Below are 72,089 nucleotides of genomic sequence, written 5' to 3'. Positions count from 1 at the left end.
GCCACTACACAGAAGCAAGAGAAGCCCCTGCTTGTTTCTACCTGAAGCCCGTTACACATTAAATGAGATTCAGACACCCTTTCATAGTTCATGAGATGCTGCCTGATCTGAACTCAGTTCATTTGTGCTGATGGAGAGCTTGCACATGTTTTCTGTTCTCTCTCCTCTCTCTCTCACTCACTCTCTCACTCTCCCCCTCTCCATAATTATATCATAAAAGTAACAAATATCCACACAAACAGAACATTTTATGTGGGTTAATCGGGAACGTAAAAGATGAAGCTAAACTTAATAGTAAATTTCAAAGCATAAACTTTTAAAAAGATAACTCTCTGAAAAAAAAGTGTCACCATAAAAATTGTTTGTATCTCATAAGTTGTCACAAAATTTTAATGTAGATATAAGTACTAAAAATAATGACTCAATTACATATGAAATTGTTGAATTTGTGGCTACTGTCTTTATTACTACTAGTTAAGGGTATAAAGCTGCATTTGTTTAAATCATTAATGTGATACATTGTTCTTTTTTAAAAAAAATCTTCATGCTAATTGTTGGATACTTTTAAAACCTTCATGATCCAGCCCAAAATGAAATAATAAGTAAGCACTTCACACATATTAAATAAATAAGTGGTCATTAAATATATTCCCTTCCACTGGGAATTGGGGTATACATAGCCATTCGGTGACCTTTCCTAAATATTGCCTTCACCCTATAGAATAATGCTCAGGAGAAATGGCTTTAGGGCATCTCCCAGCTTTGACACTTATATTGCCACTTATTCACATCTTTCCATAATACGTTGATAATAATGCCTATCTCATTGGGAGTTCCTGAGACTGCCTGTTAAGTGCTTTGTGCATCAGTTATCTGGTTGTTGAAACTAATCGTGAGGCAGGCAGCCAACCAGATGGCTGTTTGTGATCTCTTCTAACTCCTTAATCAAATAACCCCAAACAGCTTTTCAAGAGCCTATCTGGACAGCATTCGCTAGAAATGATAGTTGACATGCAAAATGTAAATGTGTTTAATAATAGCTAGTAAAATCCCAAAACATATGCTTGACTTATTCTGCAAATTACAAAATCTTCAATGGTAATTAGTAAAGAATAATAACAAATCTCATTGGGAGTTACTGATAGATGCTAATGCTTTGGTATTACCTAGCTGCATTCTGTTATACAATAGTATCTTTTGTCCAATAGGAGTGTACTTTTTCTTTAATTTTACCTGCAGGGGTCACTAGAGTCAACATCTTCCTTTCTGTTTAGGTTTTGATTGGTAATTACCTGCTGGCAGGTAATGTATTATAGGAATAAGGTAATATATTCTTACGATTCACTATTCAGTAAGGAATTCATTAACATAAAGATTATGACCTAACATATACCCTTCATGTTGATATGCTTTTATTTGGAAGGAGAGTTGTTATGTTTGCTAGTAGAAAATAGTTGTCAGAAACTTCATTTTTAACTTCGTATTGGATGTAACTGTGGAGTTCAGTCAAATGACAATAAGCCAAGAAAAAAAGGTGAGTAATTGATTTAACAATTTTTAAACTTGTATGTCTTGTATGTCATAAGAGGTATGATTGTCATAAGAAAAATGGGTAATGTAAACCTAGTTAATGAAACTAACTTCACATATTTTAGTAGATATATTAGTAAATTCTAAATAGTAGCCTTCATTCCATTCAGATCATTAATATAAGGCTACAAGAGACCCTTTCCATAAATTATTTAGGTAAGAGGGTGACAATAAACCTTAATATTCCACAATCTAATGCAAACTAAATTTTTGTAACCATATAACCCATTTTACATATGATATTTATCTATGTATCAAATGTTGATTTTAAGTATGTTTTCTAATAGGTGAAAATGATCCAAGTTGACTCTGAATCTTCTGTTTCAACAAATGTTATGATACAAAGGTTAAAAACAAATTGAACTAAATCCAATCCACTTCCTTTGCTAGGAAAAAATATATATATATTAGGCAGGAAGACACTTTACATGTAGAAAGTCTCCATGCAACTCTTGACTAGGGAAAATGTTTCATCCACAGGCAATTACACCTCATCTGTGTTGGTCAGAGAACATTAAGGAAAATTCATTGCTGCTGTGTTTGTTTTTCATGGGGAAAGAAAATAAATGTGACCGAAAGAAAAAAGGACATTTGGTAATTTTCCACTAAAGCTTAGATTGGCAATACAATCACTTCAGAGAGTTTATTTTTAAGAATTGATTTGTTTTTTTTTTTCCTTAAAAGCCTGAATTGGCAATGAGAACATCCTAAATCCGTAAGATAATTGTGTAATTCTATGACTGTTAGGACTAGACCCATTATGTTTTTGCAAAACTAAAAGAGAATTTTCAGAGTTAATTTTTTAATTCCTTGGAAATTTCTTCACAACCTTTCTCTATTTCACAATGAAAAGCAAACACTACCTTGAAGTTTCAATGCAAGTGAATTCATTCTTTAAAAAAAAAATGTATTTGTACTAGAACTGCAAATGTTTGACAGAAATTAGAAAGTGGCTTTTAAAGAAACTCTCAGCAGAAGAGTCATAATTAGTTTTAAATTTTACTTCTAGTATCTTCTCATACCAACAGGACTTTATTTGCTGTAGCATCTTAAGTATCTAAGGGACATTCAGGCTTGAAATATCAAGGGAGATATGTTTTACTATAGTCCAAAGAGGAGTTTGAAAATATGATGTGAAAGGCACAATGAAATTTCCCTAGAAGCCATTTAGCTTGAGATCAGCTTTCTTTTTCTTTTTTTTTTTTTTTTTAATATGTTTTATTTTACTTTAGGTTCTGGGGTACATGTGTAAGTCATGCAGTGTTGTTGCATAGGTGCATACATAACCAGGTGGTTTGCTGCCTCCATTTCCCCTTCATCTATATCTGGCATTTCTCCCCATGTTTTCCCTCCTCACCCTTCCCACCCACTGCTATCCCTCCGCTAGCCCCCACAAAACTATCTCCAGTGTGTGATACTCCTCTCCATGAGTCCATGTGTTCTCATTGATCAACACCTGCCTATGAGTGAGAACATGCGGTGTTTGGTTTTCTGTTCTTGTGTCAGTTTGCTGAGAATGATGGTTCCCAGATTTATCCAATTCCTACAAAGGACACCAACTCATCATTTTTTATGGCTGCATAGTATTCCATGGTGCCATATTTTCATTGTCCAGTCTATCATTGATGGGCATTTGGGTTGGTTCCAGGTCTTTGCTATTGTACACAGGGCTGCAGTGAACATCTGTGCATGTGTCTTTGTAGTTGAATGATTCATAGTTCTTTGGGTATATACCCAGTAAAGGGATTGCTGGGTCAAATGGAATTTCTATTTCTAGCTCCTTGAGAAATTGCCACACTGTCTTCCACAATGGTTGAACTAATTTACACTCCCACCAACTGTGTAAGAGTGTTCCTATTTCTCCACATCCTCTCCAACATCTGTTGTCTCCAGATTTTTTAATGATTGCCATTCTAACTGGCATGAGATGATACCTCAGTGTGGTTTTGATTTCTTTTCTCTAATGACCAGTAATGACTAACATTTTTTCATATGTGTGTTGGCCTCATATGTCTTCTTTTGAAAAGTGTCTGTTCATATCCTTTGCTCACTTTTGAATGGGGTTGTTTCTTCTTGTATATCTGTTTTTGTTCTTTGTAGGTTCTGGATATTAGCCCTTTGTCAGATGGGTAGATTGCAAAAATGTTTTCCCATTCTGTTAGTTGCTGGTTCACTCTAATGATTTTTTTTTTTTTTTTTTTTTTTTTTTTGCTGTACAGAAACTGAATTTTAATTAGATCCCATTTAATTAGTTGTCATTGCTTTTGGTGTTCTGGTCATGAAGTCCTTGCCTATGCCTATGTCCTGGATGGTTTTGCCTACATTTTCTTCTAGTGTTTTTATGGTGTTGGGTTTTATGTTTAAATCTTTAATCCATCTGGAGTTAATTTTAGTGTAAGGTGACAGGAAAGGGTCCAGTCTCTGCTTTCTGCACATTGCTAGCCAGTTTTCCCAACACCATTTATTAAACATGTAGTCCTTTCCCCATTGCTTCTTCTTGTCAGGTCTGTCAAAGATCAAATGGTTGTAGATATGTGGTGTTGCTTCCAAGGCCTCTGTTCTGTTCCATTGGTCTATATCTCTGTTTTGGTCCCAGTACCACGCTGTTTTTATTACTGTAGCCTTGTAGTATAGTTGAAGTCTGGCAGTGTGATGCCACTGGCTTTGTCCTTTTTGCTTAAGATTGTCTTGGCTACGCAGTATCTCTTGTGGTTCTATATGAAGTTTAAGTGTTTTTTCCAGTTCTGTGAAGAAGGTCATTGGTAGCTTGATGGGGATATCATTGACTCTATAAAATACTTTGGGCAGTATAGCCATTTTCATGATATTGATTCTTCCTAAACTTGAGCATGGAATGTTTTTCCATCTGTTTGTGTCCTCTCTTATTTCCTTGAGCAGTGGTTAGTAGTTCTCCTTGAAGACGTCCTTTACATTCTTTGTGAGTTGTATTCCTAGGTATTTGATTCCCTTTGTAGCAATTGTGAATGGGAGTTCACTCTTGATTTGGCTCTCTGTTTGTCTGTTATTGGTATATAGGGATGCTTGTGATTTCTGCACATTGATTTTGTATACTGAGACTTTGCTAAAGTTGCTTATCAGTTTCAGGAGATTTTGGGCTGAGACAATGGGGTCTCCTAAATAAACAGTTATGTTGTCTGCAAATAGAGACAGTGTGACTTCCTCCTTTCCTAATCGAATGCCCTTTGTTTCTTTTTCTTGCCTGATTGCTCTGGCTAGAACTTCCAATACTATATTGAATAGGAGTGGTGAGAGAGGGCATCCTTGTCTAGTGCCTGATTTCAAAGGGAATTCTTCCAGCTTTTGCCCATTCAGTATGATATCGGCTGTAGGTTTGTCATAAATAGCTTTTATTACTTTATGATACGTTCCATCAATACCTAGTTTGAGAGTTTTTAGCATAAAGGGCTGTTGAATTTTGTCAAAGGCCTTCTCTGCATCTATTGAGATAATCATGTGGTTTTTGTCTTTGGTTCTGTTTATGTGATGGATTATGTTTATGGACTTGGCGTACTGGAAGTTCTAGCCTGAGCGTCACCCCAAATCCACATAATATACATTCTTCTCAGCACCACATCACACTTGCTCTAAAACTGACCACATAATTGGAAGCAAACCCCTCCTCAGCAAATACAAAAGAGCAGAAATAACAAAAACAGTCTATCAGACCACAGTGCAATCAGATTAGAACTCAGGATTAAGAAACACACTCAAATCTACACAACCACTTGGAAACTGAACAACTTGCTTCTGAGGGCCGACTGGATAAACAATGAAATGAAGGCAGAAATAAAGATATTCTTGGAAACCAATCAGAATGAAGACACAACTTACCAGAATCTCTGAGATCTGCTTTCCTTATTTGAAAAATATAATACATTGAGACTTTTCATAATTAAAAAAATTTGTATAGCTGTCTTTTACTCTATGGGTTTGAATATTTATTTTGGGGAAAACATATCTTATTCCACTCTTTTTAATGTTATGTGTTCTAGTTTGGGGAGTAAGATATGAAAACATACAAAATAAAATTAATATTTTTTTGTTTACTAAGCAGTGATTGTAAAAAACAAGTTATCATCCTAATTTTACACATAAAAATTGTTCTAAAACCTAGACCTGGCAAATCCTTCAACCCACTGAAAAAGAACCATAATCAAAGCATAGAACTTTATATTGTCAATATTCAAATAAGTATTATTTGTGTCCACATTATATACTAATCTTAATCTCTGTATGATAAAAAAAGTATGCAATATGATTTTATCTCAATTACTTATAGTTTGAGAAAAACAAATAAGGTGAAAATAAGAATTTACTAAGAGAGAAAAGATATTCATATCTGTGAATCACCGTCATGAGCAAAACATGCTTGTGAAAGTATTTAAGCCTGAAGTCAAGCACAGAGAGTTTATGACCTCTATAAACTGATGATCATATACTTATCAATTAAGCTCTCTTTTTTGAGATAAGGAAACACAGGAACATAATAATAAGTGATTGTCCAGTGACATCAAACAAGTTAATGATCTAGCATACTGTTAGATTTATCACAGTGGAACTAAAAACACATCAAGCCCGATTTGGTTTACATGCTTATAGTATCCCTTGCCCTCTCTTCCTCCACTCTATGCCCTGTTACCAAAATGATCTCCCAAAAATGCCTTTGATCTGTCACTCACTTGTTTAAAGACCTCTTCAAGGCTCCATGAGATCTGAACTTAAGGTTGCTTTTCTGCCTTTTTTTTTTCACTACCCTGCCTGTTCCCTCTGTAAATTAAAAATAAGCCAAGCTATTCTTCAACATATGTTGGCCATTTTTAACACAAAATGCCTTAGTGTACATTGTCCTTTCACCGCATAATGTCTTCCTCCTTACCTCTTCAAATACAATCTTATGTATTCTATGTTCTGCTTAAAAACAGCTGGGGTCTTTCTTGATTTCTTCTCTTCCAATTGGAGATAATCTCACCCGTGCTTAGCACATTATACCTCCGGGGTACACAGAGTCCTCCCTCAGTGTCCAAGGGGGATTGGGTCCAGGAACCACTAGTAACAACATGTGCAGATGCTTAGGACCCTTATATAAAATGGCATAATATTTGCATAAGCCTGTGCATATCCTCCTGTATACTTTAAATCATTTCTAAATTATTTATAACCTAATACAATGTGCATGCTATGTAAATACTTGTTACACTCTATCATTTAGGGAATAATGATAAGAAATAGTCCGTACATGTTTAGAACAGGTATAGTCATCTGTTTTTTTCTGAATATTTTCTATTGTGGTTGGTTGACTCCTCAGATGTGAAACCTGAGGATACAGAGGGTTGACTACATCTCTCTCTCACAAAACTGAAAATTCACCAAGGATGAAGGCTTTCTCTCATCATATTTGGTATCACCTGTAGCACATTGAATGACTTATGCCTAGCCACAGAGAAGTAACTTATTAATAACAATCAACATAATTAAAATAGTTAACATTTATGTGACACTTACCCTGAGTCATTACAACTACTAATCCAACTGCTGTTGATGAAGTCAGAATTTGAAGCCAGGCTGTTGGCTCCAGGGTTATTGTTTTTAGTAGTGTGGGCTCTGGAGTCTTTTCTGTCTTGGACTGAATCCTGATTCTACTGCTTAATAGCTGAATGATCTCTCTGTGCCTCAAGGCGTCAACTACAAAATGAAAATATTAATGGTACCTAACTCACAGGTTTTTTAAATAGATGAATTAAAATAGTACATTTTAAATACTTTGAGTAGTGCCTAGCACATAGCAGTGCAGAATAACTCTATTTATTTAGTTTGTTCTAAATATTTTTGAGTTAATTAATTCAATCCTCCTGGGAAAAACACTTCTGACTTTCCCACCTCCTATCAAAATCCTATTCTAATGTTAAGGACCTGCCTATAGCAACTCTTCTGTGAAATCATTCCCAATGCCAACAAGATTATTCCTTCACAATGTTGTACATTTCTAACCTTACACAGCAGCTAATTATACGTTAGCTATAGGAAACAGTTATCTTCAATTATACTTAGCTATAATGTGAGAAATAGTGAATGAATCATGAATTTTGTATCATAATAATGAAAAGTGACCATCTGACTTTCTGTATTTTGGATCCAGTCTTTCCTCTGACTTGCTGAAATATGTAAAAAAGATTCTTATAGTAGGCAGAATGCTTTCAATGAACTGAATGGGACTATACAAAATAAAATCTCTATATTTGGTCACACCTACAGCAGAATTCTAATTTATAAATTAGAAGGAAAAAAACATCTCTCAGGGTGCCCAGGTAGTGTTAACATATCAAAGATGAAGTGTTTACTCAATATGCTAATAAAGTCCCAATTTAATTCAATCTTTTCCCATACAGGAATTGTTTTCATATCTGAGGAATCATACTCAATTTTCTAGGTTGTATTAAAGCATGATTTTTAAGAGGTAATCCATAAAGATGTATTTTCCTATAATGAAAAGTAAATATATACCAGGCATTTTCCCTGAATAAAATCAAAGGGATTTTACAACAATTGTGGGGACTTGATAGCTTGTTAGGTCAGCCATCCTCCATGACGGGGCTCAGGAGAGGAGTGACACAAATAACTAGATGAGAGATTGCAATGAGGTATTCTGACATTGCTGCATTTCAGTCATGCTTTTTGAAACTGAAGCATGAGTAGTTTAAATCAATCATCGGCCAATGTGGATTTTAATACTAAAGTAATTTTTCATCCTCTTTCTATTGTGGGAATAATCAATATAATATTAGGTATCATTTCATATTTTAATGATTTTATTATTTAGTAAATAAAGAGCACTGATTTGCTTTGACTCAGGCCTAAGACTTTGTGAGATACTTCATAAAAAAAAAAAACAAAAACAAACAAAAAAAAACCGAAGAACATTTCAAGGTAACTGTAAAATAGTCATGTGGCTAAGTGTAGGAAGAAAAGCACGGAGGGTGGGATATTAAATGAAAATAGAAAAGGAACAGCCTAGAAATCCAAAAACTGACTTTTTTCTCAGGTTTCTCAGTGGAACTGCATACCCTTTTACAAGTCATCATCAGTTTTCTGCTGCAGTATGAAGTATAGAAAAAAAAAATACCAACTACTTCAAATACATGTACCTGCATTTCATGACAAAGGAGGTTGTATTTTACCAGTCATTCAAATATATACTGCTCAAGCCCTGGGGACCCTTGGATTACAATGAAACAAATATTTTATCAAATGTCCAGGAACTTTTAATAATGGATCATTTCCTTCTCTTTCAAACATAATAATTTTCAAACATGAGCTCTACATATTTTGAATTTCATAGAAGGATATGAGGTAGTATAATTTATGGGTACATCATAAATATTTGAAAAATTAATTTCACAGAGCATCTCTGATCTAAATTCTAAATTCTTATTAATTTTAAGATACTCTTAGTGTCCATCTAGAGAACAAGAGGTAACATACTAAACCAATATCACTTGTTTTTGTTAAAACTGGCATTGATCAATTAGGCCTTCTAAACAAAGTGTTTCTTTATAGTCAACTGGACTATGAGACAATCCTAAATATATAATGTTGAAATGGAAACACTTAGTACAAATAATATCTTTCCTGTTCTTGTAACATTCACTTTAGCTAATGTGGCAGGGCTGAATTTTTCTCTCTCACTCACCCCCAACCCCTGCCATTTCCTAGTATATAATACATACAATATTGGGATAAATAAAAGCAACATTTAATAAAGTGACTCAAGGCATGTTCACAATTTGAGGCCAAGGATTTGAGTGGGACTTCCTTCTCAAGAAAAAATAATATAATAACACTGACTAAAATCTGGAATGCAACTTTAACAGACTCTAAGCCTAGGAAGAATGCAGACATAGCCTTCCTCCTAAGAACAGCACAAAAACAAGAAACTGAATTTGTAATCAACAGAATATGCAATGTTTCTATTATCCCCATGGCATAGAAACCCCCAAGCTCAAGATATGCTCTGATTCTGCATGTGAGGATCAAGAAGACAAGTGAAGACCACCATAAAATAGGGCTGAAAGAGAGAACTAAACCCAAAGAAAGAGGCAGTGGACTTACAAACAAAATTTTAAAACACATGATAAACTCAAATACCAAAGTACGCATAACCAAATCAAGAAGTGGAGCATGAATTCAATTCACATCAAATTATTTTTATGAAACATTCCAATAAAGACTTTAAATATCTATATTTGATATACTCAAATTGATAAATGAAAGGAAATTTTTATTTTTTCAATGACAAGGAATTCTTTTTAAAGAAGAAAATGATGGCTTGGTATGAAAAGAACAAATCAGATAAAAATCATGGTCGTTAAAGTTTAAAAAAATCCACATTAAACAGAATAAAATAGCGGATTGTTGAATTGAAAAGATTAAGAAATTTATTAAGAATGTAGTACAAAGAACAAGGCGATAGAAAAATATAAAACATTAATTTAGAGGTCTGGAGGAGAAATCAAAGTAGAACAATATAGACCTGAAAGGAATTCCAGAAAAGAAAGAATGATGAAGAATAAATATCTAAAAAACTACAGTTGAGAATTCTCTAGAATTTAGGGGGTTAAAATAATTCTTAAATAAATTATACACTTCAGCTTCCAAGAAGATGTCAATAAGGAAACACATTGTGTAATTTTTTTCTCTGGAACCTTTTCTAGATCGTCTCTGTTTCAGAGTTCTGAAATTGTATAATGATTTTTTTGTGTGTGCATCTATTTTCACCTTAACTGGGACTGTCAGTGGACCTTTCAAATCTAGAAACTAATTTCCTTCAGTCCCAGAATATCTTCTACTATTTATTTAATATTTTGTCCCATCCATTACATTTGTAAACAAACACTGCATGTTCTCGGTCATAAGTGGGTATTGAATAATGAGAACACATGGAAACAGGGAGAGGAACATCACACACCGGGTCCTGATGGGAGGTGGTGGGGCTAAGGGAGAGATAGCAGGGGGTGGGGGGATAGAGGAGGGATAGCACTAGGAGAAATACCTAATGTAGATGATGGGGTGATGGATGCAGCAAACCACCATGGCATGTGTATACCTATGTAACAAACCTGCATGTTCTGCTCATGTACCCCAGAACTTAAAGTATAATAAAAAATTATTTTATCTGTTTTGTGGATATCAGTTATAGTCACTATGATTTTCTTTTTTCTGCTCCCAAGTTTGTTTTTTTATTTGAGTTTATTGGTTCACTTCTTTCTTTTGGTTTCTCTTTTTATGTTAAAGATTTTCTTCAAATGACTGTATTGGCTTTCTAAGAATATTTAGGGGTGAACAAGTACTAAAAAGCAAATTGGAAGTAATGTGTGCTTTCCTGTCTTGGAGAGAGGCAGGGAGACATGTTGACTGATGGATCTCATAACAGGATGATGCAACAGCTATTTCAATGATAGGTCTTCAAACGATGTACCTTCAAATTTTGTCATCTTTTAAGGCTATTTATACCCTTCTATTTATAGGTTAATCAGTTTACTCAGAAAATAAACTTCTAATCCTCCCAGTGTTAAAGAAATACTGTTGACTTGCTATGTAGGAAGGATGAAGAGATCTAGGAGTCTAGATGCATCTTACACAATCTTTCAACTATTCCTTATGTTTTTAAGCGCTAACTGCATTACCAGTTTTAGAGGCATTTCCTGACATTTCTGGTGTTGCATGGTACAATTGGATTGATTCTGAACTTCTGCATATGCTAGGATAAATTTCAGCCTTATTTTGTATTTTAAGTAAATTATCCTTATCAATGTGTGTTATAGTTTCCAAAAACTTGTTGTTATAATGTCTTTTCTCATTATTTTATATCATATTATTTTATAGCTCTTTACGATATTTTGTCCTTTTAATCCCATTTTTATGAAATTTTAAGAAGCAGAAAAAGTAACAATCCTTCTGACTCTACCATGTTTATCTAAAGAGAAAAATCTTAAAATCTTCCCAAGAGGAAGCATAAATTATCTGCTCAGATGCCAGAAGATGATGGAATATCTTCAAAGTGCTAAGAAAAAATAAATATCCACATTAAATGCCACATTCACAGAAGAATCATCACCTGAAAAGCAATTTTTAGGTTTACAAAGACTAAGAAATTTTCAAAAACAGGCCCTCACAAAAAGAATGGCAATTGGATGCACTTCCACAGGAAAAAGAGGAAACCCACACAAATGGCATGAGATACAAGAAACAAAAGTTAGCACCAAGCTGGATAAGGCGTTTATAAATTTAATGATTGATTTTAAGTACAAAAACTGTATGTGTGTCATATTATAGCAAAATAGGGTAATCAAGACACACTGTGGTTTCATTTATTGTCATTTTTTTGATAAAACAGAAATCATAAATGAGTTTGTAAAGAAAACTCATTAAGTATAAATTTAAAAAATTAAGAGTGACTACTAATAGAATTGAAAGAAAATATACAGGTTGATCATATCCTTTGTCACAAATATTTGGAACCAGAATTGTTTCAGATTTTGTGTGTGTGTGTGTGGATTTTGGGATATTTGCACTATACTTACCAGTTCAGCACCCCAATCCAAAAATCTGAAATCTGAAATGCCTCAATGAACATTTCCTTTGAGCATCATGTCAGCACTTTAAAAGTTTCAGATTTTGGAGTATTTCACATTTTGGAATTTTTGATTGTGATTCTCAACCTATATCCCTTCTAAAGTAGCAGAGAAAATAATGGATTGTTTAAAGTTTTTACTCCCTAAAGCACTAATAAATAGAGAAAAATAATGGACAAAGATGACTAATAGAAAATTCGAAATAACATGGTAAAAATAAGTTCAAACATAGTAGCTAATCAAAAGAGTGTAAATTGCTCAAATTTGTCTGCTAAAAGATTACAGACTGGATTTTTATTAAACTTAAATTCTTGGCAAAAGCCATGATAAAATGATGGTGAAAGCTATGATATATGAATACTAATCATGAGAAAGCTAATTCAGCAATATTAATATCAGATGGCATAGAATTTAAGGCAAAATATTAATAAGTCTATTATGTACAATAATAAAAGGAAAAAAATTGCTAAGAAATGCTAATAATCGTGACCTTATTTGGAACTATGAACTTCAAATATTCAAAGTCAAACTAGAACAACTGTAAAGAGAAATGGATACCTCAATAATATTAGTAAGATATTTTAAATGACCAAAGTGAACTATATATTATTTATAATATTTTTTGAATAACAAACTTAAAAAGCTTTAGCTAATAAATATATACAGAACTGTGTATCCAAAAGAAAATATGTATACATGGAATAATAATCAAATTACCAATGCAGTAAGTCACAAAGGCAATATTATCACATTACAAATAGTTGCCCATAAGCAATAGTCTATGATAATATCCTAATCTAAACTGACATCAATAATAAAATATATTTAAAAAAATGAATATCCTGTCAAAAACATATGTTAAATTATAATAGGAATAAGGTAATAGAAGTTAAAGGTGTAAAGATATAGTTTATGTATGTGTGTATGCTTTTGAGATATAATTCTCTCAAAACTAATCCAATGCAGCTAAAATGTCAGGTATATTTTGTAGGGATAAGTGGATTTTTTTTAAAGAGAATATATTAAAAATAAGTGAGCTGTACATTCAGCTCTAGAAGGCAAGGTAAATAAAACAAATAAATGGATTAAAAATAAAACAAACTAGTTTAGTTGCAAGATTTTGGCAGGTTGCATAAAAGAACATATAAAAATCAATAGCATTCTTACCCTATTGGCATAAGTATCAAAATAAAGAATAGCTACTAGAACTAGTAAAAGAGTTCAACAAAATAGCTAAGTGACTCATAAATCAATAACCCTCTGTCAAAACTTTCTCAAATGAAGCTATAATAGGAAAAAATTATTATTTATTTATAATAGCAACAAAATCCATAAAGTCCCTAGGAATAAATCTAATAGTAAATGTTTAATGTATTCATTGATAAAATTATAAATCATGATCGAATAAAAGAAATGAATAAAGAAATATATCATTCTCATGCATGAAAAGACGATGTTTCTAAAATATTATTTCTCCTCAAATTGATGTTCCCATCCAGTAAAATTTCAACTTGATTTTTGAATCAAATTTTTCATGAAACTTCAGAAGCTGATCCTGTAATTAATATGGAAGAGCAAAATAGCCAAAAGTTAGAGAAGTTTTAAGAACAAGTTAGAACAACTTCTCCTATCTGATATCAAGATCCAAGATCTAAACTTGGAGTTTCTCTGTCCTAGAAGTTTACAACTCAGACCCAGAAAACTCTAAGCAGCAAGCTTTTGGGTGTATATAATTAGGAGGCAAAGCCACTGTTGGGAAATTCTATTTTAAGGACTATATACCTTGAAGAGTAAGTGGAAAGAGAAAATCCACTGACAAAAACAGAGAAATGAAGTGGACACAGAAAACAGGAAAAAAAAAAGATGAGAGACAGTGAAAGCCCAAAAGAGACTACATTTCTGGTGGCTTTTTATTTGTTGCTGTTCCTAGTGATGCCTGTTTTCACCTATAACCCAGAAGTTGCCTTATGTATGATACATTCCATTTTTTGCTTAAAGCTACTTTGAGGAGTTTTGTTTATTTTCAGCCAATAAGCAAGTTTGTTATCAAATTTTACTTGGCCTTAGAAATTAAAATGATGTCCAACTTTATAAAATGCCATAGGCTCTGCCTTTGCCTACCTGAAAGAAAGAAGCAGAGGCAAAATTAATATAAACAGTTTATTTGGGCCACGCTTGAGGGTTACAACCCAGGAGTATAGACTGATTTAAAATGCCCTGAATATGCACTCTGATTAGCAACAGTTATAAGTAGGTTTTTCAAAGGAAAGAAACAGGCAGTTCCTAAGTTGTTTGTAAACATGTAAACACTTTACATTAAACTAGCATAAGCTATATATTGTTCTCTGTATCAAAAATTCCAGGAACATGAAGATAATGGATGAGACAGCTAGTCACAAATAAAATTCCTTTAAACCAGTGGTCCACAGCTTTTTGGCACCAAGGACTAGTTTCCTGGAAGACAGTTTTTCATAGACCTGGGCCATGTGGCGGCTGTAGAGGAGGTTGGTTTCAGGATGAAACTCTTCCACCTCAGATCATCAGGCATTAGATTCTCATAAGAAGCACACAACCTGGATCCCTCGCATATACAGTTCACAACAGGGTTCATACTCCTATGAGAATCTAATGCCTACCACTGATCTGAGAGGAGATGGAGCTCAGGTGGTAATGGGATGGGAAGCAGTTGTAAATCCAGATGAAGCTTCACTTGCTCACCCATCACTTACCACATGCTGTGCAGCCCAGTTCCTAACAGACTACGGACAAGACTATGGTACTGGTCCACAGCCCAGGGCTTGGGGACCCCTGCTTTAAACAATTGACCCCAGGCATGAGGGGGTGGAGCATGACTGAAGTCCCATACTCATGTCTCTCTGGGCTTGCACACCTCACAGAGTTCAGGCTGCTCTAAGCTATTTTTCTTTTCTGACTCTTAGTGCAAAGTCAGAAAATTATAGATGCAGCAAATTGACCCATTAATTTTTTTTTAACTGAGCAAAGAGACAATATAAAAAAAGCAGTATTCAAAACCCATTCCTCTGTGTCTTATGTGGCTAAGGCTTATGCTGCTAGTAAAAGCATAGCTAAAAGCTTTTAAAGGAACTATGCCAGCCTTTTGCTAACCTATCAGTATGAACTTACTCTGTGGTCTTACGTAATGATAATACTTCTTTGGATATGCTTCCAGTACACATATTCCTTAAGCAGAGTGAAGGGAAAAAGATCCACTGCTATTCAGTCTCAGCATAACATGACCTGTATGAAGTATGGCCAAGAGTTAAAGTTACTGCAAAGGCCAAAACTAAATATAGTGACATTGGTTCTGTCTTAAAATATGTTGGTCTCTTATTGGATATCTTGAGTCATTTGTTCACATTTTCATTTATTTTTGCTATTTTAATGGTGTTGTTTTACCCTACGATTGTTAAATCCTGGTAATAAGATATAGGTATTTCCCCCAAAATTTTTGTTCCTCTTACTGATGATGAGCAGAATGTATATAATACAGCTTCTAGCACCATAAACCATTATAATTTTGAGTATCACACTGTAGCCTCCACAACTTTTGCAAAAAGTTCTTCCATCTTGTGCCATGCTGGCTATCTTGCATGATGGAATTATCATGTCCTGAAATTTCTGAGTAGGCCTACAGTATCTGGTTTCACAATGGTATAATTATCTTATGTCAGTAATGTAAATGATTTCCTTCTAATGGATTTTGGCCAGCACATCCTTTTTCAAATGTCCTTACCTTTTTCTTTTCTTTTCTTTTTTGACATTGTCCTCAGCATTACTAAATCTGGAAAATGCTGTTTTACTTCCTAAGCTGATCAGGGGCTTATGCATGATTACAATCTATGATCCCAAGAACAAGAATTCTATCTTTAGATAATAGATGGCTGTTGCATTGAAAACTGCCCCTTATTCATGTTGACACAGAGTACTTAACACCTATTGGCTAGGTTATTTTCACAGATTTTTTTAGGCTGATCTTACAGTTTATCATCCAAATGACGTTACTTATGAAAGTTAAAGGGGTTCTATTATTAATTACACTGGAACATTAGGCATAAATAAGGACTACAACAATTACATCAAGATGTATCCTCATCTCAGTTATTTAAGTAAAAGTTAGATATAATAATGCATTTGGAAAGTATTTTGTGTGTGTCATTTCCTTGATCCCTAAAATTACAGTGTTAAAAAGATGGCACATCTCTGAAATGCGTAAAGCAAAGTGCTTACAGAACCAAACAGTCCTCCCTTTGTGCCACTTCTGCTCTTAAATCTTATCTCTGTTACTGAACTGGTCACAGATATTGCAATTATTGGTTTATGTCTCTACCTCCATTGTTATGCTCAAGTCAGACTAATATACTGCTTGTGGCCTAGAAGAAGCCCAGTGGGTGTTTTTTTGAATTGGAACCATTTGAATAAAAGTGAATTGAAAAACAGAATGTTTTAGGAAGTTTCCATTTTCAGGAGCATTAATAAAGAATTATCTGTGCAAAAGATACAGTGTATTATGTGTAGTGCACTTGTATGTAAATATAGTACCACAGAGCACACTGATGTAGAACTGTACAATCTATAATGGCTTGTTGTATCCGGACTGAAGGTACAACACAGTGCAATAGTTAAGAGGATCAACTCTGGAGAAAAATTACTAAGGATCTGAACCTAGACTTTACCGCTGACTAGCTATATAAACTAGAAATCATTTATATTACTGACGACCTTGGAAAAACTAATTTCTCTATGCATCTGTTTCTACGTATAAAAGGAAAAAATTTTCTCATGCAGTTGTGAAAAATAAATGTGTTATTTTCCATAAAGAGCTTTAAAAACTACTCAGTTTATTATAAATACTCAGTAATTGCCAATAATTTGTTTTTATTGTTGATATTATTATTAAAGATGGTAACCTCACATATATATATACATATATATCAGTGGGATATATATGTAGTAGTTATACTCAAAGATTCAGAGTACAGCCTGATACTTTGTTTATTCATATAATAAAAAAAAAAAACTGTTGTATTTAAATTAAATAAGGATGCAAATAGGACTAAATAAGCCAAATAATTGACATGGGAAGAGTTAATCTGACTTAAATTGTTATCTACAGGCTTAACCAACATGCTAAAGGCAATATCCTCTTCTTCAACTTTCTGAAGAGTTTCAGAGAACTTGGTATTCATTTTTATTTAAATATTTAATAGAATTCAGTAGAGAAGCTATCAGGTCCTGGGCTTTTCTTTAAGTGGAGTTTTTTGGTTTTTTTTTTTAACTGATGTAATCTCATTACTCATAATTAGTCTGTTCAAGTTTTCTTTTTTTTTTTTTTTTTTTTTTTTTGGTTCAGTCTTAGTAGATTGCATGTGTCCAGGAATTTATTTATTTTTGCTAGGTTTTCCATCTTGTTGGCTTACAGTTGTTCTTAACAGTCTCTAATGATCCTTTGTATTTCTGAGGTATCAGTTGTAATGTCCCCTTTTTTATTTTTATTTTAGTTATTTGGTTGTGGTTTTTTTTTTCCCCTTTGTTAGTCTAGCTAGTGGTTTGTTAGTTCTCAAAATTTTATAGAAGATTGGTCCAGGTACAGTGGCTTATGCCTAAAATCCCAGTACTTTAACAGGCCAAGTCAGGAGGATAACTTGAGCCTAGTAGTTTGAAACCAACCTGGGCAACATAGCAAGACCTTGTCTCTACTAAAAATAAAAATAAGTTATCCAGGCATGCCTGGTATGTACTTGAAGCCCTAGCTACGCAGGAGGCTGAGGCAGGAGAATTGCTTGAGCCCTGGAGTTTGAGATGGCAGTGAGCTATGATCACACCATTGCACTCCAGCCTAGGCAATGCAGTGAGACTAACACAGAAAGAAAAAACAAGGAAGAAAAAGGGAGAAAGGGAGAAAGGGGGAGAGAGGGAAAGACAGAAAGGAAGAGAGAAAGAAAAGGAGAGAATGACAGAAAGGAAGAGAGGAAGAAAGGGAGAGACAGAAAGTGAGGAAAGAAAGAAAGAAGAAAGAAAGAAAGAAAGAAAGAAAGAAAGAAAGAAAGAAAGAAAGAAAGAAAGAAAGAAAGAAAGAGAAAGAAAGAAAGAAAGAAAGAAAGAAAGAAAGAAAGAAAGAAAGAAAGAAAGAAAGACGGAAGGAAGGAAGGAAGGAAGGAAGGAGAGGAAGGAAGGAAGAAAGGAAGGAAGAAGAAAGAAAGAGAAAGACAAGAAAGGGAGGGAGGGAAGGAAATCAAGGAGGGGAAGGAAGGAAGGAAGGAAGGAAGGAAGGAAGGGAGATTGAAGAGAAGAAAGCAATTCTTCCAAATTCATTCTATGAGGTTAGCATTACCTGTACCAAAACCAGACAAGGATATACACACACAAAAAATAGAAACCTACAGGCCAATATGGCTGATGAACATAGATTAAAAAAAAAATCCTTGACAAAATTCTAGCAAACTGAATTCGGTAGCACATTTAAAAGATCATTCACCATAATCAGGTAGGATTTATCCCAAGGATGCAAGGATGGTTCAACATATAAAAATGAATAAACAGGATATACTAATATCATATAATCATTCCAATATATGCATTCCGATATATGATAAAATTTAATGTCCCTTTATAAATAAGACTCTCAACAAACTAGGTATAGAAGGAATATACCTCAACATAATAAAGCCCATATATGACAAACCTACAGGTGACATCATACTTAACAGGAAAAAGTTAAAAGCTTTTCCTTTAAGAACAGGAATAAGACAGCAATGTCTACTTTCACCACTCTTATTCAACATAGTATTGAAAGTCTTGGCTAGAACAATTAGACAAGAAAAAATTATAAAGGGCATCTGAACTGGAAAGGAGGAAGTCAATTTGTTCCTGTTTAAAGATGACATGATCAAATATATATATATTTTAAAAACCCTAAAAACTATACCAAAAAACCCTTAGAACTGATAAATTCAGCAAAGCTACAGGATACAAAATCAACTTAGAAAAATGAATAATATTTCTCTACACCAACAACTAGCAAAAAAAGAAATTAAGAAAACAATTATATTTATAATATCCACAAAAATATACCTATGAATTGATTTAACCAAAGAGGTGAAAGATCCCTATAACAGAAACTATAAAAAATTTATGATAAAAATTGGAAAAAAAACACAAAATGGAAAGACATCCTGTGTTCATGGATTCAAATAACTAATTGTGAAAATAACCATAATATCAAAAGCAATCTATAAATTCAGTTCAATCTCTATCACAATTCTAATGAAACCCTTTACAAAAATAAAAAAGTCAATCCAAAAATTCATATGAAACCTCAAAAGACCCCCCAAATAGCCAAAGCAATTCTGAGGAAAAAGAACAAAACTGGAGGCATCACACTACCTGACTTCAAAGTATACTCCAAAGTTATAGTAACAAAAACAGCCTGGTAGTGGCATAAAAACTGACACATAGACCGATGGAACAGAATAGAGAAACTAGAAACAGCCACTGATTTTTGACAAAGGCACCAAAAATATTCTTTGGGAAAGATAGCCTCTTTAGAAAATAGTGGTGGGAAAACTGAATTTCCATATGTAAAAGAATAAAACTAGACCTCTCTCATCATATTAAAAAATCAACTCAAAATGAATTAAAGACAAATGGTTTAAGAATCAAAATTTTGAAACTACTAGAGGACAACATAGGGGAAATGCTTCAGGACATTGGTCTAGGCAAAGATTTTATGGAGAAGGGCTTAATAGCCCAGGTAACAAAAGTAACAATAGACAAATGGGATTATGTCAAACTAAAAACCTTATTTACAGAAAAGGAAATAATCAACAGAGTAAACAGGAAATCAGTAGAAAAAAATATTTGCAAATATTAATCCAACAAGGAATTAATATCCAGAATATACAAGAAACTGAAACAACAGCCAGCAAACAGTTACCTTGATTAAAATTTAGCAAATGAGCTGAATAAACATTTCTCAGAACAAGACTATAAATAGTCAATAGGTATACTGAAAAAAGTGCTAACCATCACTAATCATCAGGGAAATGCAAATCAAAACCACAATAAAATATCGCCTCTTTCCAATTAGCATGGCTATCAACAAAAAGACAAAATACAACAAATGCTGGCAAGAATGTGGAGAAAGGAGAACGTAGATGCATTGCTGGTGAGAATGCAAATTAGTAAACCCACTTTTGAAAGCCATAAAGTGTCTCATCAAAAAACTACTACAAGTAGAACTACCATATGATCCAGAAATCCCACTACTGGGTATTTATGAAAAATAAAGAAAATCAACATGTCAAAAAGATCTCTGAACTGAACCTTGAACTGAAGCATGTTTACTGAAGTACTATTCACAACAGCCCTGGATATAAATCAACTTAAGTTTTCACCAACAGATGAATAAAGAAAATGTATATATACACAATAGAATACTACTCAGCCATAAAAAGAATGAAATCTTATTAATAGCAGTAACGTGGATGAAATTGGAGAACATGATGTTAAGTGAAATAATCCAGGCATAGAAAGGTAAATATCATACAGTCTCACTCATATGTGGAAGTTTAAAAAGTTGAGCTTATAGAAGTAAGAGGGTACTAGAATAGTGGTTAATAGAAGTTTGAACGGATGGGAGACATAGGGATTGTCAGAGATTGGCTAATGGATACAAAATTACACCTAGATAGGAGGAATACATTCTATTATTCTATAGTACTTAGGATGAGTAGAACAGAATTTACAAAAAATTATTGTTTATTTTTAAATAGAAGGGTGGATTTGGAATATTCTCAACACATATAAATGATAACTATTTGAGGTAATAAATATACTAATTGCCCTAATTTTATCATCACACATTCTAAAAATGTATCAAAATATCACTGTAGTCATAATTATGTACAATTACATCAATTAAAAATAATAAAAGCAAAAGATTATGAAATTAAGATGAAAGACATTATCTTTACTTCCTATTTTCTTTTCCAACTGTATTTAAAATATTTTCACGTATTTATGAACATAGGAAATAGTCTCTTTTCTTTATCTTTATTCCCTTCTTTAGTTAGGTAGGACACAATCATTTCACTTAAAAACAGAAAAATTGTATTTGCATCATGAAGAAAAGACTTGGATTTTCCAAATGTTTATTAATTGGGAAGTCAATTTAATGTGTAGAAAAAATATAATTTTTTAGAGTGCATGTATAAAATTATTTAAATGTATATTTCTATGAACACTTTATGCTAAAAATGTTTGTAAATTCTAACATAAAAGCTTCCCACATTAAATTGCTAAAAGTAGGTTAGAAGTTATTTGTGTTTACAAAAATAATTTATAAATGCATAATGATTTTTAAGCACCACCTCTCTGTTATTTGATATGTTTTATAGAGTTTGTCTTTAAGGAAATTTTATGTCTGTTTTCACTCAGAACCAAGCCAATCACATACAGTATTCATAAATTCTACCATATAACACACATACATCTGGCTTTTGTTTGAGCCTTCAGCTACTAGTTGCCCATAGTCATAAGCTGTTATACAACATACTACTACATTTCTAGGCTACATTGCTTTCCTTTGGACTCTGACTCAAAAAAAGGCATGTCTTTATTAACATTTTGATTTCATATCTGAGTCTGATACGATGGATCTCATCAAGAATGAACCTCCACAAGTTACATGCATCACTACACGTAGTATTAGATTGTATTCACTGCCATTTCTGTCACTGACTGAATGTTAAAATCAAGTGTATGTGGACGGGTGGGTGTGTACTTTTATAACTTTTATATATTAATCAAGTCTTTCTTTTGAAAAATCCACTGATTATTTTTCTAGTTGTTCTATTTGTTTACCCGAAAAGTTGACGTGCAGAACAGCTGCAAAACTAAAAGATCAGCCATTTTCAAAGGGCATGGCAGCAGTTGAGAAGATTGAGTTTCTTACACTTTATGTCTTGTGATGTTTGTTGGTTTTTAAGCTGAGCTACTTTATCTGAAAACATCTCTTGTTCTATTAATTTTGACCTTAGCCAGTGAATTTAAATGTGCATTATTGTTCTTTCAACATATAATTAGTATTTTATTCTACATGAAATAAAGGGAATGATTAATGAGCTAGAAAAAATTATAAACATAATAAATCAATTTAATTGTTAAAAGAAATGAAAAAAGAAGATGTTTCTTTGCTTCCTATCTCCCAAATCCACTATTCCATTCTGTCCTTTTTTAATTCATGTCTCTGCCTTTTGCAACTTTGTGTTTGGTAGTTTGCTAATCCATTCTAGTTTTGATTTGGTTAAATCAAAGTATCCTGTCTGCATATTAAGGATAATAAAGACCTCACTGCAATTCAATTCTGGCTTAAGTATTGACTGAAGATTCCTACAAACTAGACCTTGCAGTGTGATAGAAGAGAAAATCTTTGTCCCTGTCTTGAACAAGCAGACAGTCCGGTTAGAATAATGATTCAAATGCCTACTGCATGCAAGAAGGTCAGTCAGAGATATGAAAATGGAGAGATCCTACTGACTGGAATAGTAAGATACTTCAAAAAGATGGGTTTTGAACTTTACATAGTAAAATGTGCAGAACTGGATAGGAAGAGACAAGTAGGGATAACTGAAAGTGTCCATTAGGCAGGGATGCATACATGAAGAGTCCCGGAAGAACAGATTCCTATGGCATGTTCTGGGGATGGTGTCACTGACTAAGGCTTAAGACAGGGAGCAGTGAATAGGTTGAATGGTTTCAATCGGGTTATGAGTAGGAAGATGTGCCAATTCTAACCAAGACAAGTAGTTTAATTAGGCATTGAAATCTGCATATCATATGTTGGAGGTATCACAGCCAAATAAAGGTAATTTCTCTATAATCTACTATTGTTTTACCCATGCCTCTCTTTTCTTTATTAATACAAAAAATTGAGTGTGTTAGGAAAACACATAGGGAGTTTTTCATCAAATTTTCACATTTATTTCATATTTGAAAAATAAAAGTAATATTAATGCATTTAACAAATATAGAAATGACACAAAATAAAAATGTTATGCTTTTTAAAGAGTTGTTCATTTAACAAGGTTTTAACACACTAAAATAAAGACATTTCTTATAAATCATGTGATCAAGCCTAGTAAAAATTTAATTCACTGTTTTAAATAGGCTTGGGTAAAGTGATGGAAACATATTGGATTAATGGCAAAATCTATTTTTAAAAGATGAAAAGTGAATTATGTTGCCATGATTTGTACTAATAAATTATTTCCAAAAACAGAAGAAATAAGCAAATGAACTTAACCAAATAAATACCAGTAATTTCTTTTTATTGTTCTCTTCAAAAGGAAATATAGTAATAGAGATGCTTGAAGAGCTTGGCTTCTCATATTTATTTCAGATGTTGTTGCAGAATCAAAGTCAATCCTATTTCTCAGTTCTAGAGGAACTGGCTAAGACAGGATTCAAATAACTAGATAAGATCCTACTGCATAGTTCAATTTCTATATTCTCAGTAAAAATTTGAAAGGAAAGTCAGATCACAAAAACAGAAATAAGTAGATGAATCTTCTTGTATCTTTACTAGTACTCTTGTTAGTTTATTGTTTTGCTTTGTTTGCTTTTTGGTTCATTTATATACAAAGAGTGAGTGTAATGAAGAAAACAGACTTGGCGATACAAAATAATATTCATGACTGGAGAAAAACATGATTAAGAAAGTATTGTAAATGCTATTTGGGAAAAATAGAATATTTCCCCAAGTTTGGCATGGATATTTTTAAGTTTTCCATTTATCCAGCAGACTGATAAATGGAAATTTGAGACAAATTAGAGATGATCCTGTTTCTTTAATAAAATGATAGATGATATATATTCATTGAAATAATTCACTATCAAAATACTGGAGCTCAGAAGGAAACCATGGCTACATTAACCCAATGTTCTTTTATATTGAAGGGTGAATATCATCTCATGGGCCTATTTTCTCTTACCTTGAGAAATCTATTGTGATATTAATGGCTTAAACAGATGTGATGTTTCTGCTGCCCATACTTGCTTGAGTTGCTAATTTTTAGAATTTTGTTTCTAAAAGTCAGAAGCCCAGCAAAATGAAAGATGGGGTTATAATATCATGTTTCTTACCCAACATATGAAGCAGATGTGTGATGTACCTCTCTTTAACTCTTCTGCTATGCCCTTATTTGGGTCTTATCCCGTACTTGGAGAGACACTGTGCAGGCAGCTATGCCTGTAGATTGCCCTTGCTATCATGATTTACATTCCGATTTTCACTAACCAGGGGCGGCTAGTCCTCCCTGAGATCTACTTTTCTTGCTTGGCATAGTGATGTGACCAAAACAGATTGCAATACTCCATCTCTTCACATATCAGTAGTTTCATAGATTCTTATTTTATTTCAAGGTCATCACAAGTAATGTTTGGAGACTTGTTGAATCAATTATTTCTTCATTGCATTCAGAGAAATACACAATTGAGTATTTCAAATATTTTTACATTTGTTTTGTCATATTAAAAATGTGTAGGAAAAGATTTGGTAAGTTAATATTACCAAAAGTCAAATGAAAGACATAAAAGAAGTTATGTTGTTCTTTTAAGAGAATAATTCCAGTTCAGACACCTGTGTTCATAAAGTAATGTAGTGTTCTCTGCAATAATGAGATATGGCATATTGACTAAAACTCTTAAAGGTAGAATTCAAAAGCCAAGCCATTAAGAACTAAGGAAACGCTAACCTTAACTTCATTGTAATTTATACCTGTCAACAAAATTATCAGGATAGCAATTTTAGAGATTATGTCTAGGTACTGCTTACAGTATTTCTCTTGTATTGAATACAATTGTGCCCTTCAGACAATCAAATATTTGCCCTAAGTTCTACTTAAGGATGTTTGTATTTGGTCAACTAAAAAGTTGAAGTCAAGCATTCATTTTCAATGGGATTTGAGTGTAATATGCAATTAGAGGATTTGGAAATAGTTATGTGCCTAATGAAAATTAAGGAAATCATTTACCGCCAGATGAAAGTCAGTATAAATGTTCCATCTTATTTTGTCTTCCCATAAATGTATATGTCTTATCTATATGGGATAATATATGCAAGTTTTGCTCATTGACTTTGCCCTTACCAGTAAATAGATTACTTTTTCTACCTGAAAATCAGTGTTACATGTTTTATGAAAGAAGTTCCTATGAAAAAAAAATCAACCAAAGAGGCTTCCTCTGGGTGATTTTCTTCCATATTTTCAGTGAAGTCAAAAGTGTCACACTACGTACCTATGCCTAGAACTAGCTATGCAGCATATCAAAGGAAGTGCTATGAAACAGAACAAAACACAGAGTTTTACATATAGCAGTCATTCAATAAGTTGTTATTGAAATAAACTGTATGTGAATCTTTGCATTGCCTCTACTTCACTAAAATGATGAGTTTCATTATCACACACACTTGGCTATAGATAATAGCAGTAAAAGCCACTACTATACTGGATATTCATTTCTTCTTCAGTATATTTCCACATATAACTATTTGCCTACTTAAAATTTTTGGTTATCCAACAAGATGATAATCATGCAATAAATATCACCAAAGACAATTTGTTTGTTTTCTAAATGCACTTTAGAGGATAATTCATTGTCTTATCATGAGAAAAGATCAAAAATTTGTTTGAAGACAAAAATACTATCATGTGGAACAAATAGTCCATTTGGAGTTTTTATTATCATTTAATGCCTTATGCTTTATAGGTACAAATTCATTCTGAAACAATGCTTGTGGAACTTTTAATTTACATTTTCAACTCTGAATAGTTGACATTGAAATAGTTCAATTGTGTTACAGTCTTCCCTCACAAGAGAAAAGCATTGCTTAAAGACAGGCCACCCACAAAATTTTGCAGAATTGAAAGATAATCTCTCAATTGCTTCAGTCTTGGTCAGATTTTGCTTATGAATGCCCTGAGTTTGTAGCTATAAAGGTGTAAGACACGTATGTGTTTGTGTGCATCAAGTATTACTCAAGTGAACAGAATATGTTTCTTTAAGTTTGCACGTTTCAATATATATGGGTTTTCTTAAAAATACGAAATGTTAAAATATTTGATCAATGTATCCTGATAAATGATACAGTGTTAAATACAAATTTCATGTTCAACACTAAAAGCCCAAAAAAATCATCTGCCATTGTCTACGTTTTATCTGTTTTTTAAAACCTTGGGGGGAAATATATACTCTTAGGGAAAAAAAATGAAGCTTTATTGCTAGAGAAATGAATGCAAGAAATAGCACTTTAAGTAGTGAAGAGATGTGAAGCATTGCAACTTCATAGCCTGCTAAGGAGCAACAGCTGTACCTAATTTCAACTTGACGTGCTTCAGATCTCATATTCATATAGGTATTTAATGATCCAAACATAATGGTCCTATATAGAATAATTACTTATATGAAGGAGCAACCTTATTCGCATTCCTTTTTAAATGATCCTTCAAGAGAAAAACTGCACTGGATCTTTGAACAATGAATAGTCTCTTTCACCAATTCAAATGTTTGGGATGAAATAGCTTATCTTTTGAGAAAGAATAATAATAGTGCTGGGGTTACTTCTTTTTGACAGACTCTTTTTGTCTACCCTCTTCCCAGGACAGCCAGGACAATGACAAAAGGTAGAATGTCAAGCCGATCATTAAGTCATAATGGTAGACAGTTACAAGAAATATCAGAAACAAAAGGAAATAAGGTATTTTAGAGTTGGTATATTTTGAAAACAAAGATTCATTGCTTTGAGCTTGACTTTCCTGGACAGGGAGACTAGTAGAAGCAGAGCTCTCAGATTCCTTTTCACCTGAAGGGTATAGTGATTGCCCAGAGTTTATTAATCCTTCATTTTCATCCCTTGCTTCTTCCACGTTCTCAAGAGGTTCACTGATTAAAATCATTGGCCCTAGAGATTTTTCCACACTATACTCTTCTGATTGGAAAATCTGGCCTGTACATTTTTCTTTTCTACTACCTGATGTCACTATTCCTGAACTTTTATAAACCTCTTCAGGTTTAGACTCAGGATAAGAGTGATTCTCCATACCCTGGATTTTTCTTGATGAATTACAATTATTTTCTGATTTAGTAGAAATAGGCTGGCTAGCCATCATAGTAATTGCATTCTCTACAGCAATTTCCTGCTCATTAGTTGACACCGAAATTTCAGTATGATGTTTGGAAAAAGGAGAGCTATTCTGAGAAACTCTATTAGTGTCCGAGTTAAAAGCAGAATGCACAATGGCATCTAAGTCTGTTTTCTTTGATAATTCTTGAACCTGTCCATGATCTCTGTTTTCTGAAAATACTGTTTTGTCTGCTGGCAGCATTCCCAACTGTAAATTCAGTTTTGAAGTTGCTTTTTGATTTTCTGTAATGACGAGTGAGGATTCTTCCACAGATGTTATATTTCCAGTGCCACATTTCTCCCTGTCATGTGTCTTCTTAGGATTGTACAAAGACATGGTTTCTTCCTTCTCCATTTCATCTACACGTACATTACAAATACCTAAATGTGATTCCTTTTCAAAATCATTGTCATAGATTACACCTATGGTATCTCGTTGACAAAGGGTATAATGTGAATCATCATTTCTCCCTTCATGTGGATCAAAGGCTGTTTCCTTTACCTCGATGGGCCTGTCACTTCGTGCTGTCTCTTGAGGTAGCTTGGCAATTATTGCTTTTTCTCTAGCAGACATGCTTTCTGGAGTACTTTCTGATGTTGTCTTAATTATATAGGCTGTACCTGCTTCTGCTTTCTCAGTAATACCATGATCAGCTAGAGAAGACAGTTCACAGCACACTGTTTCTTGGCAGGTAAACAATTCTTCTGTAAGAGAAGCTTTCAAACTCCTCGTATTATCTCTTTTTCCCCGCATATCTTCACAATCTGCTTGTTCTTTGATATGTTCTGTTATGTTTATCTTACTCTCTGTTGCTCTTCCCCAACTTTCCAGAACATTCCCACTTGGTTTATGCTGTGTGTTATTATCCCGATCTTCAGAACTAATCCAACCTGATTTTTCTTCTTCAGCTTGGGAAAGATAATTATTCCTCAAAACATTTTCAGTTCTTGATGAACAAACTTGACCAGTTATCCCTCCTAGAGCAATGCCTTCGCTGGTCAAATGATGATGCTCTGGGGTTAACACAGCTTCTTCCCAACTTAAATTTGTCCTTGGTGAGTGAGACATGTCTGCTGTGATTGCGGTATCTTTGCACAGCAGAGCAGTTGGGTCTCTGTTACTATCTCCAATCCCTTCCACACTTACTTTAGGGTTGCCCATCTTCCTTTCTTGGTCATGTAAGATTGTTTGGAAACATTTTTTTTGTTTTTCATTAATGTCTAAATATATTCTTTGTTCTTCATCATCTTTACCATTGCCATAATCTTTCCTGGAAGATTCTTTTTCTGTTGATTCTTTTAGACATGCAGATATATCTGAATGGAAATCTCTTCTTAGACATCCCCAATCTTTTACTTCAATTTTTTTAGCTCCTCCTTCATACTTTTTATTAAGATTTCCTGCCATTAGTTGATCCGAAGAGGGGCAAGGTATTTGCATTGTGCCACTACCATGGGCTGGATTAGCATTGTCATCCAGGACTTCTTTGCTGCCAATGTATAATTGCACTAGTTTATCTCTACTAGTATCTCCCAGTGATGGCTTGATTTCTCCCATATTTGAAGTAATTTCCTCTGAAATTTGATGTGTACAACCATTTCCTGAAGAACATTTTTCATTGTAGTTAAAATCTCCCTTTATGGAGTTTTCTCCCGATGAACTTGGAGACAGAGACCTTTGGAACAAGTCAGCGCGTATTTCACCATGGATTTTATTCTTCTCTAGCCCCTCTGCTTTATTTGGAAAATTGACTGGATCTGTTGGAAATGTATTCTTTTCACCTCTGGAATCAGTACTTCTGGTTCTTATTAAGTGTTGATTTATCTTACGGGATAAAAACAACAAAAACATAATGACCATATGATCTTTTTAAATGTACAGTGAATTAGATAGGTTTTATTAACTCAGCTAGTAATTATCTGGTAGATTTGTTTGACTGATTTCATTTGTGGATTACATATAAACTCTGGAAGCCGGATGTTTTGGGGAGATCCTTGTATGACTGGGGAATGAGATTAGTAAGAAAAGGGGCCCAAATTAATCACTCTCCTTCCCAGCTTCCAAATATCGCATTGTATTATTCAACTATTCTTGCTTGTCATTGCACTTCCTCCTCACTTGGGATATACACATTGATAGCTCCATGCTAATCAATTAGAGAGCAGCTTCCTGGGTGCCCCTTGCTGCATTTACACTTGCTGTAGGTGCCCCCATTACAGTTTCTCTTATTAATATGTTTTCTGCAAAGCCTCTGCAAACTATTAATAGCAAAACGTCACTCAAAGAAAAGTGAGGGAGTTAATGTCTCTGCAAATTCTGTTTTAATGACCCTCTGCCAACTGGTACTCAAATGTATTTGAGCTCTTCAGTGATGCCAACTGTCAGGATTTAACAGTGAGATGCCTGTGTTTTTTTTTTTTTTCTCCTCATAACTGACATTTGCATGATCTCAATAATTATATGCAAATCTTACATTTTCCCCTTCTTCTCACATAAGGCTCATGTTACTTGTCAACTGCACAGCTGTCTTGTAAGCCAATGCCTGTGGGTTCCACAGATTTGGTTGTATTTCCATCTATTATAGAGCTTCATTGTTTTATGCATTAACATCAGCATGGAGCAAATTAGCATCTAAATTACAGCTCCCTGTTCATTTATTGGATGTACAATCTCAGTAACTTCTAAACAAACTTTTATATTTGAGCCTGCTCATTGTAATGAGATGTATTGGTGAAGTATGTGATTTTTCAGGACCCTTTCATTATATTCTATGGTTTGAAAAAAAATGGCAATGTTAACTTTCAGCTGGTAAGAATTCTCACAATGGGTGACAACTTTGTAGTTTCTTAAAGTTGGGGCAAAGTAAATTGCATACTTTAGTGATGCAGCTCCCATATCACTATAGAAAAGGTGGAATATGTGGGGAAATATATGAGCTCTATTTCACTCCTGTTTCAGCACTGACACTTGAAGAGGCAAATGTCATTTTAATCTTAGATGATTACGAATCCATGTATTCCAATGATGTGAGCTCCATCCAAATACAGTAAAGGATAAATTACATTATGTGACTCATTTACTCCTGTTTCTTCCTTTGTGATAAAAGTGCTATCTAAACCATCCCCCCAAAAAATTCCAAATAGATTGAATGTTCGCCAAGTGTGAAATTTATGATAACAAATTTAGTACTAAATTGTATAGTACCGAATTTGTTTCCTGTTTTAAAATTACGGCACAGGGTATTTTCTTCTTACTTGGTAATTTAATACGCTGCAATGATATAGAACTTGAAGATTCTCATAAGGATGGAATTTTTTAAAAAATGCTGTTACATGTGAGAATCATTGACTTGTAGAGTTGGACAGGACACTAACAATCTTCTAGTCCAGCCCTCTCATTTTATAGATGAGTTTATGCTAAGTATATACTTGTCACAAAGATTAGAAATGCACATTAGGATAGTGCTACCTCTCCTGTAATTCCTACAAACTATTACTCAGAGCCGCTCGTAGAGATAAGAAACGAATGTCATTAATTTACCACTGCAGAGACCAGGAGCAACATACAGAAATCAAAATGCCTTGTTGATCAAGCTAGAGATGCAAGGGCAGAATAGGCTGTGCTTTCACATTTGCAAATTATATTAGTTGAAGCTATTGAAAGGCAGGCATTGCAGAATCTTTGAAGTACAAATGGATTCATCTTCTCTAATACCGTGGCAACCAGAATACTTACCGTCAACTCTAATTCTTTTTCATTATGTTCATCATGTTTCCTGTTTACATCTTTTACATTTTGATTACTGGTTTCCAAATCTTCCTTGTCCTCATGAGAACGAACGTTTGTTGGGATATAGGTATCTGAAAAGTTAATATAATTGTGCCTATGTAAGATTGTCTTAATTGCGGGTTTTAACAAACGAGACAAATTTGGTTTAAAAATTAATGAAAAATATTACCTGTATTCTTTGGATTCTCAAAGTTATTCCCTTCTGATGTTACTGATGATTCTTCTTTACTGTTAAATTTAAAAGACAATGTTATATATTTTTCTGGGACTCCATCTTCTAAGCGTTTTTACACAGGGGGAAAGTCAATCAGTAACAAGCCAAATAAATATTATATAACCTTTCTTATTTTCTTGTATTATCTGGGATTTTTTTAAAATAAAAATGATCTTTTTGGAATAATGCAATAGTAAATATTGGTTGTAGAAAAATTTAAAAATAATTTATACAATGCTGTATTTCTAAACCACAGTGTATTGTGTGTATTGCTCACATTAAAACCTATATAACCAAAGTAAAAATACATGTAAATGTAGATTATTCTGTCTTTGATGAATTTCATCTTTGCAAGTGAGAATATTTTTCTCATGGCTTAATGATAAAATTTTATGAACTGACAGCCCATTTGTGGTCATGGAAATTACTTTCTAAATTTCAATTATTAATTTTTTGTGTTCCATTTTACTCAAAATCTTTTCAGTTGGACTAACATTAACTCTCCAGAAAAGCAAAAAAACAAAAGAAATAACAGTAAAAAAGAAACAAGCTAACTAAGAAACTGAAGGGCAGCTAAATTTATACTCAAAGACTTTATATATATATTGCCACAGGCCAATTTTATAAGCAAGACGTTGGATCATTTATATGCAAGCATATATTTTCCTTCTTTAAAATAATTTGGGTTACATTTCCTTTTCTAGAACACTCTACATACTGATTGTAAAAGACAAATACCTTTTTCTTTCAAATGTAATCTATTTGCAGTTGTATTTGTGGAGTCATTAGAATTTAGATTTGTCCATGACATTCAGTAGGAAAACTGTTGGTTAAAAAAAAAGCCCACTTTGTATATAGTTATGTCACAAGTCAATTTATCAGAAATATTTGGCCCAGTATACACATTTTATTGTACTGTCTCAGCTGAATTTCTTTCTGGTGACTTTTCTCAATGACTTTTCTGCAACAAAAGAACTCTGGAAAGTTGACAATCGCTGACAAATTTGTGTAGTAAGAGTCTAGTCTTCATTGCATAAGCAATTTTGATCCAAATCACAGGAAGCCTATCACAAATCATGAGAAATTGAAAATTCTTCCATTCTGACCATGCAATAAGATAATTCAGTTTTGTATATATTTATGATTCATAATTTTAACTTTATTAAAAACATTTGGTACCTTTAGTGGGTCCATATGTAGAAAATAATGCTTCTATATAAATATAATTTTATTAGAACAATGTACTGTTTGCACAATTGATACTGACTTAATCTATAAATCCATATGAGGCCAAAAACTATGCTAAGATTTATTTTTATGGAATCCAACTGCAAGCTGACACATCTTTTTCCATGTATATAATGTTTATGTGCTTAGAAATATATAAACCATTAAACAGCAATTATTCCTGCTTCCTCTTTATTCCCATAACAATACTGAAAGTATTATTTGTAGAAGAAAAATAAGTCATTCGAATATTTTTGTTTTCACCTAACCAAAATGCTATCAATCACTTCTCTAATTCAATTCTCTAAAATAGTTTAATTCTTCAAAAATGATCACATCCAAAGGACAGGAGCCTGCTTTATCTTATCTGGGAATAAAATAAGTATTCAACTATGTGTTCTTATGTTAGTGTCTTAAAAGTATAAATATAGCAATATAGGAGGAAAACTTCACATTCACAGACAAGTATAAACAAGAAAAATAGAGTTAAATGAAATTTAAATATCATACCAAATATCTATGAAGAAAAACTGAGACAAAATTTGTAAGATTCCTATGGGGAAAGTAGTAAAAATATATCAAGGAATGTTAAAGAAGATTCTTAAAAAGTTGATAAACATACCATGTTCATAGACAGAAAGAAAATATTATTAAGACATCAGTTCTCTCACAAATTGATCTATAGATTCAATACTAATCAAAACACCAAAACATTTTTTATAGACTTGAAAATATGATTCTGAACAGAAAAATAAACAGCAAATGATGGCTAAAATGTTTCTGAGAAATAGCAGGGAAGAACTTTATCAGATTAAGTATTTTTAATAAATATTTCTTTATTAAGATAGTGTTAATTGGTACACAGTCAGGTAAACTAACTAATAAGACAGTATTGAGAGCTTAGAACTTTGGTATATGTGACAAATGGTATATCCAGAACCTTGGTAAATGACAAATGTAGCATATCAGACAATAGAAAATATGGTACTTCTTAGTAAATGGAGATAGAGAAAATGACAACCAGTTGGATTTATATCTTAAATGTCAAAAACCTTGAAATTCTTACTAGAAAATATATGTGAATATCTTCTGGACCACTGAGTAGGAAATATTTTCTTAAGAAAATTATTATTTAAAAATTGGTCAGTTTAACTGTAATAAAATTTAAAATGCTTGTTCATTAAGAAACTATGCAGCAAAAAAAGAAGTTACAAAGTGTGAGAAGATGGTTTAGTTACACAAAATGAATGTAAATAAGTATCAAGAATACACAATGAACTCCTACAAATCAATAAGAAAGCACAAACAATTCATTGTGCATCAGGGGCAGAGGGGCAGACATTTCAGAGAAGAGGAAACACATATAGTCAATAAGCACATAATAGGATGGTCAGCATTAATTAGAGAACAGAGAAATTAAATCAAGACCACAAAGAGTTATAATTCTATACTCATTTCATTAATAAAATATTTAAATGTCTATTAATATCAAGAGTTGAAGACGGTTGAAGCCACGGGTGCTTTTTTTTTTTTCTTTTTTCGGAGACAAAGTCTTGCTCTGTTACCCAGGCTAGAGTGCAGTTACGCAATCTTAGCTCACTGCAACCTCAGCCTCCCAAGTAGCTGGCATTACAGGAACAGGTGCAAGACACCATATCCTACTAATTTTTTGTATTTTAGTAGAGATGAGGTTTCACCATGTTGCCCAGGCTGGCCTTCAATTCCTAAACTTAGGCAATCTACCCACCTCAGCCTCCCAAAGTGCTAGAATTACAGGCATGAGCCACTGCACCTGGTTCCCAGGCTTTCTTGTACATTGCTGGTGGGAGAATAAATATGTAAAACCACTTTGAAAAACAATTTGACTGACATTATCTTCAAAATTAAACATTTATATAAACGATGACCACTACTTCCAGCCCCAGGTGTATACCCAAGAGAAACTCTTGTATATATACCTGAGATATTTAAAGGAATATTAATGGTGTCATTGTTAACTGTGTAAGTCTTGAACCAACCCAAATCCCCATCAACAGAAGAATACATACAAAACTATTAATATCACAAAAAGGAGTATTATACAGCACTCAAAATCAATAAACTACATAGGCATACAACAAGATGGATAAATCTTAGCAATATAATATTAGATGAACCATTCCAAAGTATTATAACAGAGGACATTCTTTTCATTAAGCTAAAAACTACCTATATGTGTAAATAAAATTACTTGCCCCTTGCTATATTATAAATTACATAGTCATATACATAATATAAATCATAGTTATAGCTATATATGACTACATATATTTAATATATATAGCAAAGGACAAGTAATTTTATTTATTTATGTATATGTAGTTTTTAGCTTAATAAAAATATTCCTCTGTTAAAATACTTTGGAATTGTACATTTAATATTATGTTGATAAGATTTATCCATACTGTTGTATGTCTCTGTGGTTTATTATATATTACAAATTACACAGATATAGAGCAAGTGGTAATTTTGCAATAGTTACACTAAAAATAATTGATTTTCAAGATGTTATGGTTATATCAGGTAGCTATATCTTTTGGCTGTGTACCCATGCAACTCTCATCTTGAATTGTAACTCCTACAATTCCCACATGTTATGGGAAAACCCAGAGGGAGCTGACTCAATTATGAGGGCGGGTCTTTCCTGTGCTGTTCTCATGATAGTAAATGAGTCTCATGAGATCCGATGTTTTTAAAAACAGAAGTTTCCCTTCATAAGCTCTCTTTTTGCCTGCTGCCACCCATGTAAGATATGATTTGCTCCTCCTTGCCTTTTGCTGTGATTGTGAGGCTTCCCCAGCATTGTGAAACTGTAAGTTCATTAAACCTCTTTCTTTTGTAAATTGCACAGTCTGGGGTATGTCTTTATCAGCAGTGTGAAAACGAACCAATACGGGTGGGTCAAATTATGGGCAAGGAATCAGAAATGAAATGAGTAGAATTCAGTCATTGTTTGGGGTGGCTATTTTAAAGATGCTTATTAACAGTTTGAAATATCTAAATAGTTCAATTCTAGTTTCAAGTAATTTATGAAGATAGATGGATTACTCCCTGGCCCACAATAGAAGATGCCTATTAATAAAATACCACTTTGAAATTCAAAGTACAAGTCACATGACCAATTCAACTAAAGAGGTGAATTCAAGAGCTTTAGAATATTTGAGAAAAAAGACAAAGAACATGGTGGTTGATGATGATAGGCCCAGAACTATGACAATTTTGATATGAAGAAAGTATACTTTTGAATATTTCTCATCTCCCCTTTATGTTCCTTGAGTTCTTTTTGATCAAGAGAGCTTTTTATTTTTCTACTTCCCAGTGGCTAACACAGTGTCTGACACATAATAGTGGCATAAGAACTGCTGCTGAATGAATAAATGCACAGCATCCTTTCCACCCTCCCTTCCCCTCTCTACCTTTTGCCAACATTACTATAACAGTGTTCTTCTCTTATTTCCTCATTTAATTTCAGAAAATGACCTAATATTTTAAAATATATATATTTTTGTTTCTCTTCTAAGACTTAAAGTATTACCCCTTCAGGACAATGTTTTCAATCATGGAGTCAATAATGAGTCAAGATTTAAACATAATTTTAAAATTCTTATAAATTTAGAAATTAATAAGTAAAAAAGAAATGAATGGAACAATACTTTGTTTCCAATGTACCTTAAATTATACAATATAGTCACCTATATTATTTAATCATGAGATATATCATTTTTTCTTCTAAGAGATATTTTTAAATATCTATGTGTCACGAATTATAATAAACACTGAGAAATCATAAATATTCCCTAGTCTCTTATCTCAAGGAAGCTACAATGTGAAGATGGAAATAGAAACATCGACAGGTAATTATAATTACTACAAGTGATAAGTATTATAATAAACAATGGGATATGATAGATATTCTTTTAGAAATAAGAAGAGAGGACAGAATTTATCAGAAGACTGTTGGAGGAATCAGGAAGTTTATCTCAAAGTTAGTAATGTTCTGATTTAGGATTTTAGGGAAAACTAGGAGTTTTCCAATTAGAGAAGAAAACAGTCAGTATAGGCAGAGGGAACAATAGGTGGCCAAAGACAGGACTAAGAAAGCACAAAAAAAAAAAAAAAGGCACATCTAGAAACAATGAGATGTTCAGAGGGTTGAAGTCTGTTTGGGGAAAGAATGCCAAGGGACGGAATTAGAACTAGTTCAAGCCAGATTCTAAAGGGCTTAGAATAGCAGGAAATATGAGGTTGAATTATTTAGGTCCTTTTTCACCAGTGGCATGGGGGTAGGGATAAACAGGAGAGACATGTGGTCAGATTTACATTTACCAACCTATTTCTTCAGGTAATGTACAGGAGACACTGGACAGGATGAGCCACAATGGAGCAGAAAGACTAATCATGAGGCTCCTGAAACATTTCAGGCACAAACTGACAAGGGCTAAGGGTACTGATAATGAAGAAAGAAAAAAAGAACCAAATATGAGTTTTAATTTTTGATGTTGCATCAATATGCTGTACATAGATTGTTAAAATGTCCTTCTCTACCCAACCTCAGTTGCATTCATCAGAATTAGAAATCTACATTGTCGCCCCTTCCAAGACCTAGGCCAAGATGGTTAACTGAGGGTTCCCATACTACAAGTCAGCAAGGTCTTGAATTAGTCTTCAGGTTGGTTTTGATGTTTTATGCACTGAGTGACTTGCTTTCCAGGAGTTCATGTGGACACCTTTTTCAGGGTTCCTTCTTAATCTCTGGCACACATGTCTAGATGGTGAACCAGCAAGTTATATCTAGGTTTCTGATTTTTACTCCAGTCCTTCACTGAGGAAAATAAAATGTTTTCTCATTCACACTAGTCACCTAGGTCCATAACATTCTAAGGAGCTCTTACCAACCTGTAGAATGCCCCACTTGGGCATTCTACTAGACAAATTTCTAAGGAACTAGAAATCAAATTCACATAGGAACTTTAAGCATCTCAGTTGTTTAGAAGCCCTGTTACCTTATTTCTCCCCTCTCTAATAAATACAATAGATCTCAAGTATAACAATAGTTCCCAAGAATGGCCTTTCGTGTCAGAAACTTAAGGCCCTACCCTCTGTAAAATCTAAATTAATATAACCTGCATATGGAAGTGATGATGGGGAATAGTGAATGATGGTACTAACAATTTCGAAAAATGATTTTGATGTGAGGCCAGATATGCAAACACCTAATATAGACAGCAATGCATCTCACTATACTGTTTCATTTAGGTATGCAGACTGCTCCTCCCTAGATGATAGGCAGTTGAGAGACTCATTCCTTTAGTTGCAATTCCTGGCTCCAAGCCCCTTCCGCTGCTTCTTACTAGCTTCATATGAGTTTAAAGCATGCTTTACTACTATTTACACAACTCTTAAGATAATAAAGAAATAAAGGATTATGCAGAGGTTTCTAATTTGGAGATTTAAAAGGATGGAACCACCATCACTTGACATGGAGATTTAAAAGGAAAAGCATGGGCGAACGAAACATAAGCTTTATTGAAGGAACTCTGTTAGGCTTATATACTACTCTTTAACCAAATGGGAAGTGAAAACTAGTGTTTGTTGAATGGAAAATGCCCAGGTTGTCATTTTTCCTTTTTCCCTTATGATACCATTGCACAAAGGTTTGTACTATCTTTATAAGTTGAAGTAAATTTACTCTCACTTCAAAAAAATGGGACATAATATTGAAATTTTATGTGATGACTTCTAGTAGACATTAAATAAATATATGCTGAACATAAGAATAAATGAATGTTTTCCAGGCAAGTTACACTTGTGAAATGTAGCAGTAATTTTAAATTTATAACAATCTGTATTTATTCATTCAATCATTTAACAAAAATTTAGTGAGTACCCACCAATTGCAAAATGTTACACTGGATTACCACAAAAAGCAAGATGGAGTCCCTGCCCTCAAAAGGCTTACAAGCTAATGGGGAAAGTGAGCAAGGGCATAAAGAAACAGCCCCAAGGTATAATAACTGTGTGCTCGGTGAGGAACAGAGTGAGGTAGGAATAGCTTCTAGGACATGGCCTGTAAGTCGAAACCTAAATAAGAAGCCCTAGCTAGAAAAAAGGAGAGAAGCAATTCCAAGCTGAAGGTATTACTTGCAAAAACCTTCTAAGTAAAAAAAAAAAGAATTATTCTCAACGTGTCAATTAATCCAAGATACAACTTAGTAAAAACGAAAGACTAAAGGCCCTGGGCACCAACCAATTGGTAGTCAACTAGCTTAAGAGGCACAAATTTAAATCCAAATAGTGCCTCTCAAAATGTGGTTCACAGACCTCCTATGTGAAAATGACCCAGTACTTATTAGAAATGCTGCTTCAGGGGGCAGAAATGGGATCTACTGAATCAGCATCTCTGGAGTGGGCAGTGGGAACCTACATTTTTAACTGGCACCTCAGAGTTAGGTGAGGTGCATTAGTGCTTGTCTAACTACACATATTAAAAAAAGTGTGTCTATAGGCAGACACTCTGAGACTCCTGAAATGTGGTGCAAGAAGTGCCTCTTCATGTTTCAAACTTTTCAGTAAGCTACATACAATTATGCTACAGCTATAGCTCTAAGCACAAAAGAATAAATGTCTATGTATCTCATATGTACCAGAAAAGAAACAACACATTGAAGAACAGACCAATCATCTTATGTGCCTTACAGAATAAAATAATGAAACATAGATGGGATAGAAACTGAAAGGCATTTTCAACCCATCTAATAAAATAAATAAGCAAAAAATAATTTGCGTTTCTAAATCAGCTATTAATCATTCAAAATGTTAGTTCTACAGACTCTTTACCTCTAAGCCCCATGTAACTTACAGAAAGTTTATTTTACTTTTTATGTCAAATTCCTCTCAGATTTATAAGGAACCTCACACTTGGATTGTCCAATGCCATCATTTTATAGAGAAAAGAAAACTAAAACCCAGTTAAACAATATGGAAGAAGTTATACCAACCAACCAGTGGCAAATCCATAACTAGATACAAGTTTCTTAGTCATTATGTCAGTGTTCCTTTCATAAAGGGTCAATCCGTGGTAAAAAGCAAAAAATATAAAAAAACAAACAAACAAAAAACCTGCATGCAAATTTCAGTCTTTCTGGTTAGTTAACACTTACTAAGTCAATTACTCACCGTGTGACTTCAGCAAGATACTTAACCTCTCTGTGCCTCATTTTTCTCCAAAATCTTCCCTACTCCTTACACAGAGTAATTATTTATCATAGTTTCCAACACATGAAAGTGTTTAATTTATTGTAAGTAGTAAACATTGTAAATGACACACTGATCATTAATTCTACATTATCACAAAAATGAATTTGTATGCTACCTCTTTTACTCAGTTATCTATATTTTAAGGTTTACCATATTCTCTCATATCTTTAATATGCAAGTGACTTCTAAGAGTAAAATTGCTCAGCCATTTAAATATATCCTTATATCAAAGAGTACCCTTCAAAGAAAAATCATTAGATCTTCAATGACAGTAACCTTTTGATTAAACGTATCCTCTCTAAACACAATGTACACTGGCATGAGAATTTGCACCTTCTTTCATTACTTAATTGATTTATTCAGTGTTAGGATTTAGGCATGATGTTAATATTATGCAGTTTCTGTGTATGTTACACTTCTGTTTTTGGCGTTACAATTAATTTTAACACTGTCAAAATGTAGTAGTTTTTAGTATAAGCAATAATAGGATTTTTCCAAAGGTCCTATAATGATGTTGTGCTAAAACTCCATATGTCTCTTAAAAAATTAGTGAAACCTCTTAAAGATCTATGCCACAAAGTCTAAGTCTGATGTGATGGAATTACCCAACCAGTTAAGATGAATGGCAGGATTAGGTTGTAAGCAGCAAAGTCTGCTCCAAGAGGAATCAAAATGTTGGCATGAAAAGGAATCATTTCCAAAGTTAGTCGTGAACATTGTATTTGTGTCTCCTTAACATTCAGCCTGAAAGTGCTCAGAATTTTCTAAACAGGACCAAACTCGGAATTCTTGGGCATCACCTCTTACTCTATGATAAACAGCTAAAAAGTAAATGTGAAACTACTCAAGTTCAGACCAGCCCTCTTTGTTCAAAGCTTGTGATCTCATTTTGTTTCTTTCACTCTCCTTCACTCCACAAAAAAGAAAAGAAAATAAATAACCTTTAGAATCAGAAATAATATGAGTCTCCTTTGAGATTTTTTTAAAAGTCACTCAACAACAGTATATCATCATTGGCACTAAGTGGACATATACAGAAATGCCAAACACACTTTCCAAGGGTAAGTAATTATATAGTATATTGTAGACTGTTTCTTTTCATAATTCTATGTTGCAGCTTCCCTAAAAATTGACCTTCTAGAATTCTGACATTTCATAGCCACTCATATATTAAAGAAAGGAAGAAAGTAAAGACATACTTAATAACAGACAAAATTCATAATACATTAGCCAACTACTACAGCTTAATATATTTTCCTTTGTTGTTACAGCACCAGCTAGTCTTCTCATGATCAGGAATAAAATAAAAAGTGGAAGACAAACGTTCAATTAAAAGAGAGATAAATGTCTAATTGTGAACAGCAGCATCTGAGGAGAAACAAATTTAAGGAACTATGCAGAAGGAATTAAGGATGAAAAGCTGCGTTAGGTTCAGTTTCTTGATAATGCAAGAAATGAAAACAAAATGAATACAGTTTGGCATTATTAACAGGCATTGAAAGAAACAAGAAATAATCTCAAGAAAAACAGTGAGAATTTTAAAAATGTCTTTATATTATTCTTCTATGCTGAATGTAGGGACTAATAACTGACACAATAAGGCACATCGTTTTGTTTTTGTTTTGACCAACTCATCGTTTTTTGTGGGCATCACATTTCTTATCTGTAAAGTGAAAGCTCTGGATTAGATTATAAGGCCACAAATACAATACACTCATGCTGACCTTTCTTTCTAACACTCATGGCAAGCACTGATAACAGATAAAGGGGGTTCATTGCTATGGCCATATTGAGCCCCACTACCTTTCTTTCCCACAGCCAAGCAGCCATTACCCATAAAACTCCTTCATTGCTCAAAATGCAACCAATTTCCCTTCTCAGCATTAATATTAAATAAAATGCCACGGTTGAAGAGCCCTACATTTATATAACTAATAGAAATATTCTGAGTATCATTTAGAGGTGTTTAATTAAAAATATTCTTAATATTTTTAATAAACAAATGTTGGTAGAATCAATAGAAGTAATTGCTTGCCTAAAATTACAATATAGCCAAGGATATATTGTCAATTAAATCATATAATCAGTATTAACAATTTAAAATGTAGTACCACAGAAATCTCACCTGCATAGTTTGTGAGCTATTCTTATATTATTTCTACTACATGTAATGGAATGGTTTATTTCCATGACATTTTATTTATGTCAAAGGATACCTTTTCAAAAAGTAAAAAATTACCAATATCTACAATTAAGTAAAACAATACATTGAATATACGTATTATATTAGGCCAATTTATTACTTTTAAAATGTGACTATAAACCACGGCAAACCACAAGCCCGTTGGGGAAACTGTGCTAAACTGCTCAAGCATGCAAATAACTTAGAACATACCACTATATTAGTGAACAGATTGTTTTATTGAGCTATTTTCCTCTTTACATAAAACTGAATTGTCACATTTCTTAAAAATCTTTTTTATTTCAATATCTAAGTTAGAACATTGTCCAGTACCTCAGAGCTTTATCTTGAAAACATACTGAAAACAAAAGGTACTTTGCCTTCTTGATACAGGAAATTTCAACAGCAAAGAGAGAAGCAACTGAAAAACAGAATCCTATTGGAGAATTCCTTGCTAACTCTCTCTTCAAAAGTTCCATCATTTTTTAACTCTTCTGTTCCCACCAAGGAAAACAGGTCTAAGTTTGCTTTGTCATGACAAAGTGGTAGGTGTTGTTTTTTCTAGCTAACCCCAAAGGAAGTAGGGAGAAAAAAAAGAATTTTTAGTCTTAATTCTCTGATTGGGTTGTGCACCATGTACAATTCTGTAGAGCTGTGTACTCTCTAAAGAGGCACTTAATTGTCAGGATCTAGTGCATAACTAACTAGAATCTGGGAAGCTCAAGTGCGAACCAAAAAAAAAATTTAGATTGCTTTGCAATGAGGTGTAATTACAAGCAGAATTTATGAATTGTAAGTCAAAGACTTATAGATAAACCTGGCCCAAAGACCATTACAATCTGCCAATCACATTCAATTGAGAGAAAAATATGAATGTTTTTCAGTGATGGATACTGGAAACACTGAATATACTTCAGAGAGCTACCATAAAAAAAAATTCTCAAACATACTGGCCTAAAGTCCTTATTTTACTGAGTTCTTAAAGGAGAGTAATACTCACCCTTGGAACAGGTCGGTAGCAATAAACTTGTGATTGTCCAACTGAGAGTCTTGCTACCTCAAAAGTCTTATCTCCAAAATTCTCTCTCCACAATTTCCCCACAACATAAGTGCTGACAGCTTGATACAGCCTACATTGTTCAAAAATAATCAGGGTATTGCCATGTGTATTTTTTCCTAAGGATACTAAATTTCAGGCATTATTTTATTTACAATAATGTTAATTTTTTTTTTGTGATTGCATAAAAGGTCATTATTAGAGTCATGACCACTAACTCAATTAATTCCAGTTCAAGAAAACTTGTTTCCTCTATGGAATCTACAGTAACCTTCATCTATGTTTCTTGATTTGTTAAACATTGAGCTCTAACCTCCAAACTCTACAGTATTTGAATTAACATATTATTTTGAAAACTGTTAAAAAAAAGGTGATCTTAAATGTAAATTGATATTCCCAGTGTATGTTTGGAAAGGTTTGGAGAAGGAATGACTACAAGAGGGTATGAGACTTCCAAACTTTGAAATCAAATTATTCAGAAGTGACAGCTCTTAGGTGAGAAATATCTTACCAAACAGGGTGGCAGGTGTGAACTCACAGCATCAAACTTCAGCCACTCAACCGAGCATCTGTGACTTTTAATGTTCCCCAAGATGGGATGTTCTCGTGTGGTTTGTTTTGTTACTTTTTAAGGGGAACAAAGTACCAAACTTCAACTTTTTTCCCAGCTTCTATCTTATTCCTCCCATTATCTACAGAGTAAATTAGGTGAAATGATGCACAACTCATTAAAAATACTGGAAAAGTAATATGTTTTATGGTAAATCACAGAGCTTAAATTTGTAAAAACAACAACAACAACAAAACCAGATATTTTAAATGTAATAATTAGGACGAATAAAATTAAAGCCTGTCAAAGCAAGTTAGAATGTTAAGATACTCACTACCTTGTTGTGACTACTTTTATTTAAATGTTAACTTTAAAAGCTATGAAGTCATCTTTTAGATCCTGGGCATGTTTCTGGATTGCTATGCAATCAAATATATGTCTAGTATATCCTGTATGTTTTTTGTTTATACTATCAGTTACTGCTTTATAGTTTTTATAAGTGGTTAGAAGCCCCTATGATACGAAATCTGTTGGAATTTTTATCTATTTTCAAGCAATTCCATTTTATAAACATATTTTCAGATTAGTTATTCTACTTATGCTAATCATGCCATGAATTAATGTATCAGGAAAAATAGAAATACAGTAAATTGGGTTAGTTTGCATCAAAGTCCAAACAAGAACCCTATTATTAACCTGGATTTGTATTTAACAGCATTTGCAAAGTTTTCTAGGCAGATTCAGTAAGTCTTAAAGCATTATTTCTAAATTTAATGCTTTGGTGAACTTACGTCACACATTAAAACCATCTTAATGCACCTTTTTGTCAAATCTTCACAATAGTATTACAAAAAGAAGGGAAAAGAGGATATATTTATAAAGCAAATAAAAAAGAACTCAATGGAAGCCTATTAGGCTACCTGTTGATGAGCATATAAGAGTCATTAATATGCAGATCATTGACATGATAGGCCATAATGACTCCTCCAGGGACTATCAGTCTATTGTGTCAGAGACTAGTTAGGGATTCATTAACGTGCAGACGCGTGACTTCTTAATATGCAAATTATGAATGCAAAGCACTGAGACATACCTCACAAATGTCCACATTTTGTGTTACACATTTTCTTTGCCAACCCCTCACCCACGTCTTTTGTGAACTATTTTGTTTCTTCCATCCTCTGTCACAGATTTCTTCACAAAAGAGCCTATACTAATATGGAATCTACCACTTCACATTCAAAAACCTCCTCCTCTTCAGCTCATGTTTTTGTTTGGCTTTTTTGGTTTGTTTGTTTCTGGTTTATCCATACAAACCATTTGCTTGCACCATTTTAATTAAACCAGTCAAAATTCAGTACAAAATCTACATTTATATTTTTCTCCAATGTGAAATTGGTTTTTGGCTAATGACATATCAAAGTGAAGAAAGTACTTGTTTTTAAAAATGAAACATGAGTGGCATAATTAGCAGTTGAAGAATTTGGACTGAATGTGGGTGGGGAAAACATAGTAGAATAGAATACTGAAGAAAAGAGCAGAGAAAGGCCCAAGAGAGGACACCAGAAAAAAAAGTACAATTAAACCAATTTAACTTCTTTCTATAGAAGAAAATAATAAGAGAACTAAGCCAAACTCAGATCAGAGATGGCCAGGAAGGCCTCCTGGCAGAAGGAGCATTTTATTTGAGAATTTGATATCAATGTAACACAATAAATGAGGAAATGGATGCAAACTACTCAGTGCCTGGCATACAGCAAGCAAACAGGAAGCATCAGCTATTCTTATTATATTGCCATTTTGCATTTATGCAAAAAAATGAATAGTCATATTCCCTTTTGAAAAAAGATGAAAAATGCATAGAGTAAAAGTTGTTCAATCTTTGAACTAACAGTCTATGAAGGGAATCAACAGATTCCCTACATTCCTACAACACAATTAACTAAAGAATTCATGGAAAGACATTCAATTATTTTTTGAAGCCTATTCATATGCCATGTTATGGAAAATATGTTATGGTATAACTTTTCATCTGAGATTTTATATATTGCTTGTAGTAACTTTCTTGACACTTTATTGTTCTAGCCCAATTTAAAATACAATACGATCTTTCATTACTATTTCTCTCCTAAATTTCAGGAGACACAGATCCTTAGTTCTTACTTATAAACTCCATGTATTCTGAGCCTTGCAGTGGGTCTACAGAAGTCTATATTAATTTTTGATATTATTTTATATCATATTTATCAATTATTTTGTATCATAAAACAATTATATCTCCATATACATTAATTTGTATATTTTTAAGTTAGCTTTAAATTCCTCACTATCTTGAGAAGATCCTACCTAGATTTTATTTGATTAAAACTCTTTAAATATGAGGTAATATAGTTTAGAATAAATTATGCTTATTAACATGATTATCACAAGCAAATACTTACACTTCATATTCTGGCTAATGTTAATTTCAATATTAAATGCCAGAAACCATCCAATAGTTATTGGAGTTCGAAGCTGCAGTGAGCTTTGATTGCACCACTGCACTCCAGCCTGGGCAGCAGAGCAAGACCCTGTCTCAAAAACAAAATGTTATGCAGGTGATGTAGGAAGCCTACAAGCTCACAGTAGAGACACCATCTTATATTCACTGGAGCCACTCACTGGAGGGGATGAAAGAGGTAAGGATGAGCTTGTAAGTGCCAAGACAACTTGCCCCATTGAAGGCTTTTAGGAACCTGATTAAATGAATAGAATTTATTACCAGAAAATCCTAAGAAGATTAAGTGAGAAGGGTTCACTAAGATGACTACAGTTGAAGGTTAGTGTAAGAGCAATATGGTGTTCTGGAAAGGTCAAGCTGAGAACCAGATAAAAGGGGAAAGGCAAGCAGCAGGTGGCTAAGGAAATGGACCGTGCTGGAATTGCTAAAGGAGTGAAGTCCAAGAGCCAAACTCTGCTGAGATGCAGTTATGTTGACAAGGATGGGGATCTCTGTTACACTTTTAACAAAGCAGCATAGGATATTATAGTCAACACTTTGAAGAGCACTGATACCCAGTGGGTTTAAAGGACTCCGTCTATCGGATATGATGCCAATTCAGAATAACATTGGATAAATTTCAACATGTGTTCATTCAACAAATATTTAATTTGTACTGGGCTAGAAGTTAAACCACGAGCACAAACTGACATCAAACAAATTCTGCCTTCATAAACAGTCTAATAAAGGATAGCACAAAACAGCACTTTAAAATCATAGCTGTAAGCTTCAGAATTAGGGTAGCATAGAGCTCTATAGAAGAAAATAATAAGAGAACTAAGCCAAACTCAGAACAGAGATGGCCAGGAAGGCCTCCTGGCAGAAGGAGCATTTTATTTGAGACCTGAGGGCTTAATATGACTATTAAGATGAAGAAGACAGAACAGAATATTCCAGGTAGATGGCATATCATGGGGCATGATGGCGACAGAGATATGAGTGTCCAACAAAAACAACTAAAAAATGAGTACAAATAGAACTTAGTGACAAAGACAATGATAAAAATTTTATCTCTGACCAAACTCCAGCCAGGCTTTTCAGGCCGATGTTCTTGACTAGCCCTCAACCCTGGCCTACACGAACTACAGCCTCTCAACACAAATGATTTTGGCCTCCTCTTTTCCCCACAATAAAAGACTTAAGGAAATACTAGCATCTTTTCTAAAGCTCAAGGCCATATTGCTAGAATGACCCCAGCCACACTTAAAGTACCTGCTTGAGAAAGCTCAAGACTGCCCAAAGAACGTATTGTTTGTTCCAGCCAATGCCTGAAGATAGGGCTCTGGCCATCATTTCTAAGAGCTTTTACTAAAAAGGGCTTACAAGTGTGAATCCTTTCTCTGTGTGTTAAGATGTATGTATATGTCCTACGGCTCAGTATTGTCTTCTTCCAGGACCTGAAAGATATTTATTAAAATGTAATTATCAGGAAGGATAGGGTTTCTATTTCCCAAAGGATACAATCCTAACTAGAATTTCCAACTAACAGACTGGCTAGCCTAAGCAGTGTTTATGAGGACCAGTCCCTTGTGATTTTTCAGTTTCCTGACTTTACTAAGAATCAGGAACTCACCCAGATCCTACTTGCCTCTTCTCTACACCTTCAATCTCCCTTAAAAATGCCCAGTCACCTCTGTACCAGTTCAAGCTGAGCTCAGTTCATGCTGGATCCCACTTCCTTATTGCAATAGTGTATTACTGATTAAAATCTGTCCTTACCACTTCAACCAATGTCTTCAAAAAGAAAAATGAATGCTGTCTAAGTGTACTTTATTCTAAATGAAAATTAACTTTGTCATGCTGTGTGATGTACCTTTTTTCCCCAAAAAATCGTCTCCTTTTTCCAAGTCTTCACAGAGTCAGCAAAGTATCTTTAACAAATAATAAAGCTTATCATTTTTATCTGAATGTCTTACATCCTTAATTTTATTATTAATGCTTAAAAATACATCATGCCACATTTTTAAACTGCTATTTTATTTGAATTTAAAATTTTTATTTGTTTAAATAGCATTATTCTTTTGGTGGCTCATGTGACTAATTAAAAGATTTTCAGCATTTTTAAAATTATAGCTCAAAACACCAGTATTTATGTTCCTTGTTTACATCGGTCATTCTCAACCTTTGTGCACATTGGAATAGTCTGGAGATCTTTTAAAAATACTAATCCTGCAAACACCCCAGACCAATTAACTTATAGTCATTGTAGTGGGATCTGGTTGTGGGGGCCTTATTTTTCCCTGTGCTATGTGCAACAAATTTTGAGAAGAATTGGTTTACACTGCTATTCTACACTGGCTTTTACTATATGAAGGTACGGTTAATGTGAAATTAATCCCTTTAGAAAAAATATTCTGTTATTAGGGTTTTCTAGAAGAGTGAGGACAAAAGGGGCATGAATAATCAAACAGTCTGGCATTAATGTAAATTGTATATGGATTGCATTTCTGCTACTAAGTCTATAAAACAATTAATTTTCATTCATCATGAGGATTACCTCTCCATACTTGAATGAATTTAAATTTACTTTTTTTTTTTTTTTAACTTGATGTTGTTTTGGGTAGGAAAGATTAATCATTTCTATGTTAACAACGTCTGCTTATTACAAAACTGATCATGTTTACAAAGATTTAGACTTGGGCTAGCAAAATGTTTTCCAGTTGTTGTACTATGTAGCAAATTGCTCAAACAATTACTATAAATGTAAGTACCATAAAGTATATGTCATAAAATAAACAATCAGGGCCTTGAGGTGACAATAATAGAGATGAAATGGCAGTTACTGAAGAAGGCAGAACTGTAATATAATGGTTTAAATGCAAGTTCATGGATAATGCTGATAGTTTAATGTGTTTGGAGTTGATTATGTGTAAAAGAATATGTAAAACAAAATTACCATGAACACATATATTCTGGTCTTTTCTTTCTTCCTGATATGGTACATAAGTGAAGGCACTTGCAAGATTACACCTACTGTCTTTCAGAATTATCACTTTCCAATGGTTTCCTTGACTTATAAATATATCATTATAAATCAATATACATAAAATAAACATTGATAATACATATATAGTATATATCTACTATATTATATATTATCATATATGTATATGTCAAAAATATATTTCTTTATCATTACATATAGCACTGTATATATGTGTATAGTGATTTATATATACAGTGCTATATATAATGATATATATAATTATGTATGATATAAAATTATATATTTATTAGGAGTATATATACTTATATATACTCCTAATTTTATAGAGATATTTAGGAGTATATATACCTATATACTAATTTTATAGAAAATATTTTATTCTTGTAAGAACTAACATATAAACTTATCCAATTTGCCCAGTACTAGAAATTAATATTCAAGATAATCAAGACATTCTGAAAACAAAAAAAATGATAGTTACAATGATTAAGTGTCAGTTTTTAATAATGCAGATGTAGAATTTTTTCTTTGATTAGATTAACTGTAACACAATTCTACTTTTACTCAGAATTAGCACCTGGGTCCTTCAGTGGGAAAAGATGGACCTGAAAGATAGAATTTGAAGATTTAGGCAGCTAGAAGGCAGCCAGAGTAAAGGTCAAAGGGATTCCAAAAGAGTTTGGTGACAAAGACAAGCCACCTATTGCCTGTGTCCATCATGCTTTTCTTGCACTCTTCCTCACTCTCAGAGACCTTGTGGGTAGTGACTTATTCCGTGTGAAATAAGCCAAAGAAGATACAGGAGCCCGAAGGAGCATTAGAATCCAATGACAACAGAAGGAGAGGGTTCATCACCTCAACATTTTCCAAACATGGACACCACCCCCCTTCTAAATTAGACTCTCCAACTCTGTAACTGGCCACAATTGTGTACATAATATATTGATGAGTAGATGAGTAGAAAAAGCAGGTTGTGGACATAATTTTGCTTCTATTTAAAACATGATGAGAGTGTGTGTGTATATATTTGCACCAACTTAGGAAAAAACCTGGAAATTTGTATTCCAAATTAATTTATCCTCAATGAAATAAAATTGAATGGGTTAAAGTAGGAATGTCACAAAGAAAATTATGAAATAAAGAATGTGTTTTGCTTTTTTTCATTTTCCTTTTTAGCATTCTTAACCCTCCTTGTCAAAGACTTTTGTAACAGAATTATCTTTCCAACTAAAGAAACAAGTCCAGGGTGAGCTGCGAGAGGTATGGGGTCGTGTGGCAGGACATGGTAGTCATATGCAATGGTGTCACAAATATTCTTTTTAAATCCCCTCAAAACCAATATACTCATTCTGTGACCTCAAGAAAGTATGTAAATCTCTTTAATCCTCTTTCTGCAATTGTCATGATGGAGATAATAACGGCAGCACCTACATCACAGGGTTATTGAAAAAAAACAAGATCATAAAAGCCACTTTTTGAAAACTGTGAGCATCACTAAAACAGGGATTTTTAAATTTATGATAACTGAAGTCATTTTGTATATACAATTTTGGTCATAACTTTTAGAGAACAAGAGGCATGTTGTATAACTTGGCTCCTAATTTTAAAGACCTTTGTTTGCTTCCTTATCTTTTCCCTGGCCTCTTAATGTTGGAATCTCCAAGAACTCAATTCTGTTCCTCTTTTCTTTCTTCTCTCTCTCTCTCTCTCTCTCTCTCTCTCTGTGTGTGTGTGTGTATGTGTATGTGTATGTGTGTGTGTGTGTGTGTATGTTTAAGAGATGGGGTCTCACCATGTCACCCAGGCTGGAGTGCAGGGTCACAATCATTATTCACTGCAAACTCAAACTCCTGAACTCAAGTGATACTCCGGCCTCAGCCTCCCAAGTAGATGGGACTATAGACACAGGCCTCTTATCTTTCTTACGTATAATATCTTCTTGGTGATAACTTCCAGTCTTATGTTTTAATATACCGTTTATAGGCTGAAGGCTCCAAATGACAGACTACATCTAATTGTCCACTCTACATCTCTGCTTGGATAAAGATTTACAGTACACTTTAATGCTATACATGCAGTCAGAGTCAGCTTGTCTCTCTGCATCTCCTGCTATTTTCACCTTAACTCACTATGCTTTAGCCACACTGGCCTTCTTGCTACTCCACAAACATTCCTGTTTACTCTCGTCTTAGAGAATTTGTACTGGCTGGTTCCTTCAGCATAGAACATTGTCATCACTGACTGTTCAAGTCTCTGATCAGTTGTCGCCTTCTCAATGAAGTGCATTCTTCTGAGAAAGTGAAGGAAGAACACTCCTTATTCTACTTATGCTTCTCAATTGCATTTATCTGGTAACCTTATTCTTTATACTTATAATTTATTATTAGTTTTCCCTCCACTAGGATGTAAGCTACAAATAGACAAGAATTGTCATTTTGTTGCTAATGTATCCTCAGTGCTTAGAACGATACTTGGCACATAGTATGTTTTTAATAATGTTTACTGAATAATTGATAGACCATCATTCATTTCTTCTAGTCACTGAATTTTTTTTCACTTCCCATCAATGCACAAGCTAAAGAGCATAGTAAGAGTTTTGCTACTATTTATAAATTTTTTTCTTGAATGTTAACCAAGATCCATACCCTCTCAAACTTGAGGTTATTGGTATTAGAAAAGAAACCATAGTAGAGTAGTTTCCATATATTCACCAAAAAGGATAAAGATTGAGGTGCCTGGATTACTAATTTTCACTAGGTAGAAGTATAAACTTCGATTTTGAAGGAATAATTTGGGTCCAACTAATTACAATAAGAAATTTCCCTTCAGCACAGCCAGAGTAGTAAGATGAATCACTCATGAAATAGGTATAGAAATAGCTAAAATCTATGCCACAATGTATATCTGCCTATTTATGTTAAAAATGACCTATGGCAGAATTGAGTACTTAATATCAATAATGGGAAAAGGATGAAACTGAGGTTTTAAACATAGCAACATGTATACAGAAACAGTAAGTAAAAATGCTTATGAACTCAGAAACAATTATTTAAACTATGACATACCCAAAATTTGCCCTATAAATATCATGGTGTTCATAAATTCCTTAATCAGAAGGCAATGAAGGATCATTCATATAACATCACCAATGCAAAACCTCTTAGGAGAAAAGATTTGGGAAATCATACTCAATAAAATTGCATTCAATTCTCCTCCTTACAGTTAGCAAACTGAATCATACATTTTCCTTCATTCTAATGTGTTTTTCATACTCTTTCTGGATTAATATAACAAAAAAACTTTGTTCTTGAGCATAGAGACTAAAGTGCAAAACCTTCAGCCTACCAAGGCTGTACAACTCTTTTTCAATCTTGTTTTTCAAGAATGCCTCCCACAATTCCCTTCATTTCAGGCAGTGTGATTAACTAATAACATCTTCAACTTTTTGTGCAGTCATCTCCATAAGTATATTTATACTCTATGTAAATGTTCTTCTGCTCCTTCTCCACCGTCACAAATTTTGCCATTTGGAGGTCAAGTTCAATTCCTCTGTGGTGTTGTCTCTAATCGTGGTAGCCTGCAGTATAATCATTTTTCTAATGCTTATTGGTCTTTACCTCCTATGAATTTCTCTAGATATGCTTCACTCTATTTGGCAAATATCATGTCCATAGCTAACTTCTCATGTGTACAAATATTATCATTAAGCCAAATCTTTGCTTACAGATAGAAGCTACCTGAAAGAGTTCTATGTAAAATAGGGACTATAAATTCTTTATGAATAATCAGTTTATTGAAGCACTATGCTTGAGAGCTATGGGGAGTTAAAGAGCTTAAATCACAAACCCAGCTTTGTCTGTTATATATTTCCTGGACTTGATCAAATAAATCTCCCTTGACAAATTTCTTCTTATGTGAAATGGGACAGGCTCTGCTTACTAGAATGTAATTGTGAAGTAATGGGAGATAAGGTTATATCAGCTAAGAAGTAATAAGAGAAGTAATTTTTTACCAATTTAGAAATTGCTATTACGTGAACTTAAAGCATAAAACATACATGCTTTAAGTTTATGTAATAGCAATTTCTAAATTTATAAAAAACAAGATAATTTATCAACATGGTAAAACACCATAAAACTCAAGTTGTCAGTACATTACAGTTCATTATACACGAGATGAGAGTTATACCTGGTTTTGTAGGCAAGTTCTAACAAATGTTACAGATCCTCAAATACAAAATTAAAGGAATAAAAGGAAATTGGTTCAAAATTATAAGTGCTCAAATAACTACCCAGAAATTGAGGAAATATGGAGGAAAAAACCTTGTTTTTTATAGTTATCTCAGCAAAATTAAACAAAGGTTTCAAAACTTCATTACTTCAGAGGTCATTTTGTACAGATAAGTGTATTCTATTACACTAAAAACAGTATCTCTCCATATTATTCAGTCAACAGCTAATTACCAAAAATTCTTAATTCAATCTCACAATGTTTTCAGGAAGACCCATATTTGTATATTGAAACTGAAATGAAAACAACAAAATGTACTGACCAAACTTTACCTTTTAGCTACTTTCATTTAAACAATTATTCTGAGAAAGTAGAAAATAAAATATTTATGAATACTATGTATTATCTACCTCAATAACACATTTTTACTTTGGGAGAAGACCTCAGGTTTTGTACAATAAAGTTTGCAAGAATATTATGAAAAATTTTAATGAAACGCTTTACGAAAACTATGAGGATTAGTTAAGTAATGTAAGAATTAATTGATGTATCATATGGAATATATTATTTTTGCTATATAAAATACATAATTATTTAGACCTCATCCTAATTTCCTAAAATAGGTTTCTAATTCTTATAATAAAAAGGATTATAATTTTATAAGTGATGAATATTATAATATGCCTGATGATAGTACTATTCCATTTGAGTTTGTCAGTATTTTCACAAAATAAAATGTGGTGGTTGCAACAAACCACCATGCACATAGATACCTATGTGGCAAACCTGCATGTTCTGCACATGTACCCCAGAACTTAAAGAACAATAAAATGTAAACAAATAAAATGTTTTTTATTCAGTAAAATCAGCAATCATCTACAAACTAAACAGTTACCATTGCTTAAAGTTTTCAAAAGCAAAAGCTCTGCCTACAAGAATCAATGCAACTAGATTCTTTTGTTACACAGTTTAAAACATTTATATATACACGAATATGGGAATTCTTCCTATCCTTCCTGTGTCTTTTCTATAAATCTAAAATTGTATCAAAAAACATTTTTAGAAACCTTTTAAGTAGTACACAACAGAGTGCAGCAGACACATCATGAAGACACTAAATTTTTGTAGGTCTTAAGCTTAAACATTTAGACGCATTGCATTACTCTCATTGCTTCTAGGTTTTTGTTTAGCTTTGTTTCATTTAGGAAAAGACCAAGACTCCACAATCTCAAGACAGAGATATCAGTGGAATATAACTAGTAGAGTGTCTAGGAATGCTAGCATCAGTGAGATCCACATAAGTATCAGCACTAATATGAGCAGTGGCCCTGGCAAGAAGAAAAAGAGAAATGAATCACTTCTGATGGTGGATATAGAATTTCTACCTTTGGTCTTTTATCATTCAGTCTACTGGGTGTTTCTTGTTCTGGTCCCACTGGTCTGAATCATAAAGAAGGCCAAAGGCTGACCAATAAATATTGCTTTTGAGATGTCAGAATTACTTGAACTTACAGAAGAGTAAAATTATGATGACCCAATCAGTTCTTTAGAAGTCATTGGAAAGAAGAAAGTGCTGAACAGAGTATGCTATAGCAGACTATATTAATTTATTTATCAATTCGATTTTTCATTGGTATCTTTGTAACTAAAAGAAACCATCTAAATTTAGACCATCTAAAAGGAGTTACAATGGTTAATGTGTTCAATTCTCTATGAATTTTGATTCAATTTAGACAACAAATATGTAGTTATTGCAGGGACAAATCCCCTTTTATCTGTTGCTTTTATCATATGTAAATATAGTCTTTGTATATTCTATTGTAGTCTTAATTTTCAAAATAATTTGTATTTTTGATCAAATGAACAATCATCACTTTCATGGCCATCCAATATAATATGGGTGTAGAATTAATAGGAGCTGGCAAAGGTAAATCAGGTATGATATTAAAGTTTCTTATTTCGATGATAGGAATGATAACCATGACATAAACAAAATATAAAATATAAAAGAAAGAACTAGGATTGGGGTAGAAATGTAACTTTGACTTGGGACATAAAGTAATTTGGCACTTGAAGATCCAGATGGAAATGTACAGGGAGCAACTGATTTTTAAAAATCATGAAAACAGTAAACACACTAATCATTCAACTATAATAAACATAATTCATTAATTATGCAGAAATCTTTTTGGATTTTAACAGGCCTCAGAGTTATGAATGAGAAAACTATTTGCCATTAATAGATAGTTTCAAAGGTTTTCATTAGTCACATGGAGACTAATACTTAGACACCATTCCTGACCTCAAAGAATTTGGGAAGAAGGTCACACACACAAGTTTTTAAGTGCAGAAATGGGCAACATTTGATGTATATCAGAGGAATGACGTAGGCATTAAATGCTGAGCTTAGAGAAAGGAAGGATCTGGATAAATTAGAGACATTAGGAAATCCTCGAGAGGGAAAATCAAACTGGTTCTTGTGGAAGGTGAAAGGAAAAAAATGTTTTCAAAGCAAGCAAGTGGCTTGAATAGAAACAGTGAACACAAGTGGAAGAGCTGGTGTCTGCATAATGGAAAGCTTTAAAAACAGACCTTTGACTGTGCTCATGTTCACCTGAAAATCAGAATCTTTTATTATTAATAGAATTGTTAAACCCCATAATGTATTATTGTATCACTATTGCTCCTGAATAGCTCCAGAAACCAGAAAAGCCCTATTACAGTCACTACATTGTATTAATACACTTGGAGGAGCTTTCTAAATATTTACATTTCAGCATATTGAGGGTCCACTGTTTTATTGAGATTTAACATTCTTTACTATTCACAAATGGTTAGCTAGTGAGGCAGCATTATTAGTGAAGTGAAAGGTGGTTTTGACATCAAAAACAGCTGTAATCCCAGTTTCATCAGGGGTTACCTTGCAAAGTCTGAGTTTCAGTTTCTTCATCTATAACTGCCTCATGGGATTAAAGGAATACGTTTCTGGAATTTAACCAAATTAATCCAAATATTTGTTCCCATTACCCTGCCTATGTTATACAAGGCTGGCAAGATGCAGTCTCATAATTCTTTTAAAAATGGTGTAAGTATAATAAATGACCTTTGAAAATAGCCTAAGAATTAACTAAAGCGTTTTATGATAAAATAATTTTTGGATTTTTTTCACAAGGGAATAAAACTACTTATTAAAATATAAAAAATATGAAGGATAAAATATAATGTTAGGGTATGAAAAAAATAGAGCATACCAGAGGCTGCCTAGAAATGCCACCATTGTAAACTTGTTGACTAAACAGAGAGCAGCGTAGCAAAGGTCCTATTTCTTTCAGACACAAAAATATCTGGTAAGTAGTAAGTCTTTGCTAGGTGTTAATTTCTTTGCCTATAAATAAATTGCATCAGATGTAATAGTGACGAACAACTTTTTTATTTAGGAAAAGTTGTTTTATTTTGTGCCCTAGAAGTAGCTATTTCATGGAGAAAATATTGCTGGAAATACTGGTAAATTAAAGAAAGTAAAAAAAGGTAATCAGAGGTCAAAAGCAAGTAGTTTGAGAGTTCCTGTTGAACTAAATCGGGTTTTATGAGATTTGCAAGCAAATGCCTTGAATGTTCATATAATTGCCAGTGTCTAAAAACTTAACTCACTTTACCAAAGTTAAGTTGGAATGAGATATCACTAACATAGAAAATATAAAATACTAGCTAATATATGAACTCTCTGGATAATGTCTTTATTATATGTATTACATACACGAAAGAGATCAGGTTAAGTGAATAGCGCATATGTGTGTATACACATGTGTGTGTATATTTTTTCCACAGGAAAAAAAGCGGTGCATCAAGGATGAGTTGAGTGTAACTGGGCAGTATTACACTGCTCTTCATGTTTAATTTCCTAAATAAATTATCAACTGGAATGGCTGTCCCAATCTTCTGTATATATTTATTGATTAGAAAAAATAGCTTTTAGTTAAAATTATACATACATACAGAGAAAAATTTAGCTTATATTCAAATAATTTCTGCTTATAGACACAATATTAACCGTTTTTAAGCAAAGTGATATAATGTAACACAATTTAACCTTTAGTGGTTTTAAATTGCATTTTCTTTTTATAAATTTATTCAACATTTCTTTTTTAGACACACTTATAGATGTTATTGTAGTGCTATTCACAATAGCAAAGTCATGGAATTAACCTAAGTGTCCATTGATGGTGGACTGGATAAAGAAAAAGTACATATATACTATAGAATACTATACAGCCATAAAAAAGGAAAGAAATTATGTCCTTTGTAGCAACATGGATCCAACTAGAGGCCATTATCCTAAGTGAATTAACATAGAAACAGAAAATCAAATACTGCATGTTCTCACTTATAAGTGAGAAATAAATAATGGTTTTCTATGCCATAAAGATGGAAACATTATACACAGGAAACTATATAAGTATAGAGAGAAAGAGAGAAGCAAGGTTTGAAAAACTACCTAATGGTTACTACATTTACAACATGAGTAATGGAAGTCCAAACTCCAGCATTATGTAATAAACCCACGTAACAAACCTGTTCATGGACCCTTTGAATCTAAAATAAAATAAAATTTTTTACAAAAATTAATAAAGGCTAAAAAGTTCTTTTCAGCATCTTATATATACAGTTACATTTGGGAATGAAATGTTATTTAAAAATCAGATATCTAGAAAATAGTGTAACTTTAATTCTAACTTATTATTTGTCCACAGTTTTCAAGAATTCTAATATAGTTATTGTTTTAGATAAGATAGAAGAATAAATGAAGTGATCCACTGAAATATTTTTAACTTTCTAATTTTGTAAAATAAAGTTTCCTTTCCTTCTCTGACTCCCAGTGGAATACTGTAATAATAGTACCTACAACACTGAGAATTCAAACATAAAGAAGGCAGGGTTGGGAGAGTGCCTTAGTTAGACTACTGTTGACAAACTGGGCTATTCCTGATCCCTCAGTGTTGGCAATGTATGGTCCTGGTAACAGTGATGTCATTCACCCCTTATGAGAGTTCAGTTGATGATGGGATTTTTTTCTCCTCTGGCTTATGCATTAAAACACTACAAACTTGTTTTCTAATTAACTAGTTCAGACTCAAGGGAAAAACAAAGTTATTGAGATTATTTGACATGGAAAATAGAAATCTGTGAGAGAAACAATATAATTTTGCTTAATTTTAATGTGTAAGGATAGGGATCCCAACATTCAATTTAACTGAAAGTGTAAATAAATGACTAAAGACAGAACAATATGAGTGGTTACATTAAAGACAGTAGCATCCTGAAAGAACACATTAGTGAAGAACTATGAATTAGTCTATTCTCACACTGCTCATAAAGACATATCTGAGACTAGGTAACTTAAAAAGGAAAGAGGTTTAATGGACTCACAGTTTCACATGGCTGAGGAGGCCTCACAATCATGGCAGAAGACAAACGAGAAGCAAAGGCACGTCTTACATGGTGGCAGGCAAGACAGCTTGTGCAGGGGAGCTCCCATTTATAAAATCATCAGATCTCATGAGACTTATTCACTACCAAGAGAATAGTATTGAGGAAACCTCCCCCAGGTTTCAATTATCTCACCTGGCCCCACCCTTGACACATGGTGATTATTACAATTCAAGATAAGACTTGGGTGTGGACACAGCCAAATCGTATCGAGATGATTAAGAAGAAACTGTATAACCATTTAACCCAGGTGTTTTCTGAATAATTCTGCTAAAAGCAAGGAATAGAATTAGATGGTCTCTTCTACAAAAGGATCCAACAAAAACTGTTCAGAAATCAAGTACTGTATTAACATTGGAAACAATAATTATAACTATATTTACACTAACTACAATAAACACAATCTTATGCACCCACTTAAGATTATATGTGAACAATACAGTCTTTTTCTGCTGCACCTGAATGTGCCTTCTTAAAACTTCAATTTTTCTATTGGTAAGTAGTAACAGTATTTAAGTTGTTTTAATATATTATAAAAATATTTATAAATATTAATCTTCAAAAGGTGATGTTGATAGAATCTATTTTGTATTTCAAATATAGTGTATGAAAGTGAAATTTATCTTAGCAATTCTCTGTGATTTGTAATTGTATTAACACATCCACAGTAATTTTTTAAAATGAAAATCAGCTGGAGGTTATTCATACAGATTTAGAGTCAGTAGTTTAGGTTTGTACCATGGCTTAATTCTCTAAATACCATGGATGATATTCAGATGGTATCAATGAACTAAGAAATGTTTTCACATAATTAGGAAAAGTATTTTCACTATTCAGTATCACAAATACCAATGGGGAGGGTATTTGAATCTTTTTTACTATTGCAAATTTCAAAAGATGTAAATAAAAATCGAAACCATGACTACACACATAGGACAACCATTACCTTACAATATTAAAATTCAATTCATAATTGTGTCTTCAATAGTGCTCATGTACAACACAGACCATTTTTCAGAGTAACTTGGTGTGGAGGGAATTTTAGAATTTCCTAAGACAGTTTTTTTTAATGTACATTTGGTCTCTGTCACTGAGCAATGCAGTAAAACAGTTAAATTTAGCAACTTACTTGTTTTCATCTTTTTATCATAAAATCTTTAAACAGCAGGATGGCATGATTAAGGCTTCAAAACTAGTTGTTATTTGTATTTAATAGATAATAACACTATTCTGCTAGTTAACCTAGTAAAGCTATTAAAGCAGCAGAAGAGACACCTGAAAAGGTTTGAGAGCTCTATTCTGAAGAGAGAGAAATTCTTTTCAATATAGTTGTGAGGCACAGAGAATGCTTTAAAACAGAGAAATGACTGAAATTTGGTGATGCATAATATATTTTCTTAGAAGAAGATAATTATATAAACTTCAATTTCATCTTCTATTCATAGGTATAAAGGGATAATAAGGTGAATTGTGTGCAATCAACTCAGTTATTTAGTCCAAAGAACCACCTTCAGAAGAGCTAGCTTAAGAAAAAACATGCCCCCAGTCTCCAAATTATGAACAGGTGAGGTTCCTAAGTTTTTTGTGACCCAGAAGTTGCTAAAATTTGGAAATCATTTTCCCATAGAAGCAATGCCATAAATATTAGTCTACCTGGCTAGTCCCCCAAAGCTTATTGAACCATAACATGACTAATTTTAAAACTATTTGTTTTAGCCTGAGTCCCGGTAGCAGGAATGATAATAAGGGAAAACAGCATTCCTCTGTTAATTTTGGCCACAGTACTAGCCATACACAAGATTGGACAACCTGGAATTTATCACCAATGCCACCAATGCTACCATTTGGAGTATCTACAAAATGTTAGCAACTAGAATAGATGCTTATATGTGTTAGCTAATGTATTCCTCATAGCAACTCTGCCAAATAGAGAACACATGGACACAGGGAGGGGAGCATCACACATTGGGGTCTGTTGGGGGGAAACAGGGGAGGGACAGTGCGGGGTGGGGAGTTGGGGAGAGATAGCATGGGGAGAAATGCCAGATATAGGTGAAGGGGAGGAAGGCAACAAAACACGCTGCCATGTGTGTACCTATGCAACAATCTTGCATGTTCTTCACATGTACCCCAAAACCTAAAATGCAATTTAAAAAATTATCCCAATTTTAGACTTGAATAAAATAGATACAAAATAAAATGTATCCAAGTACAAGCAGGCAGTAATTAGTTAGAATTAAAGCCCAAAGGCCTTGTCTTACTTTAAAGCCCTTGCTGCTTCCATTATGTTTCAATGTTTTTGAAATTCATCAACCCCCATACACACACATACTCCAGACACTATGAGTCTCATACTTAAATGGAACCCTTATCACATCGAAGTACTTAAATCTGCCTTGTATACTGCAGTGCTCTCTGCTCCAAAATCAGGCATTTCCATTTTCTCAGCCCAAACTCAGAGTGCCTCTGTGCAACTAATCTCAATGGGTATAAGATTGAGATAGCCCCTGTCACCCTAGAGGGGTCTGCATTTAAGGAAAATTTCATGCATGTGTATGCATATGCACATACGTATATAAACAAACTACATACACACATATATATACGCACAAACACATATATATGTAAATTTTAGGCAAGGTTACAAAATGAGATGTCAGAGTATAGAGAGTTTTTTAAGTTTGATAGGGCCCTGGACACTCGGATCCACTTCAGCTGTCTGCCCTGGAGGTTATTTCCCCTGCATTATTCCTGCTGAGGGGTGAGGGTAAAAACTTGGAATAGGGATGAGAGTCACAGTTAGCAGAACTGGGGGAAAGTGAAAAACTAAGTTGGCCCACTTCATCGTGGTGCCATCTTTTATTTTCCTTTCTTTTTTATTTTTAATTTTTTTTTAATTTTCTATTTTTCGCCAGGAGTATTTTTGGCTCAGAAATAGTGGGCCCTGCTTTATTTTTACAGGCTGCTGCAGGGCTTTAGTCAGGAGGATAGGCTGCCAGAGATCTCAGAGGCATGGTATTCATAGTGACTCCTTTCAGCCAGTGCTTGAGAGACACCCTGAAGGAGGATACCCTTTTGTTCCTCTTCTCCAGAAAAGTTTCAAACCCACTCTAGGGAAAGTCTAGGATGGGGTATGGATTTCCACAAAACCAGGAAGCCATGAAGCCTTGGTGGACCTCCAAGGAAATGCAAAACCAGTTGGCGCCTCGCTGTCAACCAGCTGGCTGCTTCCAAACACCCTCCTGATGGGCCCTACACAGCTGTATTGTATGTTTCCATGTGGCCTTGCCAGAGGTCCCTCCCTTAAACAGACCCAGCTTCCACAATTAGTGTGGACTCAAAACGCGTTAGTTATGGCATACATGAGGTCCTGAAGGCCTCATGGGGCTATTTACACCTCTTTGGACTATTTCCAGGACCCCAGATTATACTGTATGTGTAAATTAAGGAAGTCTCACAATCCAACAGCCCTGACTGAAACATGCAATGTAGCCATATCTTATGCCTCATTTCCCAATGCTTTTCTTGGCCTCATTTTTACAATTTTACCACCCTGAAAGATAAACCCTCTGTATTCTTAAAATTATGTTTTAGAAAGGATTTCTCTCTTTCCTATTCCTGAACATAACTGGTTCTTTTCCTACAGCACAAAAATTCAGGACTAATCAAGTTTCTCCTTTGGCATTAAAGTCATTTAGGATTTATTTGCATTCACCTGGCCAAGTTATAAATACCATCGAACACCTATATCATGCAGTTACTTTACTTAAAATAATAAATTGGTTTCACTTAATAAAATACAAAACCAGATGAAGTCAACCAGTGTACCCAGCTACTGGGAACATATAATTAGCAGGCAGTGGGGGAAAAAAAGCCAAGATGCTGAGAAAGAAGACGATCCCCTCTCCCCAGCCAGTAAGTACACAATGTCAGCTTTACATATTCTACAACACCTCAAGTGGAAATAATTATTATTTCATTTTTTATCTATGGCTTCTAGTATATACCCAGAGAATCTGAGCTTGGTTTTGGTGTTTTCTCTCTCCCACTCACTTCTCTCTGCTTTTCAAGGCCTTTTCCCTTGGGGTCTCTTCTTGTCTTCACAGGCACCTGTCTCCAGCCACATTTCCCAGTTAGATACTGCTGCCTAACAACTCAGAACCTGACATACAGTCTCTTAGTAAACATTTGTTGCATTAAGTTTTGGAGCCTGAAACAAGGAAACCTATGATGTATGAAGAAATAATGCAACTTCAAGAGTCAGGAAATTAGCTGAACAAGATTTGATAACAATAGGGACAATTATGATGATGAGCTTTTGGTGATAACCTTATGTGTGTCTAACACTCTATAATAGAAGCTTTAAGTATATAATTTTATTTTAATCTAATCAACACAACACTAGACATCAAGATGCTTATTTGACAGGTGAATAACCTGAGGCTTTGAGCTGTGAAGTAATATGCCCACAGCCACAGAGCTATTAAGTGTAAACTTTACTGAGATTTATATGCATGTCTGTTCAATCTTAAATGAATGCCTTTTTCATCCTTTTCAGTCTGGTTCTTCATTATTTCATCTATTAAATATGGATATTTTAACTTCACTAAGTTTTCTTCCAGCTTTAAGGTATTTCATATATAAGGTGACACATATCTCAAGAAAATTTACAGTTAAGTTAGTTTTCCTTGTTGAATAAAATCTTGCAAGAGACAAGGGAATGGGTCTCTGAAGCTGAAAATTTAGAAGCCCTGAAAGGAAAGAGAAGAACTTTGGTGCAGCTTAAGCCTTACTGGAAATTCCAGGTATACCTAAAGCTGGAGTTAGCATTGTCTTTTTACAGCAGCCAACATTTACTGATAACTTATTAAGTACCAGACACTATGCTAAAAGTTTATAAGTATTACTTTACCGAAAAACAACCCCTATGAGAGCTATGGTTATTCTCAATTAACATATCAGAAAAACAAGCTTAACTTGGCCAAGTTCACATTGCCAGTATGTAGGAGAGCTTGGACTCAAACTCAGATATCTTTAACTCTGAAGCCTATAATCTTAACTTTGAGGTCATACTGTTTTGCATGCTATTTTAGCTTATATCTATGTACATTTAATTTGATTTCTATTAATGTCATTTTTTGTCATTGATTTTAAAATAAAACCCATCATATATATCGGAAATCTGCTTAGTTTGTTTGCTAGCACTTAGCTCAGTGCCGTATATGTGGTGATACTTAAAAAGTATCTCATGATGCATGCCTTTCAGTGCAATTAAATATCTTTGGGTCACTCTCAGTCACATGCCTGTGAGTTTTACAAGCTCTGCCTCCCCCCTCTCTCTACATATTTCTTTCTTCCAAAGTGTATAGACTATCAGACATCAAAAGAAAATAGACAACCCACACCAATGTGGAGATTTGCAAACTCTAACACGAGAAAATTCTCCATAGAGAAAACATAATGCCTGGGTAGGTGATTGATTTAACAGAAATCCTACCTAAATGTATTCCCTATTCCCACATTCCTTCCTTCTGTACTTATTAGAAGGGATTATTGACACTTTCAGAAGATATAATCTCAGGGACTCGATAGCAAATTATCTTTGGTATTAAGAATTGAGGTCAGATGTTATTCTGTATATTAGGCCAGCCTGATTTTCAGTTTAACTATGACTGATATTATACACTATTACTAATTTATTTGCAGGTATAAAGAAAAAAATCATATTATGTTTATATATATATATATGTATAATGTTATTCTGTTTTTACCTTCTGAAAGAAATGACCTGCAAATTAAGCTACACAGGAAGTGTAGAAATGCTCAAAAGTGACCCATTTAGATTCTGTAACTATTTGGAGGGAGAAGATTTTAGAAGCTATAATTTTGTGATCAAATAAGTATTCATTTTTATTTTAGCCAAGTACACATTTTGTAAAATAACACCAATAAGGTGTGCTATTTTTCACTAACCAAATTCTTCACAATAAAATCCAACTGTAGTATTCATTTAGAAATTTGATAATGCTCTCTTGTGTGAGTTTTAGGAATATTTGAAACCCCATTGCATATAAATTATATCATGGAAAAGCTGTATAAATATTCTATTATGGCACATGCTGTTCTAAGGATCTGTCAGGATTTCCTTTATACACTCCATTTTGAGTGGTATATAAATCAGATGTAAAAATTCATGTTGGACTGAAACTCAGCACAAAAAGCCTCCTCCAGAGGCAAATGCTTTTTTCAAAATGTGGTTTGAATTATGTTGGTCATTTTTAAGTTATAGAAGTGCAGAAAATGTATTTGTGGTTTTGAGGGAGAGAGATTTTTTCCATTTTTATAACTCATTAGAAAACTTTACAGGCCTTCATACCATTCTGTGGTTTAGTTCTTCTCAGGTTTTTCCCCAAAGCAATATTAAAACTTGAATGGTGTCTGCTATGAATCCAATAATTACTGTTCTGAATACAAATGTATGCGTGGATATATATATATATATATAGTTCTACATATCTTCAACTAGGAGAAGCTCCAAAAATATCACGACCAAGGTAGAAGATGAGGCCTATCAGTTGGCGAGTCTTTTGGTATCAGTCAAGTTTGACCTATCAAAGGAATCCCCTATCCAAACCACAGTTTAGTAGGCATTGCTTGCAATTTTAAAACCACATCTTTAAATTGCAGAAAAATCCACTGAGTTCAACATTGTCTTTTTTATGGGTTTTTAGACAATAATGCTGCACCTTTCTAAATTTTATTTTATTTAACATATAGAGCAAGTTACAGGCTGTTTAGCAGATAGTCACTAATTAACTTTTTTAAAGCATTTAATATGTATATATTTATGTATATGAATTAGTTTGCTAAATAATGTTGAACTTATTTTGTTTGTGTAGCTAATGTGTTAATTTCATAAACATCTAACTTATTATTTTAGCCTATGTAGAGATTATTATATTATCTCTCTTAATAGCATTAGTTAAAATCAAAGAAAGTTTGATTTAGATCAAGAAAGTTGGCCTAATTCACAAAGTTGATTAAGTCAATATTTCAAATGACTTTAAAGGAAAATAAAAATAAACAGAACTTGTATGGTTGCATTGCTTTCACCTATACCACATTTAGTTTGTTAACACATTGAAAAAATGCATTTAGTAGTTATTATTTATCCTTTAAAGCATAATTTTTTAAAAATTTCCCAATGTTGTATCTTATGCTTTTTATTAAATTCCACTTAGAGAATTAGATCCTGAGTATATTGATTCCAAATACAGTTCCCTTTTCAACATATTACAGTATTTCTGGTACAGTCACCAAAATCTTTGGTTTAGGGACAGTTAGTATGGAGCACTTATAGGATGATCAAACATTCGCCTGTGGCTGCAGCAATGTAGACTTTCCCATTGGGATACTGAGGAGCAGAGGGGGTCTCACTTCTCCTGAATGTTTTATCCACTTGCATAGTGTCACTGAAATTAGCCAGCCATGTACTATAGAGACATCTGAATACCAGTTTTTCTTATTTTTCACATTAACAAGAGAGCAAGGTTACTAACGAGGGGTCACATCCCAAATCTCTAATCTATATAGCTGAATATCCCTATTTATATTTGGGTCATTTTTTATTCCATTCTATTGACTTTTACTAAACTATACTAATTTATGTTCCATAATGTTATACTTGGTTATAATTAATGAAATTTTGTATGTAACTCATATATCACACATGTACTTATGTGTTTCTGTTAATCATTAATTTCTCTTAAAGTTTAAATTAACATATATCACTTCCAACATCCCTGTGTAACTTAAACAGTCAGTCATTAAGAAGTTCTTTGCAGCTTTTGGGAGAAGTTTACAAATTTCTGAGAACTAGATACATATTCAAATATAGTTTTATGTTAATCAAAACTGTTTCAAAGTAAAGCATAGACATTTAAAAACTACTGAAAATAAATGTTCTTTAAATATCAAAGTAAATAATTTCATATGTGAATAATCTAGATTTCATGGTTTGAACAGGAATAATTTATAACTCATTAGGCTAGTAATATACACATTGCACTTCACCCCCAACCTATTGCATTATAGCATATTTTTTCTCACATTTGGAGAAAGGATAACAGTGTTGTTATTTGAATAGATTTGTCCTTGTTAAAGCCTGGCACCATTTTTTTACATACTAAGCAGTGTATTTTAAAATAGAGTGACTTCCTTACGACACATGAAATAAAGAATGACATAAAAACTTTAAGATTATAAACAGGAAAGTATGTAGATATATCCTCACCTTGATTTTACCTTTAAGCAGCCTTTTATTTGTCTATTAGGAACTTCTTTCCATGGTTTTGCAGGCTCCGGCTCTTGTTCTTTCTTTTGACAAATGAATGTATAATTTGTGCCATTATTATTTGACCAAAATGTACCAACAGAAGTTTCATAACGTATACAAAACTCAACTTTACTGCCATCTTTTTGATAAGGAGGAACCAATGAAATTTTAAAGGAGAACTGGTCAGTTTCACCATCACATGAATTAGGAATATATTCCGCTAAAATGTCATAATGTGTCTGCCAGTCATCTAAAGACATTCTTACATATACTAACTTCTCAAAAGAAATATTCAAAACTCGAATAATACCCTTGATACATGTAGACCCAGGAAGAGACTCAGTTGACTCCAGTATTGCTTTCTGTACTTGGAGTTGTTGCATAAGATCTTCTTTTGAAGAAGGCAAGGCAAAGAGTGGGGTTAAAACATATTCTTCTGTGTGGAAAATGTTCGTCCCTAAGTCAAAAGTGGTTGAAGCACTTGGTAATTCCCAGCAATCAAACTCTTTAACAGACACGAGATTGAATCCAAAGGAATCAGCAAATGAAACTCTTCTAGTACCTGAAGATGAGGTATTCAGGTATATGTCTTCAGAAGAATCAGAACCTCGTCTACTCGGCTGAGGGGAGAAACCAGGTTTGAAAGTAACTTCTTCATCTTCACAAAGAGAGTCACATAAATTAGGAACTTCTAAAAAATTATCTTTGCTAATCTGACTAGGTACTTCAGAAGGCTCCATTGGGCTCTCTGATATCAAATAAGAGAGAACTATACAACTAGTAGAGGCTGATATTTGAGATACTGAGGCTTAAAATAAGTATAATGTTACAGTTGACATTGCAAAAAGAAGTCAGCTCTATAAATAGATCCAATGGCGTGTCAACTATGCTAGCCTGCAAACTCTGCTAGCCTGCCTCCAACAGCCTTGAATATGATAGCATCCATGCTACTCCCTCCAGTATGATGTTTCAGATTTGACTCTCAGTTTTTACAGTTGCATTTGTTTATGAGCTAAGTTCCAAAGAGATATTTTTAAATCATGTTCTGCTGTATTGGAAATCCTGGAACTTTAGGATAAAAACATTATTTTAATCAGTTGATGTTAAAAATGAAAACATAGATTTTTTTAAAGAAAATAAAAGTAGTATCACAATACTGAATATGTAGTTTGAACTAAATTAATCCATGGAGCAGGTACGTGCAAATAGGGGAAGATAAGAATATTTACAGAACTGGAGAGATCCAGAGCCGACTAACAATGACAGCTACCATTTTCAGGGATTTATAAATGTATAGTTTTCATTGCAAAAGGGTTAAATAGAGGTGCTGAAAGTTCTGAGGAAGGAAACACGATGCTGATGGAGAAGGTATAGTTTTAAACAAAGCATAGTGTTAGTGGAATTTAGACATGCAAGGTTAGAGCAAAGTGGATTTTCCAAGTAGAAGAAATAGCCCAGGCCGAGGCCTAGAACAAAGTAATTAAATTCATTACTTTAAACATTAGTATCTTTCTTTTAATTAAGCCATGGGAAAATACAGACATTTGTTACTGACTTGCAAATATAAGTGGGCAAAGGTAAGCCTGGCCCAGGAGTAAAACATTTATGTAGAATAAAATGTTCTTTGGCAAGCGGCCATTTTATGCCCACAAAGCAGAAGTTGATACCATAACACCTTGAAATTTGATGTGAGTTTTAAAGTATAAACAGCCTGCTTAGACTGTCATATGTTTTTTGTGTTGTAAAACCCAAGTTGGGGGATGATAATTTGGTAAAAACCTATAAAAATTTTAATTGCACACAATTTGATCCAGAAATGCCCCCAGCCAGAAATTTGCTCTATCAGTATGGGAAATTATATAAAGATAAACACAGATATATGTTCATAACAGAATTGTGGATTTACACATTTCTAGAAACCTATTAAATGTCCCTTGAAAAAGCATTGGATAATGTTACACCCATGTAATAGAATGTTTTAGAAAGATAAAGTAGCACTTCATATGCTAATATGGAAAGAAAACCAAGATAAACAGCTAAGTGAACAAAAGAAACTGTGTACAGATCTGTGCATAGAAAATTACTGAAAAGATACAAAAGATGATGTTAGCAGTATTTACTTCTATCCATAGAGCTTAAAGGTGGCAGAGGAATGGGGGACTCTTATTCATTTTACTTTATAGTCTGCTGCACTGTTTGAAATGTTAGACATGAGCATGGTTTTCTTTCAAAATAGCTATGAATTAAATTGAAAAAATATATAAAATGTGAAAGGTGATTAGTTTTGTTTTGTTTTTTGAGATGGAGTTTCACTCTTGTCGCCCAGACTAGAGTGCAATGGTGACATCTTAGCACACCGCAACCTCTCCCTCCTGGTGAGCTCCTGCCTCAGCCTCCCGAGTAGCTGGGATTACAGGCATGCACCACCACACCCAGCTAATTTTGTATTTTTAGTAGAGATGGGTTTTCTGTATGTTGGTCAGGCTGGTCTCGAACTCCTGACCTCAGGTGATCTGCCCACCTCAGCCTCCCAAAGTGCTGAGATTACTAGCATAATTTCTTTCAAATGAAAACCTCATTAATATGGTGTAACCTATTAGATAATTTGAATGCCATAAAGTAGTGGATGGAGAAATTTTCTAAAATCCTAAGTGACTAGTGTCTAGAAGGATAAAGAAATGAAATTATTTAAACTTTATCTCATCCACATAGCTAGAATGGGTGGTGACCACATGGATTGCTCAGGAATGGGTAATAGCTATGGAAATGTCTGACCCTTGCAAACCCGATGACCACAAATAGCTATATCTCAAGGTATCTAAAATATACTGCTATGTAGTCAAGGAAATCAGTAACAAAATGCCTTATGGAAATAAGTAAAATAGTCCATATAGCCATGTACATAATAGAATAATGAAAATTTAAGATATAATAATGTACTGAAATATTTTAACTATCCAGAGGTTAGTCAGCAAAGGAATGGAAATGAAGACCCCTGGGTCCATTTCTTGGCTCTGCTGCTTACTAGTTGGATGACCTTCAGAATGTTACTCAGATGTTCTAACCCGCAATTGCCTTAATAGTCAAAGTACAATGTTAAAAATTAAACAAGATGCTTGTTAAATGTCTAGCACAAAACCTATGGTAATAGTAGCAGTCATTATTTTAATTCCCATATATGTTGATAAAAGGCTGATTTATAAGATATATCAATAGATATGTGGATAGATATGTAATCTGTCTAGCTACAGAGAATCCATATATATCATTAAGAGATGATTTGTAATTTGTTTCATTTTTGTCTTTTTCAAAGGCTATAGTATGTAACACTTAGCTTTATAAGACAGAATATAGCTCTACATTAGAAAGTGGTCTTGTTATTTGATCTAAACTTTTCCTTTGCTAATGTGTCTCTTTACACAGAGCACTATTCCCTTGATTTGTAGTAATCACTGCCTTTCTTTTGGAATTTATAACCTTCACATAATCGTAGACAGTTGACATGTTCCCCCTTAGTCACCACTTAGCTAAAGCAGAGTGATTTCATCTTTTTAATCTCTTCTCACATGTCAATCCTCCAGTGCTTTCTATCATTTTGTTACTCCTCTATGAACTCCTTCTAGCTTGCCTATATTTTTCTGTTAATGAGCTGCCCCCAGATGAATGCAATATTACAGATCAAGTGTCTCTGGAGCATGAAAAGAAATACTAACAGCCTTAGCCTTGTGACTTGGTGTTTGCATTAAGTTAAAAATCACATTTCCTTGCTTTGTTTCCACATCCTGGATCAGACCGAAGTCCCATTTTCGCATATCCATGACTACCTCAATTCTAACACAGGTTTTATCATACTCTTCCTCAGCTGCTAAAGTATACTGTTTTCAGAAGAGTTAGAGAGAGCTTTTTCTTTTTTTTTCTACAAACTACAGCTCAACTCTCCATGCATTACATATTGTTTGGTATTAATCAAAGATTCTCAAGTGTACCATTAACATAAAAAAAAAGTATCAGTCAGGAACTCAGTAAATAGGAAATAGACGGCATGGTCAAATAAGATAATTCCAGAAGGGTTTATTTACAAGGGTTATTTATAAAGTGTAAACGCAGAGAAGCCACAAGAACTAGTGTGACAAACTGGGGTCAGTTGCATCAGAGCTTTTACTATCCCTCAAGGGATAAGGGAAGGGAACACTTACCAGAACTTAAAAGCAAAGAGTGCCATAAAGAGTTTACCAGCTGGAGACTTGGTTAAAGGACACAGCCAGTTGAAGACGACTTTGCCAGGACTGATCCAGGAGCATAAATATACTGAATTCACTCCTCTTCTTTTGCATGATGTCCTCAAGAGCTACCTATTGGCCAGAGGGCATGGAACTATTATAGTTCATTCAGGTCAGTCTCCTGCAGCAGAAAACAGCGAGGAAAATGTTGAAAAGGATGACAACTGGATTTGGATGGCAAACAGAAGATATGAGATACGAAATATATGCAAATGTAATTATATATATATCATGTATACATATGTCATTTAGAATACCTATGTGTGTTCCTCTTTATTTACACATACTCCATCTCAATGCCAACTGAGTTTCTATTACCTGAACTTCTATTGTCACAGGTTCAAGAAAAAAAAAAGTTAAAATATCTAAGGTCTTTCAGCTCTGATCTAGTGAGAATCACAAACAAGAGAAATTGAGTTTACCCACAAATAGGTAGAAAAGAAATGATCTATTTTAAAATTAATTAGCGCTTTGCATTTCTTTCCCATGTTAGAATAGGTTTTGCAACCTAAATTCA

General features: G+C 33.6%; 1 protein-coding gene across 1 annotated transcript; it reads right to left on the bottom strand.

Moving 5' to 3' along the window:
- Nucleotides 1-25,967: 25,967 nt before the first annotated feature.
- Nucleotides 25,968-68,117, bottom strand: PPP1R3A (protein phosphatase 1 regulatory subunit 3A). Its single transcript, XM_032276235.1, has 4 exons — nucleotides 67,251-68,117; nucleotides 31,398-31,456; nucleotides 31,175-31,299; nucleotides 25,968-29,263 (listed from the first exon to the last, which is right to left on the bottom strand). The coding sequence occupies exons 1-4, from the start codon at nucleotides 68,030-68,032 to the stop codon at nucleotides 26,873-26,875; spliced, it is 3,357 nt and encodes a 1,118-aa protein (XP_032132126.1). The 5' UTR covers nucleotides 68,033-68,117; the 3' UTR covers nucleotides 25,968-26,872.
- Between the last annotated feature and the right edge of the window lie 3,972 nt (nucleotides 68,118-72,089).

This window comes from Sapajus apella, unplaced genomic scaffold, assembly GCF_009761245.1.
Source record: "Sapajus apella isolate SASKATOON/1434 unplaced genomic scaffold, GSC_monkey_1.0 scaffold7, whole genome shotgun sequence".
NCBI lineage: Eukaryota > Metazoa > Chordata > Mammalia > Primates > Cebidae > Sapajus > Sapajus apella.
Note: the sequence above shows the minus strand (reverse complement) of the source record. Positions and strands in the feature narration are given on the sequence as shown.

Coding starts and splice junctions, on each gene's coding strand:
- PPP1R3A (XM_032276235.1), bottom strand. CDS start 68,032: ATGGAGCCTTCTGAAGTACCTAGTCAGATTAGCAAAGATAATTTTTTA. Junction 31,457..67,250: donor TGCTTAAAGGTAAAATCAAG/GTGAGGATATAT, acceptor TAAATTTAACAG/TAAAGAAGAATCATCAGTAA. Junction 29,264..31,174: donor AAAAAGAATTAGAGTTGACG/GTAAGTATTCTG, acceptor TTATCCCGTAAG/ATAAATCAACACTTAATAAG.